This window comes from Polypterus senegalus, chromosome 14 (assembly GCF_016835505.1).
Source record: "Polypterus senegalus isolate Bchr_013 chromosome 14, ASM1683550v1, whole genome shotgun sequence".
Taxonomy (NCBI): Eukaryota; Metazoa; Chordata; class Cladistia; order Polypteriformes; family Polypteridae; genus Polypterus; species Polypterus senegalus.
This window is the reverse complement of record NC_053167.1, coordinates 23,535,241-23,607,329: the sequence shown is the minus strand read 5'-3', so window position 1 is coordinate 23,607,329 and position 72,089 is coordinate 23,535,241. Positions and strand designations below refer to the sequence as shown.

The 72,089-nt window shown below is 39.9% G+C and overlaps 2 protein-coding genes across 4 annotated transcripts in view; both read left to right on the top strand.

Annotated features, from left to right (window-relative positions):
* Positions 1 to 18,170, top strand: part of osgn1 (oxidative stress induced growth inhibitor 1) — an 18,768-nt gene extending 598 nt beyond the window's left edge. For 2 of the 3 annotated variants that reach the window (XM_039735188.1, XM_039735187.1), the window contains exons 2-6: positions 8,812 to 8,892; positions 13,039 to 13,175; positions 13,449 to 13,640; positions 14,873 to 14,964; positions 15,967 to 18,170. In XM_039735188.1, coding sequence (XP_039591122.1) covers positions 8,826 to 8,892; positions 13,039 to 13,175; positions 13,449 to 13,640; positions 14,873 to 14,964; positions 15,967 to 17,020 — 1,542 coding nt within the window. In that variant the 5' untranslated portion in view covers positions 8,812 to 8,825 and the 3' untranslated portion in view covers positions 17,021 to 18,170. Of the gene's footprint in view, positions 1 to 4,811; positions 4,831 to 8,811; positions 8,893 to 13,038; positions 13,176 to 13,448; positions 13,641 to 14,872; positions 14,965 to 15,966 lie in introns of those variants that run through there. The other variant, XM_039735190.1, reaches the window with a different exon arrangement.
* Positions 18,171 to 24,672: 6,502 nt separating this feature from the next.
* LOC120514940 (zinc finger and SCAN domain-containing protein 29-like) lies at positions 24,673 to 53,537 on the top strand. The gene is made up of 3 exons (XM_039735598.1): positions 24,673 to 25,498; positions 52,115 to 52,273; positions 52,417 to 53,537. The coding sequence occupies exons 1-3, from the start codon at positions 24,733 to 24,735 to the stop codon at positions 52,674 to 52,676; spliced, it is 1,185 nt and encodes a 394-aa protein (XP_039591532.1). The 5' UTR covers positions 24,673 to 24,732; the 3' UTR covers positions 52,677 to 53,537.
* The last annotated feature ends 18,552 nt before the right edge of the window (positions 53,538 to 72,089 follow it).

The following is a 72,089-nucleotide window of genomic DNA, read 5'->3' as shown; positions in this document are numbered from 1 at the left end:
CAATGTCTAGTGGTGGTATTTCGCTGCATTTTTCTTTTAATGCTAAACCACAAAGACAACCTTTTGATTGTATAACTCGATTAAAAGATCAACAGATATATAAATGCATAGTATATATAAACGCAGGATGCTTGTGTAAACTTAATCATGCAGAAACTGATCTTGCTGTTTCTTCGTTAATGCTGGCTAATGCGTTACAGGTTACACAAGGACAACATCAAGACGAAAAAAAATTAAAAATAATTGCGAAGTTTTTCTTTGGAAAAATAGCAAACGCGTCAGGGATTGTCGTAAAGAAATGTATAACTTCGCAACCTACGAAATAATCTCTCGCAGATTTTATGAACACCTTGAAAGTTGTTCTGATATAAATTTGGGTCAAAATCGCACTGTCTGCCAAACACTGGCCAAATAATAGATCGTTGTTTGGAACACACGCATTTCATGTCTGTTCCGTTTCTACAGTAATCTGTGTCAACACATTGTTAAAACAGAAACTTTTTTTATATTCTAGTAGTAGATGACAAAATGTAGGCATAAACTATATAATGTATGAAGCCTGAAGTCCAAATAGCAAAGAAACATTTTCACAAGAATAACACAATTGCACTTTTATTCAAACATATAACTGCAGAAAGAAAAAGCCGCCTTAACATGCGACATTGACACCAGTTTACTATAACTGACTCTGTGGTTCAATAGATACAGCCCCGCTTGAATCAAGGGTCACGGGTTCGATCCTGCGCCCTCCTTTTGAGAAGTAAACTGTTCTTAGTCTTACTGTTTTAGAATAAAACATACATTTGATTTCAGTCTGTAACAGCCGGTGCAATTTATGATCTTTGTAAAGGTTAGCTTTTTTTTTTTATTCACTTTTCACTCTCTCAGTCGCGTTCAGAATCAATCCATACAACCCCATCTGACACGGCTGTTTTCACTAAAGACGCGCTATAGCTCTGCAGTGTACCACGATGCATACTAACGCCCCCCCCGGTTCTGACACACAAACGCTGGCGAAGCTGCCTTCTTCGTATCTCACCGTCACTTGCTTTTCTTTTTATTCAGTTTTATTGAGTGTTCCTGCCAGTCCCGCATGTTGCTGTATGCTTTTTCTTTTGCACCCCAGGACATGCAGAAGAAAGAATGGTAAAGACCAACTTCGGCGCTATATGCAATCATCAGACACTCCCCATCTGCCCGTGTCGTTCAAACACAGGAACATATATTGGTGTAAAAGTATAACAAAAGTGCACTTTTATTCAAGTGCACTTTTTCCATCGCTTTTTCCTATAAGAAGCAGTGTACACACTTCTCTCTATGCTGTGGTTTCTATTACACACCTGAAAGAAAGACAATATATGTGAAATATCCAGCATACAGCAACAGCGGGGACTGGCAGGAACACTCAATAAAACTGAATAAAAAGAAAATCAAGTGACGGTGAGATACGAAGAAGAGCTTCGCCAGCGTCTGTGTGTCAGAACCGGGTGGGGGGGCGTTAGTATGCATCGTGGTACAGCACAGAGCTATAGCGCGTCTGTATTCTGTTTCTTTTGTACTCCAGGGCACGCAGAGGAGAGAATAGTAAAGAGCAGTAAGTTCGGCGCTATATGCAATCATCAGACACTCCCATCTGCCCGTTGTTTTGTTATACTTTTCAATACTTTTATACTGCTCAAACGGGCATGCTCAAAAAATACACGTGTAATGCCACGAAAAGTGCACGCAGACACTTCATTTCGCAAACAAAACAAGTGCACTTTTATTCAAAACTACCTGTATAACCGAAGAAAAAAGAAAGCAAGTTACAGTAGGCGATTGATACGACATCTTGCATGGTGCAATGCTAAGAAGTGAAGATTTTCATTCCGTGCTATATAAAATCATCACATTCAAATATTAACAGTTCCCACACACCCAAGGACCGTCCTTCCTACATTTACGACACGTGTACTTGTTGCCGTGTACACACCTCTCTGTGCTATGGTTTCTATTACACTGAATGAGCACCTGACACTGTACTTTCTTCCCTGGGGAAGGTCCGCATCAGAGAATTTCCAGTTCCTGCATAAATTCACACCGATCTGACGCTGTTCGTTTTCAAATAATATTGCATTAGTGCGATTATATTTTCACATATATTGTCTTTCTTTCAGGTGTGTAATAGAAACCACAGCATAGAGAGAAGTGTGTACACTGCTTCTTACAGGAAAAGGCGATGGAAAAAGTGCACTTGAATAAAAGTGCACTTTTGTTATACTTTTACACCAATATATGTTCCTGTGTTTGAACGACACGGGCAGATGGGGAGTGTCTGATGATTGCATATAGCGCCGAAGTTACTGGTCTTTACCATTCTTTCTTCTGCATGTCCTGGGATGCAAAAGAAAAAGCATACAGCAACATGCGGGGACTGGCAGGAACACTCAATAAAACTGAATAAAAGAAAAGCAAGTGACGGTGAGATACGAAGAAGGCAGCTTCGCCAGCGTTTGTGTGTCAGAACCGGTGGGGCGTTAGTATGCATCGTGGTACACTGCAGAGCTATAGCGCGTCTTTAGTGAAAACAGCCGTGTCAGATGGGGTTGTATGGATTGATTCTGAACGCGACTGAGAGAGTGAAAAGTGAATAAAAAAAAAAAGCTAACCTTTACAAAGATCATAAATTGCACCGGCTGTTACAGACTGAAATCAAATGTATGTTTTATTCTAAAACAGTAAGACTAAGAACAGTTTACTTCTCAAAAGGGAGGCGGCAGGATCGAACCCGTGACCCTTGATTCAAGCGGGGCTGTATCTATTGAACCACAGAGTCAGTTATAGTAAACTGGTGTCAATGTCGCATGTTAAGGCGGCTTTTCTTTCTGCAGTTATATGTTTGAATAAAAGTGCAATTGTGTTATTCTTGTGAAAATGTTTCTTTGCTATTTGGACTTCAGGCTTCATACATTATATAGTTTATGCCTACATTTTGTCATCTACTACTAGAATATAAAAAAGTTTCTGTTTTAACAATGTGTTGACACAGATTACTGTAGAAACGGAACAGACATGAAATGCGTGTGTTCCAAACAACGATCTATTATTTCACTCTAAAACTCCACTTCACTCCCAGATACTCAATCAAGGCATGAGCTGAGAGAAGTTCGTGCACGTTCTAAATTGGTGGGGATGGAATAGCCGGCTTCTCTTTATCAGCACATTTAGAGACAAAGGCTGGCGGAGAGGTGTGAAGGGATTTAAGAAGCAGTTTAAGGTGGGACGGAATTACGAGTTTTTCAGTAGGCTCTGGTAATTCTAGTGTAAAAAATGGGATTGACCTGAGAGTTGAATGACGTCACATATGCCACTTATCTCTGATGTGTGGGAGCTGGTTCCATGACAACTCCCCACCTTAGTCAATTCCCCACATTCCCAACTCCCCACAATTACAATTCCCCACATTGCAATTCCCACATTGCAATTCCCACATTGCAATTCCCCACTTCCACAACTCCCCACATTGGGATAATATGGAGTGCACTGAATTAATAATATAATGAAGGAATTCTAAAATGCAAATAGTAGTAATTAATCTCCAAAAGTTTTATTTCATGACAATTTATTGAAATGCATTACTGATTACAAAATACAAGTAACTGATATACACAAATGAACAAATGAGTTTAATACAAAATATGCTTGGTACAAAATAATGAATTAGATAAGGTCCTATTCCATTTGCTAATAATTCCACTGTACAGGTTTATCTAATAAAAGAAAAATCATTAAACTAAATGTACAGTACAAAAACTATTAATAATTGACAAGAATGACTAAAGTACACAGAAACTACTAAACACAAAGGTTACTTTGGAAACTGCATGTTGGCCAATTTTCTCAAATACTTAATCTTATCCTGTTGATTGGCATACCCTTGGACAGCCTCAATTACTTTGCTATTTAGGGTCTCATACTTCTTCCTTTTGGCTGTGGTCTGCCATCATCTGCATCAGCCAATGTCTTGCTGTGGATGGCCATGTCCTTCTTCAGACCTTCCAGAAGATCCCACACACCTGGATGACTGCAGTGAAACAGGGCTCTCAGTGAATTGTGGTATCCTTCACAGCAGTTTGTTGTTCTTGGTAGGCCAGTAGCAGCAGCTTCAAAGTGATTCCAGATTCTAATGGGAAACACTGCATCTCTGCCTCTTACTCCAGTAATGTAGGTTGATTCAAAGTAGGCAAGAAGGTCATTGTAGTTGTCTTCATCAGGGAACTCTGCTATCAAGTCATTGAACAGGCCTCTGACATCCTCCACTGGCACAAATTACAAATTTTGGTAATTTAAAAAAAGATAAAAATCAAAAATGTTACGTTTTAGCATGTTTTAAGAAAGATTCAAAAAATAATAGAATTCAACTTACCTGTTTCAAATTTTTAAAAGGCAAATTGTATATAAAAATGCATGCTTGGATAATGTATTTTTTACATATTTATTAACAAGTAGCGTTTTTAAATAAAATAATGCTCGATGTGGGGAAACGGAGGGCACGCTTTTGTATCATTATATGGACTGTCTTATATAGTACATTAGTCTATGGTTATAATAAATATTATCCCAATGTGGGGAGTTGTGGAAGTGGGGAATTGCAATGTGGGGAATTGCAATGTGGGGAATTGTGATGTGGGGAATTGTAATTGTGGGGAGTTGGGAATGTGGGGAATTGACTGATGTGGGGAATTGTCTGGCCACCGTGGGGGCTCAGTGTATTCTGATCGCGGATGTGTGGAGATCTGCGTTGTCACTTGTACTAAACAACAGGCGTCCAGCTCAAGGAATATCGTTTCGGTAAGATATGCCGTGTGTGTATATATAATATTTTGCTTAAGTTTGTTTTATAACGGTGTTATTCATACGCACCTTATTATTTATGGCGTGCAATACCAAACCGCAGTCGAGTAGTGCACTAAAAATGCAGAGTGAAACTGAAACGGTTTTTGAGCAAAAGATAACGGGGTTTTACTTTCTTCGGTGCTGAAAGGGTAATATAAATGTAATCTCTCCATTGTCAATAGTAATAAAATGTTAAAGTACACATCCTAAATGCATTGTAGGCATACATTAACGGTAAGTCCATTTTCAATATACCTACCTATACATTTCCATAACCCTTGACCCAAGAAAGAATCTACCCCAGGGAAAGAGGTTGGGAGGCAGTGCATCAGTAAACATCTTTTTACTGTTAGTAAAAAATCAGCTAATTGATTAATTTACTTCTTTCACTCATTCTTGTGTTTATTAACAAAATAAATGCTAAACCACCTCTATTAGATGTAACTAATTAAGAATCAAATGAAGGCCACGTAATATCAATATAGGGTCATGGTGTGGTATAATATATTCAGGCTATATTAGGGACAAGGAATGAATCAACCATGAACTTGGCTCCAGTCTGTACTAAGAAAAATGACTAAAATTGACCTCATGAGTCCATTCGTGTATTTCATTTTGTTATTAAACTGCAGCAACTATTTGCTTGTCCCCTGGCTAAATCCTTTCCAGTACTGAGTCATGGAGTAACCGACATCAGGAGCAATCATCATTATATCATACTTATCATTGTAGGATTCTAAACCCACTTAATCAGTTCAAAGCAGGGTCACAAGGGGCTGGAGCCAGTCCCAACAAGAACAGGGTGCAAGGCAGGATCAGTCCCTGGACAGGGTGCCAGTTTCTCACATGTTGAACACACACAAGGGCCAACTTCGTGACATGAATCCATCTAACCTGCATGTCTTTGGACTGTGTTAGGAAACTGGAGTAAGCGAGCTGTATGTAGGGAGGACTCGGGACATGAACATGAACCCTGGTCTCCTTACTGTGAGTCAGCAGTCCCCACCATTCCACCTCAGCATTAATTACATATTACTATGCAATTTTGCATTTAATATATGTCTATTGTTAGTATTGGAATGCTTCTTATCTATACAACATCAGTTTCTTCCCTCCTGTTGCTAATAACCCCATTGGCCTGAAAGTCATATTTTATAAATATAACTTACAGTGCAAACTACCTGTGAACCAAATTGCACTTCCATGGCTTGAAGAACAAAATGTGCATACAAAACAAACAAACAAACATATAGAGATTAAGCTTTATATATCAGTAATCTTTGTGATAAGTGGTGTGAAAATGATGCTGACAGTAATGTATAAAATGTATTTATTTCAGCCATCCCATACAGTATATTATCTTGATCCCTGGTCTGGTCATTGGCAATATGAAGACAGAATTGAAGACAAAATTTAAACAGCACAAGTCAATTTGGAAGTATACCCGAGTGTGCCATATATTTGAATTTCATCCCATCCAGATTTTCTTCCTGTCTTGCATACGAGAGCAGCAGCATACCCAGGGAAAATGATGGCTGAGATTTTGACAAAATCTAAAGTTCCTAGATATATGAAATATACATTGATGGAATTTTCTATTAGAATAAGGATGATTTATGGATAAAGTGTTTACTACTTCTTCTGTTGCTGTTTCCGTGTTTACTTAAAACAGGTAAAAATGCTCTTATCTGCTCATAAAAGAAAACTATCTTTGAGTGAATGAGCGGTTAAACAACCAGTTCTACAGTATCTGTAGTTCAACTTGCCTTTTTTCTTTTGTATTTAAAAAATAAAAGTACATTGCCTATACCAGAGTGAAGTTTTGGCATAAATGAGTTAAGCAGATAAATGCTGTGAAGAATTATATAAAGAATTTTAAAATGTTTGGGTGGCATTGAGTATAACTTTATTCAGGATTTTTGCCATTTAACTAATTTTAACAATAGGCACCCCAAGAGAAATAAGATTTATGGTGAATCGGTTATGTAATTCCTGACAAATCAACATAAAACTATCCATTTATCATCATAACCATATAATTCTGTTCAGGGTTGCCAGCAGTCAGAGTGCAAGTCAGGGAGCAGGTTTGAGTGGGCTGTGCGGTTACTCATGTTGGGCTAATTTGAAGTCTTCAGTTAACCTAACAGTCATGTCTTCAGGATGCCATAAGAAATCTGGACTGCCTGTAAAAAAAACCATAATGTGGACACAATGAGAAAATGCTATCTCAAACAGGCACATTGCATGAACCGAGAGCTCTAAAACCTGTGGTGTAGCAGCATTACCAACTGTGTCATTCAGGTGAAACCTTTTTTTATGCAGGTACGATAAAAATTTGTTTTCAACCAAATACACTTGTTATTCCAGACAGATGTAGGGATGGGAACATTCTAACTTTGCTGTAGGGCCAGAGAGAGTGAGAGTAACATACAAATTTGAGACAGCAAAACTGTCTTTGGGATATCATTGGAAACAACTGACAATGTCAAACTTTTTGTGTTTTGTTTCTGTATGCTCAAGTATGGGTGTTCACTTGAGTGTGTCTTGCCTTCAGTTGGCATCCTGTAACGTTTTGATCTTGCCCGGCACCTAATAATAAACTGGCATAGTCTTGTACTTTGGCAGTTTAGAAATTTTAATTTAGTGTGTTACATGATGGATTAATTATCCTTTAAGACTTCAAAAATGATTTATTGGTGTTATTTGCATATGCTGTACTGAGGAAATATGTACAGTTAGTACATTTGAGTAAACCACGGTTCATTATGGGTACTGGTCTTCATTCCAGTCATTTTAATCAGGGTTTACTTTGTCTACTATTAAAGACTTGTACATCTTATATATGTCTCTTGGATTAATTGCACAGTCTATACATTGAACCCCTTTTGACAGTAGGCCTACACATTGAAAGCAGGTGTGAATTAAAGACAGGAATTGGACTCCGATTTAAAACCCATCCATAGATGGCCATAACTAGAACTTACTTTGGGAATCCTACTCTATGTCACCTTTTCTCTTCAGTGTACTCTGACAAGTGCACCAGCTTCCTCCAGGATTTTAAAGATAACACTTTTAGGGTAACTTGTGACTCAACCCCCCTCCATGGTTTTCTCCTTTTGCTCTAGTTTGCCTTTAAATTAAAAAGCTGTGAGTATAAAAGTGAGTTACCTACACTAAAGTGAAACTTTGTGCTTAAGTGTGAATTGCAGTGGGCTGGGATCACAACCATGACTAATTCCTGCCTTGCCCCTGGTGTTTACAAGGTATTTTCTAGCTGGCATTAATCCATTACTGGAGTAAATTCTTCCAGTAGATGGATTGGTGTACTTGATTGTGATGGATTGAAAACCTGGCCACATTCCTAAATATTAGTCTGTATGGCACACTTGAAGTGACATCCTAGATGACCGCATGCCCTCAGCTTGAGGCTAGTATTGTTTTGTTGGAGATCTTAAATTTGACTCTCCTAGTATTTCTTTTGTGGACCCTTACTGCAGTCTTGCCAGCTGCAGGGAGTGGCAGTCACCAGTCTCTGAAGTATAATGTTGGTCTGAGGGCCATATGTTTTAGTGTGTGGGTGTTTTATCAGATTAACTTTCAGATTTTGGCTGAGGGACATCAGGTTTAGGATACATATTCTATTGATCAGAGGTGTAATATTCCCTGGCAGTCTCTAAAACCCACCAGGAAAGGGAATGGAGTAAAGAAAGTTTTGTTTCACTCCTTTGCATTACGTTTTAGCTTTACACTTGGGCAGAAGTGGATATTTTAAGTTGACAGAAAACCATTTCTGTTTTTTAGATTGCTGACTAAGCATGCATGGGAAGGGGTCATCCAATCAAAAAAAAATTGCAAGACACAAATATGGTGTGAAATAATTTAGTGCAATAAAATGTTGAGACTGATTAAAAATTCTCTTTTCTCTTCCTCCTACAGAAACTGCTTCAGACATGCCTATTTTAAATGAAAACATACTCCCTGATGACTTCTCCTTGACTGTTCCTGTTGTGGTAGTGGGTAAGTCACATTTCCAAGTTACTCCTGTTTTGCACTTTGAATCAATCAAGCTTTATCATTAGCCGGTGTGTTTTAATGCTGCTGGTTTGCAGAGTTGCAGTTACCGGCACTGCTGCCTTATCATTCCAGGAGTGCTAGTTTGAGGTCCAGCCCAGGGGCTGTCTGCATGAATTTTGCACATTTTTCTCATATCTGTGCGACACAACCCTAAGGCATGTAGGTTTGGTTCATTTGTGACTATGTATGTGGACAGGAGAGTTTGACCTGCTGTGGACTGATGGCCTATGCTGGGTACTCTCTGCAGTATGCCTGATGCTGCATTAATAAGGTGTGCCACCTCCTAAAATTGGATCAAGTGGATTCAGAAAATAATGGGAAGGATGGTCAAATTGTTCAGGTTAAGGGGAAGGGGAGGCTACAGATTGTTGAGTATTAGCAAAGGAAATGTTGGGCTGATTGGATTATGAAGTAAAAATAGATGGTTATGATGTAGTATTTGACAGAATTTGTTAAACTAATAAACTGTCTGTTTTTTCTACCGAGCAACTTTATAGAGTGAATCAAAGTGAATTAAACTATGCCTGTTGAATCGGCAACCTTAAGATTTATATTTAATGATTAAGCCAATGGCAGTGGTATCAACCCAGGCAGATGTCCGCTAACTAAATAGGGATTGTTTGTTTCAGCTCACTGAAAAGGTTTTTTTTTTTTTTTGATTAGCTGATAATTTCATAATTATTCATACTTTGTTTCCCTTATTCGTATGTCAGTGTGAATTATTATTATTGTTATTTTTAATCTGAGAATGCAAATATAGTGGAAAATGTACTTTTTGTGATTGGTTTGTCCAGCCCCCAAGTGATCCAATTCATTCATAAACAGTGGTTTGGCTTGATAAGACTTTGCAGAAATCTCGGCAACCTTGCAGTTTAATCCATTTAGTGGTATATACTGTATAGTGGTATCCATTAAGAACTGCTTGATTTTATACTGTGGAGGACTGCCGGCTTCGTGCTCCGGCCCTCACCCCTAGGCCGCCAGGAGGAGCTCTCCCGACAGCAGGATCGTGCCCCGAGTTCCAGCAGGGCCTCATGGACTATGTAGTGTTTTTACACAGCCCCGCTGGATACCTTGGGGACCACTGGGAGTCGCTGTAGGGGGGCTCATGGGCTCTTGTGTGCCCTATAACCCGGGAGTACATCACGGTCACGTGACGGAAAGGAACGACGTGCTCCCGGGGTGAAGTAAAGGACTGATTGCCCTGACCCGGAAGGAATAAGGGACTGTAGACTGTTGGGACAGGAACACCTCCGGGTCAGGGGCTATAAAAGGACGAAGCCTCAGTCCAGACACTGAGCTGTGCTGGGAGGTAGAGGAGCAAAGTGTCTGGGCGAGAAGGAGTGATTATTGTGTTGAATTTGGTTTATAATTAATGAGTAGTGTGGAAGGTGCTTGGTGCACTGTGTTAAGAGAAAATTAAAAGTCTTGGACTTTTACCTGGTGTCTGGAGTTGTACCTGAGGGTTCAAGGGAGCACTAGCACCCCCCTACTGCCACAATACTAAAGAAGTGGCACTACTTTTTGATGTTCTTGGAAGGCACATTGTATTTATAAGAAGTAATGTGCTCTGTAATAGGAAAAGGGTGGCTGTAAACTTTCTAGTAAACTTCTAGGTTGCCTAAGATCCCTGATCTCTCTAGTGTGCTTGGGGTCTCAATTGAGTAGGACAAGGTAGCTGAATAACTCTCAATTCCAATGTCCAGTGGCCCTACTCTAGACTTATGAAGATCTGCACCCTGCAGCAAGGAATGTGTCTATTAATGTAACGTAATTCAGTTTTAGCCTCTGAAATTCTTATACTTAATGACAAATACTTCATGTGTACTGTTGTGTATGTTTGTTTCTATGTATGTGGATGGATATCTCTTTATAGATATGGATCTCTCTCTCTCTCTCTTTCTTATATACATGAATGTTGTGAATGCCCTATAATATTGTACAGCTGTACCCATAACCTCCTCCTTTTGGTCAGTTACAAACGATTTAGACAATAAGTAAACTGACTGATCGGTGTATGGGCAGCTTCACTTGAGAACTCGGCTCCTGATTTTACCACTGCTGTCAAATACTGCACACAGACAGTATTGTGGTCACTGCAGCCAGATCTCTTTAGTCCATTTCACATCATCCTCCTATATGAATGAGCTCCTGTTGTACTTGGACTATTGCAATTAAAGCAGACTCTCCAAATCTTCAAATTAGAATGTAGATTTATACAAGGAGTGGCCAGCCATGTCATGGTATAATTAAAAATTTGAGGGTTTCCATACACAAATTTATAGATGTACTCTACTTGTCCACAAAGGGATATTAAATGTAAAACTGTAATAATGTAATGTATTAGTTTCAGACTAAAACCATTTTTTTTTTTAGCAAATAACTATTACTTATCCATTGAAACACTTATTAACATTATGCCACTTGTCATAGAGGGACTGTAGGTCTATATAGAGTGTTCAGCACAGTGTTTGGTCTGGAGAGTCAAGCTAAACATTTGCAGATTATTTCAGGTACTCCAAACAGTGGCAGAGGAGCAATTTAAGGATAATGTATTTTAAGGTAGACTATAAGGACTTGCACAGACTTTTGGTCTGCTGCTGGGTTATGTTCAAATGCTGTACAGTTGCATTTGGCTGATGTATTCCAGAAGAGTCCACACATGCAGACAGTTTTGTGCTCACACAAATGTGTTAGTCAGCCTGAGACTTTCCATAGTAGCAGCTTTTCAGATCAAAGGCTTTTTCTACTGGAGTTTGTGCTTGCCTGTCAGGCTGAAGTATATACTGGTACATAAACAGACTAAAAGCCATCATTAGCTTTTAAGAGGAGGTTTCCTGTGAGCAAGCATTTATGTTTATATTACTTGTCCAATCTGGATGTTTGTGTTTTTTTTAGTATTCTACAAGGGCAGCACAATGATATGAGATGTATGTTCTGATCATTACAACTGCAGGGACCCAAGTGCAGTTCCCAGATGGTCAGTTGTCTGTGTGAAGTTTGCTTGCTCCTCCTCCCACTTTTTTTGGTTTTCTACAGCTATTCCAGTTTCCTCCCATTTCCTTAAAGATATTGATGTTGCTGTACAATAAATGGACCCCGTATGAATGAATTTGAGTGTGTGTGCATGGGCATATCCTGGCCATGGTTGGGATGACATCCTGTCCAGAACTGGTTTGTACCCCTGTGCCATATGTTGTCGTGATGGAAAAATCATGATATACTATTAAATAAAAATGAAGTTCTGTGTTTTGATCATTTTTGTGGGGCCAGAGAATGGTGACTATACTACTGTACTACTTCTACTGTTTCAAGTTATTTGATTATCAATTAACTAGCTGCATATGGTCTTCGGGACAAAAAAACAATCCGAAGACGTCTTAGAAGTTTTACTATATTTGTGAACTAAGAGAGGTGTCCGCTAACTCCTAAGAATTACTCGGTGCAAAGGACATGGACCCACCTTGTGCTTGCTGCCTCACTGGCTTTTTTCAGTGAAAACTTTAAGCCTTGCCCTCCTTTGCTGAGGAGTTTCACTTGCACGTTATTAAACTCCAGCGATTGCTTCATATGGGCATTGTGCCTCTTCATCTGTGTCTTTAGCACAAACGCCGAAAAAATTTGAAGTGCATGCATTTCCCATACTTCTGCCTAGTCAACGCTTCTGGCCGCCACTGTATGCTGGTGTACAGGGTTGTGCCTAGCATGACAGCAAAGACATGTGAATTGAGCGACTTTAGTGGTATTCTCACAGCCTACATGCTGGTTTAATAGGACACCCCAATTTTATGACTTTATGAGTGTGTAGTGTAATTGGTTTGTTCTGGCTTTTAGATTTCCATCCATTTACTTTTCTGTAAACACGGAGCCAGCTACAGAATAGTGTAAATGTAATTTGGAGCATTGAGCTTCATCTTTAATGGGGTAACCCTAATTAATGAAAGATGGAAACTATGCCCATTCCCAAAATCCAACAGTATTGCCATATACTGTGATTTCTTGGTGGGTTTTTTTTTTTGGTCTTATAACATCTGTCTTAATGATCATAAAGGTTTCTTGTAGCTATACTTATTTTTATCTCCTTTTTAGGTAATGGACCCTCTGGAATCTGTCTTTCCTACTTGCTGTCTGGTTACACTCCATATCTAGCTCCTGGAGCGACACATCCAAATCCTCTGCTCCTTGGAAAACTTCAAGAGAGACCAGAGCTTTCTTTTCTGGATCAGGTATAAGGGTGGACCTCTTCTTTATAAGTTTCTCATTGGGAAGATTGCATGTAATATCATGAGAACCTGTCATCATTAAGTAAGATGGTCTCACTGCTAACTCCCTTTCTGGAGAAGGTCAGCTGGTAAAAATAGTCATTTGATAGAGCAAGAGTCTAAACTGGAGAAACAAAGGAGTGACCTACCTTTTGATTCAATAGCCTGCTCTTCTGAATGTTTTCTCTTTTTATTTCTATTTGTTACATGAGGATTTCTCATTGTCTCTTCCTTCAGGATCTGGAATATTTATGTGAAGGGCTGGAAGGGCGTTCAAAAAACCCAGTTGCAGTTCTCTTTGATTCCCTTATTTTGCCAGACAGTGATTTTGGCTCAGACTGTACCTCTCCTCTTCAGTGGTATCACAAGCCTGAGCAGGCCATTTCTCACCTGGTGTTTGGCAAGGGACCACCTGGTGGGGTCTGGCATGTGAGTATTATTTTTAGAGAGTCACTCCAAGATGATATAATTTATTTTGTTTGTTTTATCTTTTTCCACTGTTGCATATTATCTAAAATTCCATTTGCTAAACACACTTAATCTGATTTCTGGATGTCGGAGAGCCAGTGTCTATCCTAGGACTATTGAACTACTATTCTTTGGTCAGGGGATGCATGCACAAACTTAACCAGAATCATTCATACTTGCCAATTTATAGTCGATTCAACCTAACATCATGAAGCACTTTCGTTATGTTAGAGAAAAGCCATACAATCTCAAAGAGTAACACTCAACATGGTGGCTGGGCAAGGATTTAAGCCAGGACTCCTGGAGTTGAGACTGTAGCACTAACCTCTGTGCTACCCATATTGCATACACCCACATCTAAAAGATATGTTGATTCAGTTCTTTGCTGCTTACTATTTTAGACTGGTCTTGTTACCCGAGTTCTTCCACTTTTTTGTGGGTTTACTCCTAGATTCCAAAGATATGTTCTTGGATTGATTCTTAATAAGCTTACTCCACTCTGAGTGTGCCAATGGCTGTCCTGTACCTACTAATCTTGAATTGGCACTGGTCCCCTGCCATTCTGTACCCAGAAAAGTAAGTAATAGAAAACCGTATTTGTTGTCTCACAGTGAGTTGCAACCATTCTATAGAATGTCTTTTTAAAATATTTATCAGCCTTGGGATTTCCTCAGGATCTGTAGTAAGCCTTGATCAACTGATTCCCACTTAGATTCTTGCAATAGTGCATTTCAGCTGGCTAATAGTTTGATATATACAACTTTTTACCTTCTGGTAAGCCTGTGAACACAGTGAAGTGGCAACACATTTGGGACATGCAAATTGTTGTAAAACCTGTATGTATGTTGCCATTCAATGCTGTCTTCTCCCTGCTTATACCTGGGATGGATGCTGCACTTGCTATTTGTATTCCTGCATGAGAAGACAGGAGAATAATTCTGACATCTGGCACTTTGAAAGGTCTCTCTTTACTTTCCCTGGAGATGCATCTTCTGTACTGCTATACAGGTGATTTAAAAGAGATATTCCTAAATCTAATCGAAGGGAAAACCTAAAATATTTCCTTCATTTCTATAGTCCTATTCTGTTTCTCAAAACTGTACAATAACAATAAGTCATTTCTATTTGTTCACAGCACTAGTATACACTATCATGTATTTTGGTGGTCTAACAACTGGGCTTTTTATCATCAGGCCATGGAAGGTTCCATGCTAACACTGAGCTTGGCGAAGTGGATGGAACTGCCAGGGCTGCGGCTAAAGGACTGGGTGAGAGAAAAACGCAGGTGAGTGCACGACTGTGCAGGGTTCTGATTTATGATGATGGACCCCTCTGTTTACTATCTGTCAGTGTCTGTTGTGAACCTTCTATGAAGCGGACCCTCTCCACCTGCACAGAGCTTTCTTGTTCTCCTGTTAACTATTTGGGTTCTTCTCTATGTACTCCAGTTTTATTCTCCAGCATGTGCCCATTAAATTAATTGCCAACTGTAAAGTGGCCAGGTCTGAATGAAGTATGCAGCACAGCGTTGGTCTCTGCCTTGACTTTGTTGCTAACAGGATAGGCTCCAATACCTGCAATCTTGAACTGGGTTCAGCAGGTTTTGAAAATGGATAGTTGAACTGTTTTTTTTTTTTTTTTAATAAACAGAAAATAAGTACCATAGCTATGTCACAGCCTTTGAGTCTTGATTCCATACATTCTGTATTATGTTAGCATGTGTTCACCATGATGATGAGGGTTTCCTCTGGAGAAGCACAGATCAGTAGACTACTGGTTGGAATTTATGTTCCATGCAATTCGATTTTCTTTTTTTACTGATTATATTCTGGAATGAGAGTTGAATTCGTGCACAGTATGCGTCCACTGAAAATGTATAAAAAAACAAAAAAAAAATCACTGGGTGGGTGGGCACAATCAGTTATTTTCCTTAAAAAAACTTATCTAAGATGTGGAGAAATGGTTTGTGTAGTGGTGAAAACCGCCCACTCCACTAAACCTGTTGTTCAAACACTCAAGAGCCTTATACTTGATTTTGGCAGGAATGTCTTTCAAACGTACTGTAGGTGGCAGCTGGTGTAGGCAGAGAAGACTTTTGGGTAAAATGTGCAAACTTGGTTCATAGAGTGAACAGGATGAAACTGTGCTAGTCCTCTCACTCATTTTTTTTTCCTTCCAATTTATTTTTCTCATTTTTCCCACTGACTTTCATTCTTTGTAATTTAAGCTCAGTAATGAGGTCTTTATAGATTTTTTTCATTATTACCTCTTCTGGCTGTTTTCCTAGGAATTTGCGTAATGACAGAGTGACTCCAGGAGAGATTGCCTCCTATTACAAGCATTATGTGTCCATAATGGGCCTTCAGGACAACTTTGTAAGAAACACTCACATTTTATCAGTGAGAAGAATGAAATGTGATCAAGAAACTGGTGAAAGAGAAGATCAAACGTACTGCTTGCCTGGCCACCATAAAAACTGCTATGCATATTCAGAGCATGGTTTTTCAAAGGGATTGTGGGAAGTGCGGGGTGTACAAAAAGTGAGTGAGAATCTGGAGGTCCCCTTTGCTGTGTGTGCAGAGAATGTGGTCTTGGCCACAGGAACACAAGACAAACCTGCCTGGCTAGGAGTAAAAGGAGAAGATCTTCCATATGTTTATCACGACTTTAGGCAATTTGAAGAGGCCATTTCCAGACGCATGGTGGATGAGATTTCTGAACCCATCTTGATCATTGGAGCAGGACTGATGGCGGCTGATGCAGTACTTGCTGCACATCACTTGAACATTCCTGTTTATCATGCCTTCCGTCGGTCTATTAGTGATCCTGCCTTGATCTTTAACCAGCTACCAAAGGTTCTTTACCCAGAATACCATAAGGTACACCAGATGATGCAATTGCAGGTGCAGGGCAACAGTGATGCCAATTCTTACCCAGGCTATACTAGCTACCCTAAACACCAGGTGGTTGCCTTCACTAAAGACAAAAAGTGCATCCTGGAGGGAGACAGAAGTAGACCAGTGCTTCGCATTTCTATGGCAGTGGTTCTAATAGGCGCCCACCCCAACCTCTCCTTCTTGCCAGATGATGGTCAGTACCTTGCTGTGAACAGCCAGCAACCTATCTCCTGTCGGCACAATCCAGTGGACATTGACCCAATTACTTATGAGTCAACCCAGGAACCTAATCTTTTTGCCATGGGTCCCCTGGTGGGGGATAACTTTGTCCGCTTCCTGAAGGGTGGGGCGATTGCAATTGCCAGTGCCCTCCAAAAACGAAGGTGTCCATTAGAGGTCCGCACCTCTAATGAAACAAGCTCTGAGAGTTCTTTGGGAATCTAAAGCCAAGTGATTGCTTTTAGGAGTGTGCCGAACATTTGAAAGTGAAAACCAGCTCCCCATCTTCTCCCTAAACAGACGGGAGAAAGGGGTCTGCAGGTAGACACTTAATAAGATGTTAGCTAAGATACTGGTGATGCCTTGCAAGAGCTGTGGTTGGCGAAAGCTTTTTAGCAGATGAAGAATTAAGTTTTACTTCCTTTGGTGCTATCAGAAAGGTTTCACCAAGACCGAGGGAAAAGACAAGCAAGAAAGACACTGCCATTGAGCTGTTAAGATATTCCCTTTCAGCTGTCCCGTGTAGTGCTTGTTGTTTTTTTTGTTTTTTTGTTTTTTTCATAATAACAAACAAAAACCTAACACAAAATTGTTCTCATTGTTAAAGGGAATTGGAAAGGTGAATTTGTTTGAGGAATGGCTTCACTTTGAAAACCAGAGAAAACCAATTATGTACAAAAACTGTGGGTTGGGGTGGAAAGGAGTTTTGGTGTGTATGCTGGGGTTAATACCTGAGAACATGAGCACATTGGTAAAACCTGAGACATTAAAGGATGGAGTGAAGAGCAAGAATTTTTATACAGAATAACTCATCGAAAAATTTGAGACTTGCTCAGTTTTTGTTTTTTTTATACCTTTTTCACCAACTTAACCCCATTAATATAGATACCTTTTGAACAAACCACTTACTCCCTGAATAATATTAAATGGCAGATGGGGTATATATTTAGATAAGTTATACTGAAAATGCAATTTCCATTTCCTCCCTCCAAATATTGCTTGATCATTTTTTTTGTACCTGTTTTCCAGATGTGTTGGGACAGTGACCTTGCTAATCACACTAATGTATGGGATCGAAAGACATTTTTTGGTAGTAGCAGATTTAACACCCATCTTTCAGTTTACTTTTTTAAAGTGTTTATGTATTATCAGAGTATAAAAAGTCACATATGTGACAAGCCCAGTGTGTTCATATTGTCTGTCTTACTCAAAACAGGAATGCTAGTTGACAGACCTACATTTCAATCTTTTATTCTGCTTTTCTGCCAAATGATTGCTTTATTTGTACTTGGTGTGCATGATGGTATGAGTGTCTGCTTTATGCAATGTTATAAAACATTTTATTTCAATAAAGATGGGCATATTTCCTACTGTTTGTGATGTGTCTTCTATTCTTAACTTCAAAAGTTAAAACAATGCTTTACAGTCTAGGGAAGAAAGAGTACACCCCTTTATGAGATTTTAGGGATCTATCTAGTCTGTAGCAACCACTAATCTGTGTAAATAAAACCATCATACCCCTTTGTCTCTCTTTGGAATTTTTCAGCTTTGATGTTATTTGTTTTGCACTCTAAAGATCCCACTTCAACCCTTAGATCACATCTTGTCTGTTTGTTTGCCCATCACGTAAAAACAGGTGAATGCAGTTTCACAAAATTTTGCAAATAGGTGGTTGTTGGTTCGGCTTAAAATATAGGCAATATGGCATTTCAAAAGTTTCATCAGGAAGGATGTTTGCAATGGTTTCGGGACAACAAAAAATTTATTCTTATTGGGGAGTTGTAATAATAGGAGGTTTAATGCCACGTAAGCCATACAGTACTCCAAAAAGGTCAACTGGATGTTCACAATATTTTGTATATTTACACACAGAGTTGGTGAACAGTGGTTCAACAAAGGAAACAACACAAAAAATTGTAGTTTTGGCCAGCTTACATACTGTATCACTGCAATTATTCAAAAACCCATCCATCTTATTACGGTGGGTTTAAATATCCATTCATGAAAGCACAGTAAACAAGGAAATACAAAGGAGTAGCATTTATGGTTCCAGTCCAGTAAGGAGTTGCTGTGATTATGGAATCCAATCATACACAAAAAAATGATTCTCAACTCAAGAGAGTAGAGCCATTGATGGTTATCATTAAAGTGTAGTTAATGGATGACTCTCGCATCTCAGCTAGCAAAGCCAATGCTGGGCAGATCCTGTTGCTTATGATGTTGGCTGCCACTCCTAACATTAGAGATCTTCGTAAGAGGTGATTGTGGAGGCAAGTTCTGAAAATTTCACATTGTTATTGTTTCAGGAAGAGGAAGATTTTTAGCATACAAGTTGGACATACTGTACAGTATAGGAGTGACTGTGGTTATACTAACATTACCATCTAGGGGTGACCATGGTTAAAATATAAAGTCCATTATTTTTACGTCTGTGAACTGATTAGATATTAAAGGAAAAATGGACAAACAATTGTGTATCATTTAAGTACAAATGTTGATCTAATGTGCAAATAGGAGGTTGTGAACACAAACACAACAGCCAGTTTATGGTGCATAAACTTGCTAATCCATTTAAAATGTAAGGGTGAAGCAGAGGTTTACTGAGAAGTGTAACATGGTGGAAAACATGTACAAGAAGGTGACCTTACCTGAATTCAATCTCAGTCTCCCAGACCTGATTTAAGGATGCAGAATAAAATTTATTTCCATCATTAAATATCAGATATGCACCTTTTGGTTTATGGAAACAGTTTGAATTGTTTGCTACGATTGTTACATATCTGCACATTCAGTCTCAGTAGGCTAATTTAGAGTCACTTATTAATGTATAACACACAAAGTGCTAAGTAACCTATTCCTGATTTCTTCTATTTTAGCTCATTCATAGCACTTAATTGTTTCTGATCTGCAAACAAATTTAGCATAATACAATGACAACCAGAAAAAACACAATTTACAATCTTTAAATGATCATTTGATTTATAGAAGGAAAACGTTTATTAACTCCTCTATCACCCTTGTTAAAAAAGGAATTGCTCCCCTAAACATATTACTTGGTTGTGCCACTTGTACCAGCAACAACTACAATCAAATGCTTCCAGTAACAGGAGATCAGCCTTTTGCATTGCAGTGGAATCAGCTTTGCCCACTCTCCTCTATAGAATTGTTTAAACTCAGACACGTTGTAGGGTTTTTGACAATAAACTAAACTTTTAAGGTTACAACCTGACATCTCAATATGGTTTATGTCAGGACTTTTGACTTGGCCACACCAAAACCTCCATTTTGATTGTTTTTTTCATTTTCAGCCATTCAGAGGCGGACTTACTCTTAGGCTGTGGATTGTTGTCTTTCTGTATGACAGAATTGCACCTGAACTTCAGATCATGGACAGATGACTAGACATTCTTCTTCTGTACTTTGTAGCAGAAAGCTGAATTCATGCTTCCTTCATTTAGGGCAGGTTGCACAGGCCCTGAAGCTGCCAAGAATCCTGATACCATCACACTACCACCATCATTTGGGCAAAGTGTTTTTTCTGCATAAAGCTTTGTTACCTTTACACTAGATATACTGGGATCCATGTCTTCCAGTCTGTCCATAGAACAAAACGTTTTTGGGGTTAATCGTTTTTTTTTTTTGTTTGTTTGTTTTTTTTAAATGTTAGATGAGCATTTATCTTCCTCTTATTTAGCAGTCAGTGGCTTTCACCTTGCAACTTTCCACTGGATGTCATTTTAGCCCATTGTTCATTTAAAAACTGTGTATTGTGTACATAATGTAGTTGAAATGTGTTATACCAGTAAAGGGTGCATTAACATGCATTGCCTGATAGACTGTATATACAGTGCTCCACAATTTAATTATATTTAATTTACTATGAATATTGATACAGGAAATTTCACAGAGAAACTGAATAAAGTGTCACTAGAATTTTTGTTAATTGAGTTATGTCACTTAAGAGCATTTGTTGAAAGTCAACAGTTAGTGGACTCTTGTCACAAGAGAGCTGAAAGAGAATTATTAAAGAGGTTTATGAGTCAACAAAGTATTTGTTTGCACCAAAAAAGCCTCAGTGAAATACAGGTAAGTGCCTTGCGCCAAGAAGCAAGTCCAGTGTTGATGTTAAGGCAAAATGATGAGTGTAAATTGGCAAGGAGATTTGTGGACAAAATTCACTGCAAGAGGTGGTTGCACAGAGGTAAAGTACCTTTTATCAAGTGGTGCACAAAAAAGTAGATTGTTGACATGACCTTTATGACAAACCTATCAGTTGTGATAACTGCTGCACCGACTCAGGAGGACTTTGTTTCCCAATCCCCACAAAGTTAACTCCAACCTCTGTGTACAGACAGAAGAGTTTCTTTGTTTGAATTCTTTGTTAACAGAACTAGTAGTGTACCACTTTTTTTAGAAGTAATGGAGGAATGATTGAAGAAGGGGTAATAGCATTTTGTGATCTTTGATTTGAATCACAAAACACTGTTATCTGTAATCCAGGCCACTTTCACAATGAAAAAGTAAGAGTAAAAGCTGTGTTTGCAGGCATTTAGGCACCCTGTTAAGTCACAACTTACTAACACCTCCTTTGGGAAGATCAGAGCTTGCAAATATTTTTTGTATCTAGCTAGGAGTTTTTTAATTCTTATTTTAGATTTTTTCCCCCCAATTCTTTCTTCAGTGCATGCTCCTACCTATCTCTTTCTTGCTGATCACTTCCAGCTGTGACATAGAGTATTCTTGGGCTGTTTTGTATACACAGCATATTTAAGATTCATCCACAGTTTTTCAATAATGTTCAGGTCAGAGGACTGCAAGGGTTGCTCCATTCCAAATCCTTCACCTTTCACTTGTGCTTCTTGGGGTACTTCATATTAAATGTTAATGTGTGTTTTAGATTGTTGCCATCCTTTTTTAGCACCAGTCTTCCTGACTAATTGACATTCTCTTCAAGGAGTTATTGATAGCTGGTGGAAATCATTCATTTCTGTACTCATACAATGTTTCCTGTGCCACTAGCTGCTACACATCACCAAAGCATAATAGACCCACCCCTGTACTTATCAGTTGGCAAGGTATACTTTTCATCAAATACTGTTACTTTTTTCACCAAGTATATCTAACTCTCACTAGAGTGTAATTTACATGAAAGCACTCTATTGACTGTTCCATACCAATTTTTATGGCATTCATTGAAAGCATGCTTACTGCTATGGACTAGTTTTACAGCATATCTGTTCAGTCAAAATATAAACTATAACATGTTGTTTGGCCAACTGAATGGATTATAAGTACGCTGCACTTTGGGACATTTACACATCTTGAGGCAATTCGTGTGTTACTGTAATATCTATGACAATAATACAAATTCCAGCAACTAAGATGAATGAGGTTCAGTTAATTCATTCACTACTTAATATAGTCAATAGTTATTATTTACTCTTCTGCCCAATGTTAATGGGTTCCAAATTATGGTGAAGTAGAAGCAACTGGCACTACAGAGACAGTGTCATAACATTCTAGAAAGAAAGAAAGAACAATTATTAAATATACTGCTCAAATAAATAAAGGGAACACTTAATCATCAGTCTAACACCAAGTCAATTAAGCTTCAAAGATATTAGTCTGTCTAGTTAGGAAACATAAGCAATTGTGAATCAACTTCACCTGCTTTGGTGCAAATGAAAGTGACAACAGGTACTGGAGCGGCAACAGAAAGACAACCCCGAAACAGGAATGGATTTAAAGGTGGTAGCCACAGACAGTTTTTCTCTCCTTATCCTTCTCTAGTTTTGCTAGTGTCCTTAGGCCTCATGTATAAACGGTGTGTATGCACAAAAATTTTATGTTACGCTTGTTCACTTCGAGATGTATAAGAACTACACTTGGCTTTATTAAAGTGATGCACATTTTCACAGTAGCCCCCTACCTTGCATACACACTTTTCTGCTCAGTTTTGCAAATTGGCTGCAGTCAGCATCAAAGCACTATTTTTGTGTCATTCACCTCTCTTTTTCATATTTGCATTAATGACGCGGGATTTAACAAATACACCTAAATTAATTGAATATCGTTTATAAGTTTAATTCACTTTATTGTAATCATTATGTTACAATATAATGGTCATGTAATGACCAAACTATTCCAACTACCATAGCTGCTTTAGCGTTGTTTGAAGACATCGCAAATGAAAGAATTAGAAGATAGTGGGTATTTATACATGATGACTGGCTCCTAAGTTGATTTAGATTTTTAAGAGCTGTGCGCTGAATTAGCGTTGGCTTTACAAAGGCAGACTTTGAGGAATTGTGCCCTACCTGCTTCTTTGCAAGTTCTGTCCACTCTGGAGTTTTTAACCACATCAACGTGAATTTGCTGACCGATCGGCTATGTCACAGACATTACCGGGTCGCGCCATTCCACCTGTATAGGACGGTAGTATCCGCTTGGCATCCAGATACAGTATACAAGTTTTCCTTACACTGCGGTTCAACTGCGAAAGATCAAAGCTCACTTCGCAGCAACGTCCGGTTTTTTCAAATGTAATCGGAGTGGTCAGAGGCACACACATTGCAATTGCAGCGGCGCTGGACAAATTACATCACCAATCATGAATTTGTTTATTTAAACAGAAGGCATTTCCACTCTATTAATGTGTTGCTGTAACTTCCTACATAATGTGCCACGCAATCGTATCTTGCCCGTACCTGAAGATATATGGTATGATGAACCTGACCCAAATCATCAGCCAAATCGGACTGCGTTACAACTTCGTTTGAATGTAATAGGCAGATTGTAAAAAAAAAAAAAAAAGGTAATCAGATGCGGCATTTATTTTTTAATCGATTCATTCATTTGATATTGTGGCCAATATCACTTAGTACGGCCCCGTATATTACTTAGGCCATCTCTTACAACATCCACTATTGCATTTTGTGACTCCTTGAAAAGTATCCGTCAGCACACAGCCAGATGGTCACCCGGGGATTTCAGGTGTTCTAACGAAACATCCTACCCATCGAAATGATCTACGCAACTTTTCTCGAAGCTTACCAACTGTTCGTCGATTTGTTGGCACACAGAGACTATTCATTTACTGTATTTCAGTAATATGTATGCTTTTCTTAGCCTTACTACATTAATGCATTTATTACAGTTTAACTGCATAGGTATTTACTGTCAACATTTTATAATTTGTGTATTTTGCATGTGTGACTTTTAATCTTGTTCAGGCCATTGTATCCATGCACGAGTAATGACCATCTTGTGAAATCTTTGCATCAGGCTGTGTCTCTTTCGGGCATTAAATGATGCATATACTGTAGAATAAATTGACAAGGTAGGATACTTCGACAAAGTAGCACAAATCGTCAGAACACCGGGGCTGAGGTGTGTGTGCAGCCAGCGTCTGAAGTGCTAGGCACTGAAGCACCATCACCGCATGGAGTCACGTCATCGGCACGGGGGTTGACGTTTGTATTATTATAGAATATTTCTATATTATATATCTATATGTAATATTACATAAAACAGAATAAACAGACCGTGGGCAGCGACTCGCTTTTTCACGTCGACTTTCATATCTGACCGTTTCTTTTTTATTTCGGGAACTGTGCGTCTCCCCCACGATGTGTCACTCCATAACTTCTTTTTCTTACTTATACCTTTTCAGTTTCCATTTTTCTTACTTATACCTTTTCAGTTTCCTACTATTTTCGTAATCTGTTCGATACTATCCTACTCAGTGGATGCTACTCAATCTGTTTCGACCTGGCAACGCCTCCAGGGAGTCATGGTGACGTCGTGGCTATTGATTGGTTCCGGTGTTTTTCGTCACACGCGCGACACGAATGTAGGCGAAGTATTGTTGATATCGGCGCCATTTTTAAACACTTACGTCAGCTGTGCTGATCGATTTTGATTTTATTGTCTACAGTATGGAATCACAGGTTCACTGGAGTCCAGAAGAAGTGCAAGCGCTTATTACAGTTTGGGCCGACGATAACGTACAGCGTGACTTAGAAACGTCCGTCCGTAATGAGAAAGTGTATAGAGAAATCTCCAAGAAGCTGCAGGAGATGGGCGTTGTGCGCAGTGTCAAACAGTGTCGAGAGAAAATAAAGAAACTGAAACAAGAGTACAGAAAGATAAAAGACAGTAATAATAATAACAACGGGAACAGCTTTGAACGCAAATCCGCCAGCTGGTACAACGCTATGGATGCTGTTCTCCGACAAAGATCAGGAAGTTCAGGCGGCAGTCTGCTGGATTCGGCTACAGTTTTGGAAGCAATTACTGGGGACGCGGACAGCTGCAAGTTTACGTTTCTGTGCAAAATGCAGTCACAGGTACATTGGACATCAGACGAAGTCCAGGCACTTCTTGCCGTTTGGGCCGATGACAATGTCCAGCGCGATTTGGAAACTAACGTTCGTAACGAGAAAGTATACAGAGAAATAGCAAAGAAGCTGGAAGACATGGGCATTATGCGAACTGTAAAGCAGTGTCGAGAAAAAATTAAAAAGCTGAAACAAGAGTATAAAAAAATTAAAGAGTATAACAGAAGAAGTGGCACTGAACGCAAATCTGCCAGCTGGTACAGCGCCATGGACTCCGTTTTAGGGCAAAGGCAAGTAAGTTCAAACGGGAGCACACTGGATTCGACTACAGTGTTTGAGTCGATCAGTGGGGATACGGAAACATGTAAGTTTGCTGATAAAAATAATGTACTTTCTGACATTTTTATCTATGTAGATACAGTGTGTATTTTTATTTAACGTATGCGTATTCACAAGTGTGGTCTGTCACGAAACCTGACACCAAAAGATCAGATCGATTGGGTCATGTGCTGTGAACAGATCTTTTCCAGAAACACTTACAGTGATGGAAAGACCGACCTGTCTTAAAAAAAAATCTTAAGTATCGGTCTACAGTACTTGCGTAACAGACATCGTGTGTGTATATTTACAGCGGGGAAAAGAAGTGTTGAACGCGCCGTTTTTCTCAGTAAATATATTTCTAATGGGGCTAAATTTACACCAAGTAATCTGCGCATATAAAGGAATCAAAGAAATAATTTCATAAATTATGTGTAATAAAGTGGAGTGACACAGGGGAAAAGTATTGAACACATGACAAAAAGGAGGTGCGAAAGGCATGAAAAGCCAAAAAAACCAACTGAAATCTGTCAATATTTAGAAAGCAATCCTGCACCCTACTGTATGTGTGTATCTATATATGTCCACTACCACTTAAAAGTTTGGACACTCCCAGAAATGTTCATGCTGTTGATAGAAATTGATACTTTATAAAGAATACAGTACATCAAACTGATTTAAAGTTACAGCCAGGGCATTACTAGTGTTGCTGATTGCTATTTCTGCTTAAAATTACTGATTTAAATTTTTTATTCACATATGATTTAAACACCTGTAATGTGTTTGTTTCTCAGACTACAAACTTATCCTCTTATGTAGTTGTGCATCTGAGGTCACCCCCTTCGTTTTCATCCTGGTTAAATCCACCTTGCCATCTTCTGTCAAGGTAATAATAGGCATCTATATAAAAACATTCAGTTTCAGTCTGTCACAAGTAATAACCCACTTTGCTAAAAAAAAAAAACGGCAACAGACTGACACATGTGTAGAGAAAGCTGTTGCAGTTTGAGCATTTCTGAACCGAGAACTGAAGTTTAGGGATGCGAGTACCTTGCAACCCAAATTAACTGAACAATAGGTATCAGCTATGTTAATGCAGTTGCAAAGGTTTCTCTAATTGTTTAGAATACAAAAGAAAAAACAATTAAGGATAAGCTAAGGGAGTTACGGAAGGACTTACTGCTGGAAATTGAGCTTTGCTGTCGTGTCATTAAAATTAGTAATTTAAAGAATAACAATTAGAAACACTAGTAATTTATTGGCTGTATTTTAAAATAAATTTAATTGTATCACAATGAAAATAAAATATCAAATTCTATCAAAATCATGAAAATGTATGGGTGTCTCCATACCTTTGACTGGTAGTGTAAGTTTAAGGTTCTGTTTGTATCATTTTATCCTCAGTCATTTATTTACAACAGATATTTACATTTTTGAATGTATATGTCAGCTGGGTAGCTTTATCTCCCTTTATTCTGTACATGAAAGGCAATAGTCCTTTATTTCATATGAATCACTCTTTGTAGATAGATAGATAGATAGTTAGACAGATATATAAAATTTTATTTTTACCTGGGGAATATTTGACCACAGCAATTCAAAGTATTGAAAACAGAGCATGATTAAGTACACAACAAAAGGTAACATTTGTAAAGTCTGCATAAGTAAGCATATTTTTTACATACAAATACAGCATTAAGCTCCATTCAAGTTTGATGGTTAGTTAATAACAACATTGTCACATATTAATTTTACACTGTTTTTTGAGTTAAGAACACACTTGTAAAAGAATAACTGTTATAGAAACTGAGCACAACATATTAACACAATACAACATAAAACATAAGACTAATTTAGAAGGAGAAAAAACAGAATTGTAGGAGTACTGCAGCGTTTCTTAAACTTAGTCCTGGGGTCCCATGTGGTTACAGGTTTTTGTTCCAACCAACTTCTGTTTTTAACTGGACACTTAGCCTAATTAGGCAAGCTCTTATTTCCTAGTTTCTTTGTTTTGGGTTCAATTTAGGAATTACAAAACTAGGTTTTATAATTATTTATTAGAATACCAGGCATTTATGTATGTTACATGGGGATAACTTATTGTTTTAATTTTCAGCATCATCCTGATTTTATATCATGCTTTTTCAGGGGTTCTGATTATTTAATCCATTATTTACTAATGAGTATTTTAGAATTTCTGGTACTGAAGGTTTTGCAGCTTTTCAGCATTAAGTTTTGTTTTTCCAGGTACCCACTCTTCTTCTTTCTCCACCCATTCTACCCTGCCTTCACTCTCTTTTTCACCTCTCTTCCACAATCCCCATCACTCTGTAATGTTGATCCCAAGTATTTAAAGTCATTCACCTTCACCAACTCTACTCCCTGCATCCTCACCATTCCACTGACCTCCCTCTCATTTACACACATATATTCTGTCTTGTTCCTACTGACCTTCATTCCTCTCCTCTGTAGAGCATATCTCCACCTCTCCAGGGTCTCCTCAACCTGCTCCCTACTATCTGCTTGGTGTTAATTGGCATTATACGGATATAATAAAGGTGCAAACTACACAGAAAGAGACAAATTAATAGGAAGTCAACAAAAGACAGTTAAGTATTTAAAGCTACAGCAAAACACAGATTTTTAAATTTCTTAATAATACAAAAATCACATTGTTGTGCTTTTCTGAATGCAGAATAAGAGAAGAGTAGACAGTCCAATAGTAAATAAATTGGATCACATAGTCTCATTGTAAAATGAGATAGTGATTGTGAAACTGGTTAGAAGAAAAAATCTGCATCCATAGCAGGCTCCCAGGACTGACTTTGAGAACCACTGGAATACTGATAACACTAGAGTACACTAATCCAATTAAATCTGCAGAAGAATTTTCTTTCTAAATAAAAGTAGAAATTGTAACTGATTATTTTCACCCTGGAAATCAATATTCTCAAAGCTTTATAATTAGTTTGGACAAACTACAGCAGAAAGAAAACATGTTATTTCAAATTGGACAGGAGAAGGAAATTCTTTTTGGAAATAGTTTATTCTGTTTACATTATTTCAAAACGTTTCTGTTAACAACTGCTACAAAGAGGGCTGCAAGCAAAGCTGTTATCAGCTATAGCATTTTGATTACCACTAGACTCATATTTAGTCACACATATAATTTACACCTCTCCAGAGATAGCTGAATTGTTTAAAATGATTCCCACAATCTTTAAACTGCAAGTAGGTTATACTTTTGATGGGTAAAGGGTGCAAAGCCACTGTTTGAAGTCAATAGTGGACATTACAATGAATTCAATGGAGAATGTCAACAATGTGGGCGAGTTTAACTAAACCTTGAAAACACCTGTTTTGATTAAACATGTCTCCCAAACATTTCTAAACAGATCACAATATTCCTGTCGTCGATTATTCACACACATCTTCAAATAATGGGTTGATCTTTTTAAACCAACTTCCACTTGTTTTTTAAAAGGTGTTTCATTCCAGACTCGTCTGCTCCCAGTTTAAAACATCTCGCTTCATCCAATATCTAAAAATGTTTCGTAGAAAGCAGACGTAGTGTAACTGCTATTAGGAGTGGGCTACAGTAATCCCTCGCTATATCGCGTTTCGACTTTCGCGGCTTCACTCTATCGCGGATTTTATATGTAAGCATAACTAAATATATAACGCGGATTTTTCGCTGCTTCACGGGTTCTGCGGACAATGGGTCTTTTTACTTCCTGTACATGCTTCCACAGTTGGTTTGCCCAGTTGATTTCATACGAGGGATGCTATTGGCGGATGGCTGAGAAGCTAACCAATCAGAGCACGCAGTTAAGTTCCTGTGTGCTGAATGCGGTGTTAACCAGGAAGTCTCATCTCGCTCATTCAGCATCAACGTGTTTCGTTGTGTAAAGAGTTGTGCTCTTTTGTGCTTATCTTTGTGCGTAGTCAAGCCCTTCATTAAGGCTTCAAAACGATCTGCTCCTGCTAATGCTTCAGGGTCTGTGCCCAAGCGCCAATGGAAGATGTTAACGATTGCTGAAAAGGTAAACATTTTGGATTTGTTGAAGGAAGGGAAAAGCTACACCACTGTAGGACGCCATTACAGCATCAATGAGGCTACGATTTTTTTTATTTAAAAAGTAGGAAAGGAATATAAGATGTACGGCCACGGTGTCCTTTTAACCAGGGTGTAAAATGAGTTGTAAGTGGATGTAATAAGGCAGTAGTCAGGAATCTGCTTTAGGGATTTGGATTGAAGAAGAATAAAGGCGGTGCTACACAGTTGCCTGAAGTGGCTCCTTTAGAAGGGCTGTAACGCTCTCTTTTGTTGTGCAGTAAAATTAAACTCATCGTTATTGGTCAAGTCATCATGTCATTGTTGGTAAGTAACCATAATTAATTTTCTGCTTATAGTACTTAGTACATGTACGTACATTTAGTGTCACTGTACACACATTTACTGTATACAATTTTTCTTGCATTGTACGTATTTATTGCTGGTGGCCTGTCTATCGTAATGGCTGTAACATATGTGATATCGGAGACACTCGATATCTTTAAAATAATATTTAGGTTTTACTGTATATAAACAGTGTGTTTACATACATAATTTCAATGAGTCTTTCCTAATATCTAAGAGAATACAAAGGGATTATGCTGTATAACTGTGCAGGAAATATTTATAAACAGTGTGGGAGAGTTTATAAGGGCTTAAAATATATAAAAATAACCATACAAACATATGGTTTCTACTTCGCGGATTTTCACCTATCGCGGGGGGGTCAGGAACGCATACGCCTACGCAATCGAGGAGGGATTACTGTATATAACAAAATGTCCAAATCATAGTATGACTTACATTTCTGATGGTTGTGAGATATACTGGTAAAATTAATTAGTGTATGCTTTTTAGGCTGAAACTTATTTTAACAAATAACTAATCTGTAACAAATCAGTGTTATTGATGTAATGATTAATATAATTGACGTGCTCTTATTTGTTCAAATGCTTACTAGTGCTGTGCTGCTCAAATAGATTAGAGTGCAAGTATTTATCTCTCTTGGACCAATAAAGTTACATAATTTTCTTTGACTTACCAATCGGGATGAACTATATAGCACTCTGGGCAATATTCTTAAAAGGCTAGGCTCGGTTATCATGCACAGTTCAAACAAAAGTTCATATTCAAAGTTGTAACCTTTAAGAAACCAATATTCTAGTATTCGGAGGGGTGGTTGTGGGGACAAAGCAAGGTATTTCTAATATATCCTTTTAATCCTTTAAATTATAAGTGCCACCATAACAATAGGCCTCATGGCAATAACTCCTGGGAAAACTGGAAATTAAGGTCAAAGCTGTCTTATTTTCAGTTAAGACTACAAAATGCCAACAAAAGTTCAGAAGCAATGTCTCCAAGACCGGACAGTAAACTTTGTAAGATGGAATGTTAAAGGCCTGAATCACGAATTAAAGAGAGAGAATTTTCTCACCTAACAGGTCTAAACGCTAAAATAGTATTTTTACAGGAGACCCACTTATTAAGCAAGGATTGGTTTCTGCTGCACAAAGACAGGACTGGCCAAATGTTCCATTCCAGCTTTACCTTTTTCCACCCTCTCAAATGTACACAGTTTTTAATGTCTTGAAAACAATCAGTCAGTCAGTCGTTCTCCAACTTGCCACAGGGTGCAAGGCAGGAACAAACCCCGGGCAAGGCGCCAGTCCACCGCAGTGTCTGGAAAATATTCGGATTAAAACACTTAGAGATCTGTACATAGACAATGTCTTTGCATCTTACAAACAATTACACTCTAAATTTAATTTTCCAGCAACACATTGTTTTCACTACCTTCAAATTAGAACTTTCCCAATTTTCTTGACCTACCACCTACCTGTACGCTGGAAAAACTATTGATCAGTCTTGAGGACTCAGACAACATCTCTGTAATATATAAAACCTTTTTATAGTCCCTCCCTTTCAAAGATCCCAGTGTACAGTGGGAAAAGGATCTCTCACTCAACATCTCATAAAAGGAGTGGAAAGTAGCAATGCACAGAATTCACTTGAGCACCATATGCACAAAGCATAGAATTATTTAACTCAACATTATATATCGAGCACATTTCTCTCATTTAAAATTGTCCAAAATGTTTCCAGGGCAAGATCCAACCTGCAAACGCTGCAATCAAGTTTCTGCCTCACTGGACCACATGTTTTGGATGTGCACCAAATTTTCATTTTGGACTAAAATCCTTAAATGCCTTTCAGACAGCCTTGGTGTCACAGTCCCTCCTAATCCACTAACAGCTGTATTTGGGGTAGTTTCAGATGGGCTTAAAGTGGAGAAGGACAAACAAATTGTAATTGCCTTTGCTACATTATTGACACATAGACTTGTAGTGCATCCGGAAAGTATTCACAGCGCATCACTTTTTCCACATTTTGTTATATTATAGCCTTATTCCAAAATGGATTAAATTCATTTTTTCCTCAGAATTCTACACACAACACCCCATAGTGACAACATGAAAAAAGTTTACCTGAGGTTTTTGCAAATTTATTAAAATTTAAAAAACTGAGAAAGCACATGTACATAAGTATTCACAGCCTTTGCCATGAAGCTCAAAATTGAGCTCAGGTGCATCCTGTTTCCCCTCATCACCCTTGAGATGTTTCTGCAGCTTAATTGGAGTCCACCTGTGGTAAATTTAGTTGATTGGACGTGATTTGGAAAGGCACACACCTGTCTATATAAGGTCCCACAGTTGACAGTTTATGTCAGAGCACAAACCAAGCATGAAGTCAAAGGAATTGTCTGTAGACCTCCGGGACAGGATTGTCTCAAGGCACAAATCTGGGGAAGGTTTCAGAAAAATTTCTCCTGCTTTGAAGATCCCAATGAGCACAGTGGCCTCCATCATCCGTAAGTGGAAGAAGTTCGAAACCACCAGGACTCTTCCTAGAGCTGGCTGGCCATCTAAACTGAGTGATCGGGGGAGAAGGGCCTTAGTCAGGGAGGTGACCAAGAACCCAATGGTCACTCTGTCAGAGCTCCAAAGGTCCTCTGTGGAGAGAAGAGAACCTTCCAGAAGGACAACCATCTCTGCAGCAATCCACCAATCAGGCCTGTATGATAGAGTGGCCAGACGGAAGCCACTCCTTAGTAAAAGGCACATGGCAGCCCACCTGGAGTTTGCCAAAAGGCACCTGAAGGACTCTCAGATCATGAGAAACAAAATTCTCTGGTCTGATGAGACAAAGATTGAACTCTTTGGTGTGAATGCCAGGCATCACGTTTGGAGGAAACCAGGCACCACTCATCACCAGGCCAATACCATCCCTACAGTGAAGCATGGTATTGGCAGCATCATGCTGTGGGGATGTTTTTCAGTGGCAGGAACTGGGAAACTAGTCAGGATAAAGGGAAAGATGACTGCAGCAATTTACAGAGACATCCTGGATGAAAACCTGCTCCAGAGCGCTCTTGACCTCAGACTGGGGAGACAGTTCATCTTTCAGCAGGACAACGACCCTAAGCACACAGCCAAGAGGTGTGGCTTCAGAACAACTCTGTGGATGTCCTTGAGTGGCCCAGCCAGAGCTCAGACTTGAATCTGATTGAACATCTCTGGAGATGGCTGTGCACCGACACTTCCCATCCAACCTGATGGAGCTTGAGAAGTGCTGCAAAGAGGAATGGGCAAAACTGGCCAAGGATAGGTGTGTCAAAGCTTGTGGCATCATATTCAAAAAGAGTTGAGGCTGTAATTGCTGCCAAAGGTGCATCGACAAAGTATTGAGCAAAGGCAGTGAATACTTATGTACATGTGATTTCTCAGTTTTTTTATTTTTAATAAATTTGCAAATACCTCAAGTAAACGTTTTTCACGTTGTCATTAGGGGGTGTTGTGTGTAGAATTGTGAGGAAAAAATGAATTTAATCCATTTTGGAATAAGGCTGCAACATAACAAAATATGGAAAAAGTAATGCGCTGTGAATACTTTCCAGATGCACTATATGTTCCTCAAATTGAAGAATCCTAACTCCTATTCTAAGTCAGTGGGTAACTGATGTTGCAGTCATATGAAAAAGTTTGGGATCCCCTCTCAGCCTGCACAATAATTTACTCTACTTTCAACAAAAAAGATAACAGTGGTGTATCTTTCACTTCCTAGGAACATCTGAGTACTGGGGTGTTTTCTGAACAAAGATTTTTAGTGAAGCAGTATTTAGTTGTATGAAATTAAATCAAATGTGAATAACTGGCTGTGCAAAAAATTTGGGTACCCTTGTAATTTTGCTGATTTGAATGTGTGTAATTGCTCAATACTGATTACTTGCAGGACCAAATTGGTTGGAATAGCCTGTTAAGCCTTGAACTTCATAGACAGGTGTGTCCAATCATGACAAAAAACATTTAAGGTGATCAACTGCAAGTTGTGGTTCCCTTTGACTGTCATCTGAAGAGTCACAGCATGGGATCCTCAAAGCAGCTCTCAAAAGATCTGAAAACAAAGATTGTTCAGTATCATGGTTTAGGGCTGGCTACAAAAAGCTATCCCAGAGGTTTAAACTGTCAGTTTCAACTGTAAGGAATGTAATTAGGAAATGGAAGGCCACAGGCACAGTTGCTGTTAAACCCAGGTCTGGCAGGCCAAGAAAAATACAGGAGTGGCACATGCGCAGGATTGTGAGAATGGTTACAGACAACCCACAGATCACCTCCAAAGACCTGCAAGACCATCTTGCTGCAGATGGTGTATCTGTACATCGTTCTACAATTCAGCATAATTTGCACAAAGACGATCTGTATGGCAGGGTGATAAGAAAGAAGCCCTTTCTGCACTCACACCACAAACAGAGTCACTTGTTGTATGTAAATGCTCATTTAGACAAGCCAGGTTCATTTTGGATCGTGCTTTGGACTGATGGGACAAAAATTGAGTTATTTGGTCATAACAAAAAAAGCTTTGTATGACAGAAGAAGAACACAGCATTGCAAGAAAAACACCTGCTACCTACTGTCAAATTTGGTGGAGGTTCCATCATGCTTTGGGGCTGTGTGGCTTCTTCAGGGACTGGGGCCCTTGTTAAAATCGAGGTTCAGATGAATTACAATACAATACAATACAGTTTATTTTTGTATAGCCCAAAATCACACAGGAAGTGCCGCAATGGGCTTTAACAGGCCCTGCCTTTTGACAGCCCCCCAGCCTTGACTCTCTGAGAAGACAAGGAAAAACTCCCAATAAAAACCTTGTAGGGAAAAATGGAAGAAACCTCGGAAAGGCAGTTCAAAGAGAGACCCCTTTCCAGGTAGGTTGGGCGTGCAGTGGGTGTCAAAAGTAGGGGGTCAATACAATACAATATACACAACAGAACAATTCCTTAAGACAGCATAATAATAAAAATTTTAGAAGTATGGTTTAACAGTAGATGATATGACATAATTAGTTTTGGATATTTTTAGAGTCCTGGAGACCTCATCCATCTAGCTGCCTCCCCATTTGGCCATGCCACGGCTGAAACGTTGCTCCGATGAAAGGACCCCTCTTTCCCATGATTCCTGTGATCCTCCATCAGGGATGACTTTACCATAGGCAGGCAAACAACTTGGCAGGTGGGCCGTGGCACCAATGGCCACATTTGGGTACCGAGAAAAGAAACAGAATAGGTCAGGGTTAGTATTCAAATATAATTATCATGTTACTTATGTTATAGTGCTAATGACTAACAACAGAGATGCAGTATGTACAGTTAATCAACAGCTCTAGTCAGGATATGCTAAACTGAAGTAGTGAGTCTTCAGCCGGGATTTAAAGGCTGAGACTGAAGGGGCATCTCTTATGGAAGCAGGAAGACCATTCCACAGTTTAGGGGCTCTGTAACTAAAAGCTCGACCTCCCACTGTTATTTTATTAATCCTTGGAATGCTAAGCAGACCGGCATCTTGAGATCTTAATGTGCGCTCAGGTTTGTAAGTCATGATAAGTTCAGACAAGTAAGCCGGACCTTGGCCATTTAATGCTTTATATGTTAAAAGGAGGATTTTGAAATCTGCCCTAAACTTAACTGGGAGCCAGTGTAAAGATTTAAGAACTGGGGTTATGTGTTCATATTTTCTTGTTCTTGTAATAATTCTTGCAGCGGCATTTTGGATTAACTGGAGGCTGTATAGAGAACAGTTTGAACAGCCAGTGAACACCGCATTGCAGTAGTCAATCCTACTAGAGATAAATGCATGAATTAATTTCTCACAATCCTGTTTATTTAGAAAGCGCCTTAATTTCCTAACATTTTTAAGATGGAAAAAACATGTTTTGGATGACTTTGTAATATGCGACTTTGTAATATGCGCTTTAAATGACATGCTAGAATTCAACCCAATATCAACAAATTCTTCAGGATAATGTTCAAGCATCAGTCACAAGTTGAAGTTATGCAGGGGTTGGATATTCCAACAAGACAATGACCCAAAACACAGTTTGAAATCTACAAAGGCATTCTTGTAGAGGGAGAAGTACAATGTTCTGGAATAGCCGTCACAGTCCCCTGACTTGCATATAATCGAAAATCTATGGGATGATTTGAAGCAGGCTGTCCATGCTCAGCAGCCATCAAATTTAACTGAACTGGAAAGATTTTGTATGGAAGAATGGTCAAAAATACCTCCATCCAGAGTCGAGACACTCATCAAAGGCTATAGGAGGCGTCTAGAGGCTGTTATATTTGCAAAAGGAGGCTTAACTAAGTATTGATGTAATATCTCTGTTGGGATGCCCAAATTTATGCACCTGTCTAATTTTGTTATGTTGCATACTGCATATTTTCTGTTGATCCAATAAACTGAATGTCACTACTGAAATGCTACTGTTTCCATAAGGCAAGTCATATATTAAAAGGAAGTTGCTACTTTGAAAGCTCAGCCAATGATAAACAAAAATCCAAAGAATTAAGAGGGGTTCCCAAACTTTTTCATATGACTGTAAATACTATTTCAAACTGGAAATAATCAAATTTGCACTTAGAGGATTTGTACAAAACTTTTTCAGAATCTGGCAGGATCTAATCAATAACATTTTAGAATAAGCATTTATATTGAAGAAGCAGGTTCTCTCCCATCTTTTACTCCATTTATCTTTATTCATTTATTAATTTATCTATTTACTTATTTTTACTAGCTTAAAGTTTAATTCTGCTGTCCTAGCTCTATTTCTCAGGGGTAGGGGTTGATTTGTTTTGAACCTTTTTGTTTTTTTTTTTTGTAAAACTTGAGTTATTTGTGTAGAATGTTATTTGATTTTAATAAAGTCAATAAAATTATAAAAATAAACAACTAATATTCGAGCACATAGTCAAATTTTATGTTTCCTTTTGCTTTTATATTTTTATATTTAAATGTTTTTGCACATTTTCTACTGTTTTCGATTAGCAAAATCCCCAAGAAAAGAAACATTTCCTGTAAAATACCAGATCAGGCAGCATATTTATTGATAATAATGTTGTACCCTCTAATAAATCTTGCACATACTGCACAGTGCTTTTTGTCATATAATAATAATAATAATAATAATACTGTAATTCTTTGCATTTATATAGCTGTTGTCATGCTCCTCTTATTTTCGATCTTAAATCATTATGCCTTAAATAGTACAGTCAACTTATATCTGGTGATTTAAACCTTTGTTGCTAGAAGATGAAGTCCAAAATTCATTCACACAAAATATTTGGTATTTTTTATTTTTTTATTTATTTATTTATTTTTATTTTTTTGAGACCTACTGTACAGTGCATACGGAAAGTATTCACAGCATATCACTTTTTCCACATTTTGTTCTGTTACAGCCTTATTCCAAAATTGATTAAATTTATTTTTTCCTCAGAATTCTACACACAACACCCCATAATGACAACGTGAAAAAAAGTTTACTTTAGGTTTTTGCAAATTTGTTAAAAATAAAAAATGTTGTCATTAATGGGGTGTTGTGTGTAGAATTCTGAGGAAAAAAATGAGCAGTGCCTGGTTGTCTCCACACACTGAGGAGAGGCAAGACACATGACAGCCCGCATGGAGTTTGATAAAAGACACCTGAAGGATTCTGAGATGGTGAGAAATAACATTCTCTGGTCTGGTGAGACCAAGATAGAACTTTTTGGCCTTAATTCTAAGCGGTATGTGTGGGGATAACCAGGCACTGCTCATCACTTGTCCAATACAGTCCCCACAGTGAAGCATGGCGGTGGCAGCATCATGCTGTGGGGGTGTTTTTCAGCTGCAGGGACAGGACGACTGGTTGCAATCGAGGGAAAGATGAATGCGGCCAAGTACAGGGATATCCTGGACAAAAACCTTCTCCAGAGTGCGAAGGACCTCAGACTGGGCCGAAGGTTTACCTTCCAACAAGACAATGACCCTAAGCACACAGCTAAAATAACGAAGGAGTGGCTTCACAACAACTCTGTGACTGTTCTTGAATGGCCCAGCCAGAACCCTGACATAAACCCAATTGAGCATCTCTGGAGAGACCTAAAAATGGCTGTCCACCAACGTTTACCATCCAACCTGACAAAACTGGAGAGAATCTGCAAGGAGGAATGGCAGAGGATCCCCAAATCCAGGTGTGAAAAACTTGTTGCATCTTTCCCAAGAAGACTCATGGCTGTATTAGCTCAAAAGGGTGCTTCTACTAAATACTGAGCAAAGGGTCTGAATACTTAGGACCATGTGATATTTCAGTTTTCTTTTTAATAAATCTGCAACAATTTCAAAAATTCTTTTTGTCTGTCAATATGGGGTGCTGTGTGTACATTAATGAGGAAAAAAATTAATTTAAATGATTTTAGCAAATGGCTGCAATATAACAAAGAGTGAAAAATTGAAGGGGGAATGTAGCGGTGCCACATAGTGTTTAAATGTCAGTGCTGTGTGTGTCTCGTTTCATTGTCCCATTGACTGCGTGTATGTGTATCAGTTAATGTTGTCCCCGTAAAGGAGGATGGATGATGGTAGGAGTTCACAACCACTAATCTGGAAAGCACCTGTGTATATCAATTAATCAATTACTACTGTCACGGACTATTTAAGGAGAAGAGGAGGAGACGAAGGGAGAACTAGCACGAGAGAGAGAGAAAGGAGAACAATATCTCATTCACGATCACAACTTGCCTGCCGAATCATTCCATTGCGCCTTCATCCAGTTTGTTTTTCATTCATCCGGACTGCCTTTCAACCTGCTTGCGCTGAAGACCCGGGGTCGAATCATCATTCACCACACGCCGAGGAATCACGGTGAGGTTGTTCCAAACGCCGGGAAATACAAACATTACAATCGCCACTAATCAGTACCCGTATTCAGGACATTTATTCACGTGTCAGACTCAAGTTCACACTCATTCTGTTTGCTAGCCATTTGTCGTTTGTGTGGTGTGTGTTATATGTTACGTGGACAAGGGAGGGGATTTGTATATATATATTGTCAGTGTTGCTTTGGGATTGTTGGGGTGGAGGAATATTTGGGTGTACATTTGTCTTGTGGCGTGTCTTGTGTCATTTAATACATTTATTCTTGTTTAATTTTACATTCTGCTTATTGTCTTTGCATTTCAAACCGTCGATTGGGGGGGAAAGTTTATCTGTGTAGGAGTACGGCTTGACAGGAAAGGTTTCTCAGTCAATTATCCAGGCCACAGGTCTTGGAGGTGTAGCTGCCGGCTGGGAATAAGGGGTCGGCCGTTACATAAGTGGTGCCCTCTCTGAGGAATCTTTATTTAATTCGATCACTGTCTGCCTTTAAACTTTCCCGAATTAACATGTCTTTAGGGCGTGCCGAGCAGGACGACACCATTGCTTTGATTCGGTGTGATGATGGAGTAGCCGGGGCGCGGCACGTCACGGTCAGAGCGTGTTCAGCGGTGCGAGAGGTGGTGGATTCTTTGCAGTCGCTGTACCTCGAAGATCACCGTGGACCTGAAGAGGAAGGCCTGGAGGACGTCTCGCCTCTGTGGGAAGATCTGGCGCAACAAATAACCCGGCTGGAGGAGAAGATCCGCGAGGTTGCGAAGTACGCTGGCGTGAAGCAGCCTTGCGGGCTCGCATCAGCAGCTCCCAGGAGGAAATGAAAGAATACATCAACGAGCAAGTTCAACTCCTGGGGCGGAAATGTGTTGTGCCTCCAGAGGCAGGATTGACGCTGGCAAGATTCTCTTCAGGGGGAAGTCCAAAGGTGTCTCCAGAAGATAAGACCGTCGCCCCGTCATTCAACGCCGTACGTATCTCGGGAGGGGAGCGCATGCCTCAATCGGCCATTTGTTCCTGGGGTGCGCCTGTCTTTTCCCAAGTTAGGGGCTCCCTATAATGTCGATGATGTCCTGAACTTTGTGGAGGACGGGGAGGCGTACCTGGCCGTTAACCCTCTAACCCCGGAAGAGCTAATTGGGGTGATAGGGACATCCCTCTCGGGACGGTGCGGAGCTGGTGGCTGACGGCTAAGAAGACTATTTTCGACTGGGGATCCTTTCGTCGATCTTTCCTCGCGCTTTTCTTCCGGAAGACTACGAGACCGAACTGGAGGACAAGCTGCGGTCCATGGTGCAACTACCTTCACAAACCATCCGGGACTTCGCCTATGAATACCGGGCTTTGTGTTTGAAGTGGCGGCCGCTATGGCTGAAGAAGAGGTGGTCCGCCGCGTCCTTAATGCCTGTAACCCGCGGTTAGCTGGGAGTCTCAGGGGGGTGGTGGGATCGGTGGAGGACTTGGTGAGGTAGGCTCCCAAGTGGAACGGGACTGGGGAAACTCAAAGACGTACTGGCACAAAGTTCAGGCCAGTACACGAGAAACCCAGCCCCTAAAACCACAACGAGCCAAACCTTGCGGTCGGAAGCCGATCTCGCCATTATGCAAGCGAGCACGCCCCTTCTGATTGTCCCAGTGAGGCTGCGGGGTGGCAGATGGATGCGGTGGTGGATACCGGGAGCCATCACACTCTAATCCGCTCAAGCATGTGGGAGAAGATCAGCCGACCGACAGACAAATTAACATCTGTCCCGTCCGTCCGATTTGTATTGGCGGATGGGAGTGAACACAAGGCCCTGGGCAGAGTCCCCTTGAGGTACAGTGTACTCGCCACCACCTGGGATATGGATACGTATGTCCTGGAGGACCAGCACCTGTCAGTTCCGTTACTCCTTGGGCTGGATTCTCTAGCCACCATGAGGATGACCATCCATCTCAGTCCCAGGGGGTATACGGTACCGGGGGAAGGGATATGCGAATTCATTTACAAATCCAAAGAAGATCTGGGCTCTGAATTTATCGGGTTTTACGCAGCAGAGAGGAGCGCGCAGCACCTCGGCGGCAGCCCCAGTGGAGGGACAACCTGAAGAGGTGAGGCCGGTGCTGAAGAAGTGGGCGAGGTGTGGACGGAGAAGTTAGGAGTTGCCCGTGGGGTGACCCACATGGTCCACACCTTGGACGAAGTCCCTATAAGGCACCGAGCTTACCGGTTTCTCCACTGAAGAGGCGTCATTAAAGAACACCTCGATCGGATGCTCGCCGAGGGAATAATAGAACCATCTTCCTCCTCCTGGCGCCCCTGTGGTCCTCGTGAAGAAGCGGATAATTCCTATCGTTTCTGTGTGGACTACAGGGGGTTAACGAGAAGACGAGCCTGGACGCATATCCCATGCCCCTGGTTCATGAAATCCTGGAGTCACTGCATGGAGCTGCAGTATTTAGCACCTTAGATCTCCGCAGTGGCTATTGGCAGGTGCCGATGGATGAGGGGAGTAAGAAGAAGACGGCAGTCATCACCCCTGAAGGCCTGTTCCAGTTCAATGTCATGCCTTTTGGGCTTAAAAATGCTGGGGCCACTTTCCAGCGGCTCATGGAGCAGGTTCTGAGGGGGTTGATAGGCAAGATCTGCTTGTATACATCGATGACGCCATTGTTTACTCCCCTTCTATAAATCAACATCTCCGGATTTAGACACCATCTTCCAGCGTTTCATCAAGCGCACCTTACGCTGAACACGAAGAAGTGTACCTTCATTCAACCCCACATACGCTTCCTCGGGCACATTCTTTCATCGGAGGGGTCGCTGTAGACCCCGAAGACCTTGGCCATCCGGGAGTACCCCACCCCACAGATTTGAAGTCGTTGCAACGTTTTCTTGGGTTAGTGGGGTGGTACCATAAGTTTATTCCCGGATGGCAGATATAGCGGCTCCCTTGAACCAGCTTAGAAAAAAAGATGTCCCGTGGGAGTGGACCACAGAATGCCAGGACGCGGTCGAGCGACTAAAGAGCCACCTACAAGAGCCACCCGTTCTGGCCCAACCAGATCCACAGCTCACCTTCCAGGTACAAACTGATGCCAGCAACCTGGGGCTCGGCGCGTGCTCACTCAGAGAATTAACCAGGCTGAACATGTCATCGCGTCGCCTCACGAGTTTTGCGCGGCGCTGAGCTGAACTACTCGACAGCTGAGAAGGAGTGCTTGGCTGTCGTGTGGGCTGTGGAGAAATGGAGACATTATCTGGAGGGGTTGAATTGAAGTGTACACCGACCATCACGCTCTGACCTGGGTGTTCAATCACCAAGACCTCCTCCCGCCTGACCAGGTGGGTCCTCCGCCTCCAGAATTTTACGTTCAGGGTGACTTACCGGAAGGGCTGTGGTAACATCGTGCCGGATGCACTGTCTAGGGTATCGGAGCCATCGGGATGGTGTGTTTGGCAGAGGCGAAAAGATGATCCTCCCTCTGCCAAGGAGCCTTGAAGACCTGGCCCAAGCACAAGCTACCAGTCCATTCTGCCAGAACATCAGGGAAGGGCTGGAGCAACAGCGGACTGACCGGGTACACTTTGTGGACCTCCAGGGGGTCTTGTACAGGACTATTCCATCCACCCTTGGGGGTCTGCAACATCAACTTGTGGTCCCGGAAGAGCTCGTCCCCGACTTTCTGAAGCACTACCATGACAGTCCTTTAGGTGGTCACCTTGGAAGGACAAAAACTTTATTAAAGATTCTGGGGTTGCGTGGTGGCCGTCTGTCCGAAAGACGTGTGCCACCACGTGAAGACGTGTGACCTGCCAACAACTAAAAACCCACCTGGTAAACCGGGGGATTACTTCAATCGACAATCGCAGATGGACCAGGAGAGACTTTGGGAGTCGACCTAATGGGGCCATTTCCTATCACCAGCTCGAGGAAGACCGTCCTGATGGTAGTAGTAGACTATTTTTCGAAGTGGGTGGAGCTGTTTGCGTTAGCCGATGCAAGGGCTAACAAAATATGCTCCATCCTGAAGAACGAAATCTTCACCCGCTGGGGGGTGCCAAGAAACATCATCTCGGATCGGGTCCGCAGTTCACAAGCTCCATATTGGATGAACTTTATGCAGCCTGGGGAGTGAAGAAAAACCTCACCACCGCTTACCATCCCCAGGCCAACATGACGGAGCGAGTGAACGGACCCTGAAGAACATGATCGCCTCCTATGTGGGTGAACGCCATCAGGACTGGGATAAATGGCTCCCCGAGCTCCGGTTTGCCCTGAACTCCACGGTGCATGAAGCCACAGGTGAGACGCCTGCTTTGGTTGCGCTGGGCAGACAGCTTAAGGGCCCACTCGACCGACTCCTTCCCAGCACCCCTAGTCCAGAAACCACCAGTTACAATAATTTGGTTAAGGTAGAGGGTTTACGGCGGAGAATCCAAGGGAGGTTGGTGAGTTCGACATCCAGACACGCCAAGTTGTATAATGCCCGCGGAGGGAAGCGCACTTCCAGCCGGGTGATTTGGTCTGGATTAGAGCTCACCATCTCTCAGATGCCAGCAGAAAATTCTCCGCCAAGCTAGCGCCTAAATGGTTAGGTCCAGCTAAAATCATTCATCAAACAGGTCCAGTCAATTTCCAGATCCAAAGGGGTATCGGCGCTGCCTCCAAGTTAGACACCATCCATGTGGCCAACCTCAAGCCGTGCCGCCCTCCCTTGTCCAAGGTTGGGGGAATGTAGCGGTGCCACATAGTGTTTAAATGTCAGTGCTGTGTGTGTCTCGTTTCATTGTCCCATTGACTGCGTGTATGTGTATCAGTTAATGTTGTCCCGTAAGGAGGATGGATGATGGGAGGAGTTCACAACCACTAATCTGGAAAGCACCTGTATATCAATTAATCAATTACTACTGTCACGGACTATTTAAGGAGAAGAGGAGGAGACGAAGAGGAGAACTAGCACGAGAGAGAGAGAGAAAAAGAGGAGAACAATATCGCATTCACGATCACAACCTGCCTGCCGTTCATTCCATTGCGCTTCATCCAGTTTGTTTTCATTCATCCGACTGCCTTTCAACCTGCTTGCCGCTGAAGACCCCGGGGTCGAATCATCATTCACCACACGCCGAGGAATCACGGTGAGGTTGTTCCAAACGCCGGGAAATACAAACATTACAATCGCCACTAATCAGTACCCGTATTCAGGACATTTATTCACGTATCGGACTCAAGTTCACACTCATTCTGTTTGCTAGCCATTTGTCGTTTGTGTGGTGTGTGTTATATGTTACGTGGACAAGGGAGGGGATTTGTATATATATATTGTCAGTGTTGCTTTGGGATTGTTGGGGTGGAGGAATATTTGGGTGTACATTTGTCTTGTGGCGTGTCTTGTGTCATTTAATACATTTATTCTTGTTTAATTTTACATTCTGCTTATTGTCTTTGCATTTCAAACCGTCGATTGGGGGGGAAAGTTTATCTGTGTAAGAGTACGGCTTGACAGGAAAGGTTCTCAGTTAATTATCCAGGCCACAGGTCTTGGAGGTGTAGCTGCCGGCTGGGAATAAGGGGTCGGCCGTTACAAGCTCAATGGTAAAAATGTTTATCCAGAACTCCTAACCAGTTTTTTTTTTATTTTAATAAAAAAAAAGGAACTACAGAGTATTAAGATTTCAGTCAGTCAGTCATTTTCCAACCCGCTATATCCTAACTGCAGGGTCATGGAGGTCTGCTGGAGCCAATCCCAGACAACACAGGGCACAAGGCAGAATAAACCTTGGGCAGGGCGCCAGACCAGCACAGGGCACACACACCAAGCACACACTAGGGACAATTTAGTCTTTGGACTGTGGGAGGAAACCGGAGCACCCAGGGGAAACCCACGCAGATGTCTGTTGAGGATTGATTGTCCATTGCCAAGGCCACAGAAAAAACTTCCAGCTGGCTCCAGCCCTACCTGTTTGCTGTGTTTGTGTATAGTTGAACTGATAGATCCGCTACAATAAATAACCTTGCTGTCCCTGTTTTAAGTTGAATAAAGCTGATTTTGCTAAAGTACTGAGACTCGTTTTTGGGGTGCAAGACACAGACTTGCATGTCACAATATCTGTAGTTAGATGCCATGAAATGACATACTATTAGTGCATGGTAGTAGTCTGAATCAGTTATAAAATTTTGACTTCATTATTGATACCAGTTTTCAGACCATTGACATACTCCACCCTCCCCAGTGTCCTGCACAATTTTGTGCTGTACCATGCACACTGCTTATCTCTTGATAGCATAAAGTGAGCGTTGAAGCAATAGGGCTGTTAGGGGTGAGCAAAATAGCCTCAAAATTATATCATCATATTTCAAGGTAAATTGCACTAATGATATTTATGGCGATGTAGAAAAATACTGAGTAAAGTTTTATTGGTGATTGCAGCTTGGAGGCAGCAACATTTGTTAGTGCACACAAAATGAAAGGAATTTTCCATCTTTTCCAATGAGCTACTGTCATTGATGACTGACTAATTTGAATTGTGAATCTGTTGCCACAAGTTGCCAGCAGCTGCAGCATTATTGTGCAATATTAGTGACACAATATTGTATACACTATACAGTAGTAATGCACTGATATGGAAATTCTGGGCGATACCCATAACCGATATGTTTTTGTCCATTTTTGCCAATGGCAATAACCAATGGGCAATTTTTTTTTTTTATTTACTTCAGGTTTGAATGTTTTAGTTTTGTTGAAAATGTATTATTTATTATCAAAAAAACAATTGTAGCAAGTGAAACAGAGGTGACCTTTTTTTATTAACTTGCTGACTTTTAAGCTCTTCTTTACTATAGATATAAGCAGCCAGTATTTTCTGTGGGGGGAAAAAAGAACAAGATATCGCTCGTCTCTATAGAAAACATTCTCCAAGTCATGTACAAAAATCTGTTTTACATACACATTCGGGGTAAGTTAAGCACATCACGACATCATGACATTACAGATTATTGGGTATATAGTTGGGTTCATAAATATTTGGACAGAAACAACTTTTTTCTAATTTTGTTATGTACATTACCACAATGAATTTTAAATGAAACAACTCGGATGCAGTTGAAGTTCAGACTTTGAGCTTTAATTCAGTCGGGTGAACAAAATGATTGCATAAAAATGTGAGGCAGCTAAAGCATTTTTTAACATAATCCCTTCATTTCATGGGCTCAAAAGTAATTGGACAATTGACTCAAAGGCTATTTCATGAGCAGGTGTGGGCAAGTCCATTGTTATGTCATTATCAATTAAGCATATTAAAGGCCTGGAGTTGATTTGAGGTGTGGTGCTTGCATGTGGAAGATTTTACTATGAACAGACAACATGTGGTCAAAGAAGCTCTCCATGCAGGTGAAAGAAGCCATCCTTAAGCTGCGAAAACAGAAAAAACCAATCCGAGAAATTGCTACAATATTACGAGTGGTAAAATCTACAGTTTGGTACGTCCTCAGAAATTAAGCAACTACTGTTGAACTCCGCAACGCAAAAAGACCTGGACGTCCATGGAAGACAACAGTGGTGGATGATCGCAGAATCATTTCCATGGTGAAGAGAAACCCCTTCACAACAGCCAACCAAGTGAACAACAATCTCCAGGAGGTAGGCATATCAATGTCCAAGTCTACCATAAAGAGATGACTGCATGAAAGTAAATACAGAGGGCACACTGTAAGGTGCAAGCCACTCATAAGCCTCAAGAATAGAAAGGCTAGATTGGACTTTGCTAAAGAACATCTAAAAAAGCCAGCACAGTTCTGGAAAAAACATTCTTTGGACAGATGAAACCAACCTGTACCAGAACGATGGCAAGAAAAATGCATGGAGAAGGCGTAGAAAAGCTCATTATTCAAAGCATACCACATCATCTGTAAAACACGGTGGAGGCAGTGTGATGGCTTGGGCGTGCATGGCTGCCAGTGGCACTGGGACATTAGTGTTTATTGATGATGTGACACAGGACAGAAGCAGCCGAATGAATTCTGAGGTGTTCAGAGACATACTGTCTGCTCAAATCCAGCTAAATGCAGTCAAATTGATTGGGCGGCATTTCATGATACAGATGGACAATGACCCAAAACATACAGCCAAATCAACCCAGGAGTTTATTAAAGCATAGACATGGAAAATTCTTGAATGGCCAAGTCAGTCACCTGATCTTAACCCAACTGTGCATGCATTTCACTTGTTGAAGACTAAACTTCGGACAGAAAGGCCCACAAACAAACAGCAACTGAAAGCCGCTGCAGTAAAGGTCTGGCACATCATTAAAAAGGAGGAAACCCAGCATCTGGTGATGTCCATGAGTTCACGACTTCAGGCTGTCATTGCCAGCAAAAGGTTTTCAACCAAGTATTAGAAATGAACATTTTATTTCCAGTTATTTAATTTGTCCAATTACTTTTGAGCCCCTGAAATAAAGGGATTGTGTTAAAAAAATGCTTTAGTTCCCTCACATTTTTATGCAATCTTTTTATTCAACCCACCAAATTAAAGCTGAAAGACTGCACTTCAACTGCATCTGAGTTCTTTAATTTAAAATTCATTATGGTAATGTACAGAACCAAAATTAGAAAAAAGTTGTGTCAGTCCAAATATTTATGGACCTGACTGTATTAACAAAAAAATTAATGCATATTTTTTGTGCCATAATCAGACATATATTACTTTAAGTAAAACTAAAATAAAAGGTACAATGAGGAGAGTAACCCTGGTCTTAAGTTGGCTTCTTTAGAAGCACAAATGGTAGGTTTTTCTTAACAAAAAAAAGCATTTCATCCTGTTCACCAGCAAGTCTGTTTCTTTTTTCATATGCTATATTTGACACAGATGAAAAAAGATGTTCACATGTCTACACTGGTACAAGGTGCCGATAGGTACTTGATCGCTGCCTTGGCCAAGGTTGGGAAATGGGCTGCATCGCTTTTCCAATACTGGAGGGCACAGTTATTTCTGGAGATAGGGGACTCACTGAGATAGTTATTCAGCTGAAAAAAAAAAAAAAAAAGAACAAGTTTACAAACGTTTATCTTTATTATAATAAAAAATAATAAATTATCAGTTTGACCAAACTTGTGGTTTAGAAAAACAGGACAACCATCTCTACCAACCTCCACCATTAATAAAACTGATTTTGAAAGCATGACATATAATGATTTGGGTATAAAGGGCATTCTATAAAGTGTGATGCAGATGCACTTTTAGGAGATACAGCATAAGCTGTTCCACAACGAAACACTTTATAACACAGGTGTGCTTTGAAATATTGAGAGACTGCTGTATATTTTAGGGTGATTTTGTTTTAAAGTAATGCTTACATTAAAACTGGAGTAGATCTTGTCTTAAAATCTTTTCAGTTTAGACACAGGAGACACATCTTTCACAAGGTACAAAACTTGAAGCTGCATTCTAGCATGCAGAAACTGTCCTCCTTTTTGTTAAGTACCCACTAAATTAAATTCCTCCAATATTTTTCCAGAACGACTCCACTGTCCAAAATGGAAACACCCTCAAACTGCAACACTGCAATAATTGTTTTGTAGGCAATCTGGCAAACATAAATTGTAAAAACCTGAGAAAATGGTGAGGTGATATAGTTAACCTGTTCCTTTTGTTCTCAGCTAATGTTTGTGGAACAGTTTTCCCAGCACTCTTAGGTTATGCATGGTCCCAGCAAGCTGCCTCACAGTGCCTACTGTAAGTTTACGGCAAATTCATAATGATACTGATTGGATATTAGGAAGCTGCAGTGTATGGATTGTGTATTTAAAAAAAAAAAAAAAATTAAATCCTTAAAAAAGTTTTTTTTTTCTTCATTTGGGACGTCTGGTCATCCCAATTAGAATGATTATTGTTGGTAATTTTATGATTCTGTTATTTTAGCTCAGCAGCAGTAGAATGTGGTTTTGCAGCCGGATACAAATTCTCTTCAAGAATTTCTTCATACATCTCCAGCATTGAAGCAGAAACATCTTTCTGAGTGTAAATCTTTTTCTCTTGTGGTTCACTGTTGCTCTGTGCATCTCCTTCATCAGCTGACAGTGTTTGTTTTTTGGTATATTTTGTCAAAAATTGATCTTTGTACTGTAGATCAAGGACAGTAGATAGATAATATAGTGGCTTGGAGAATGCACCACTGAAGTGCTTTGTGACACCCTTCGAAAGTGTGGTTTTCACTGTCTGAACTCCGGAATCTGTCTTGTAGAGCTTGAACAGACGGAATCACATCCGCAATTGTAGGTGAATGCGTGCTTATGTATTTAGTAAATTGCTCGAATGGTTTGAGTAGAGTAATCATGTTTTCCACAAGTCCTCATTGATGCACCATGACAGAAGCAGGAACCTTGAATTCAGCACCACAAGCAGCAAGAGCGCTTCTGATCAACCAGACTTTTCAGCATATATGATGTGCTGTTCCAACGAGTCGGCATATCCTGCTGAAGCATTCTTGTTGGGGAATCAATGTCTGTTTTTATTTTTCTCAGCCGCAAAATAGCGAGCTGTGAGTGCTTAAAATGAGTAACTATTTGCCTCCCAATGGCAACACAGTTGGAGATGCTTCTCTGGCTCCATAAGCCTTCATTTTTGGCAACCTGCAAAGTGTGAGCCATGCAGCTTAAACTTTTAACGCCACATTCTTCCATAGCTTTTACCATATTGCGAATGTTGTTGCGAAGCACAACATGCATATTCGTTTTTGAAATGTTCCAGTTCATTAACATGGAATCAAAAGCTTGTGCAATGAAAGTTGCAGAATGAGAACCGGAGAACTCATTAGCGTGCAACTCCATTCTTTTTGTCTCAAAACATTTGTCAATCCAGTGTGCCGTTAGCCTCACGGGGCTGACCTCTGAGCTCCACATATCTGTAGTGAAGCTAATGCTGGTGACATTGTTTCTTAAACGCTCATGGATATGTGTATCAATCACATCATATAATGCAGGCAGTGAGACATCTGTAAAGTATCGCTGGTTTTGAAGAGGGTATTGAGGTTCTAAATGATGTAGTAGCCGATGAAATCCCTCGTTCTCAACTAGGGGAAATAGGTTGGTCGTCAAGTGCGATTATTTCCATTATTTTAGTAGTTATGCCTTTAGCATAACTTTAGCACTGTCTTAAGGAAACGTCTTTACGTTTTGAAGGGTTTGCTGTATGATGCTACTGCTAGTGAGCCCAGTAGCGTCTGATTTAACTTTTGTTTTGGTAGCATTAGCTGCTAGGAATTCTGCGTGTAATTTGTTACGGTGGTTCTTCAGATGGATAATTAAATTTGTGGGTATTGAAAGATTTAATTCTGCAGCCTCCTCGCATTATCTGGCGGAGGCAGCCAGGTTTTGATTTAACATTTTCCTGATATTTCTTGGAATCCATGATGCCAATGTTTCCAGGGACTTTGGAAGAAAAACAGCCCCACAACATAACAGAACATCAACCATATTTCACAGTTGGGATAAGGTTCTTTTCAGTATAGCCATCCTTGTTTTTACAACAAACGCATTTTGCGTGTTTATTGCCAAAAAGTACGTTTTGACTGTTTCATCAGAACAGCCAAAGTTGTAGTAACATTTTACAAACTCCAGGTGCTTACATTTGTGGATAACTGACAGAAAAGGCTTCTTTCTGGCATACCTTTCAAATAATCTGTTGGCATGGAGATGCTGTCTGATGGTGGTTCTGGAGACTTAATAACCCCAGGATTCTAACTTTTCTTTCAATTCCCCAACAGTGATCAATGGAAATATTATTATATTATTGCCTCTCTTACCATCCTTCTCACTGTACATGGGGGTAAAATAATAGCATTCAGTGAACAACCCGCGCGCTACTCGTGTTTACCTCTTTTGAGACAAAGCCATGTCTGCCCATGAGCATCAGTACGCCAGTTGCTAGCATTCAATGAACAACCCACGCACTACCCTTGTTTACCCCTCTCGAGACAAAGCCATGACTGCCCACGAGCGTCAGTACGCGCTATTAACTTTCTGTGAATTTTCGCGTAAATTTGAATTGATTGTTGAAAAGTATGAAGGTGGCATTCGTATCCGGGACTTGGCTGCTGCATACCGTATGCCGTGAACGGCGGTATCTACAATTGTGAAAAACAAAGATGTTATTAAAAGGTACAGCGTGGTTAAATTTTCATTTATTTCATCTAATTGCTTTTGTATTTATGTATTTTAGTATTAAGCAGTGTTTAAATTATTTTATACAACCCCATCAATGTATAATATGCTAATAACAATACGATTTTTTTTCATGGGAACGGATTCATCATTTTCCCGTTATTTCTAATGGGAAACATTTGTTTGGTATACGTCCTGTTTGGTATAAGTCATAGGATCTGGAACGGATTAAGGACGTATACCGAGGTACCACTGTACTTCTTTACAACCGCTCCCTGAGTTATGAAGGAAAACACACTTCTTCCTCATTTGGATTGAGTGTTCTCTTTTCTTTGCCATGATGATGGTTGGCTACGGAAATTTGGTTCTGTGTCTCCTAACATTTGTATCCAAGTTAATCAGGAAGTCATTAATTTCAGCTAGAAAGTTCCTGTACACTTCAATCAACTTAATGTCCAATTTAAATGGGAAACATGCTTCAGTTACATTGTTTCACTTTAATTTCCAAGGGTACCAACAATTGTGGCTCTTGTGTTTTGTTAAAAATATTTATTTCTTGATGAGAGCTTTGTTTTTCTTTGAATTAACTTGTTTCAGTTAAAAGTCAGATGTTTCTCATTTTTTCAGTGCAAGATGATGGTTCTTCAGCAAACAGTGAATTTTTTTGACACTTCTTACTAATTTTTACAAGGGGTGCCAATAATAATGGAGGGCACTGTCAATGCAATGCATTGCTATATTATTGATATCGTGAGATGACACTTTTTATCACATAAAAAGTTCATACTGTTGTTATCATGGATGATATGACATGGCACGGCCCTACTGTGGCAGGAAGTCTTGATCATTTCAAAGCATAATGTTTTGTACAGTATCCAGCACATTTAAAGCATGTTTTTACCCAGCTATGCCACCAAGTATCTCGGGTAACGTAATGTTTTAAATTAAATTTTTTCTATACGTTTCTAGTACTACTATTACTCGCAGCCATACATGGTAGTAGATTTACATTCTATACAGTAGAATCAGGATGATACAGAAGTTTAAAAAAAGTATACTGCAAGGTAATGGACCTTTAAGTATACTTTATAAGCTTACTGTGTGTCTGACAGATAAGAAAAAAGTACTCATTACTGCCTTAAAGTTCTCACAAATTCTTGTTTACATCCTTGGTAAAATTGCAGAAAGTGTTTGTTTATTTATAGTTATATTGTGCTTGTTTTCAGGTTCATCTGAGCAGTCTTCAGAATTAACTCAGTGTCTAGAAGTTGATTACCCAAGTGATTCCGAAGTTGCTGTCATCCGCATTCCACAAACACCAGAAAGTTCACCAGAGAAAATGGTCACTCCAGCAAACAGCCAAAAAAAACATAAATCGATTTTAGGTAAGTATTCGGCCATGTGTAGGTGATGCAAGTAGTGAAAACATGAAAGCAGTTTTGGATAAAATGAGTTATACAATTGAAGTGTGAATTTATTTGTGCTTTGAGAGAAGCTCTGTATGAACACTTCATTTTTGGATCATTAGGAAAAAGGCGAAGGGATACTGGTTGGCCAGATATCTGTGATGTCTTGCGAGAAGTGGATCAGAAGAACCAGGAAATGTTGGGGAAGTTACTGGATCAGCGGGAGAGACATCTACAACTGCTCCGGGAAGATGAAGCCAAGGCTCGAGCAGCCGAGGCTGAGGCACGGGCAGCTCAGACAGCAGAGACGGCGTCTTTTAATAATAACTTCATAGCTGTCCTTGGACAGCTTGTTCAGGTTCTGAGTAGAGGCCGCCAGTAGAAGGACATAAAGTTTGACTGATTTTTATTTTCAAAGTTTTACATGTCTAAATTTTTATATTTTTCAGACCAGCCTTGTTCTGGATATGCTTGTAATGTTCTGACCATTAACGTATATAGCTTCAGCATTTTTCTTGCACTTTTACAACCAGTGATGTGTATATAATTTCAGCTCTTTCCATGTATTTTTCAATTAATACGTATATATTTTTTTACAATTTTCTTGCACTGTATATCCATTATTGTACATAGATTCCATGATTTTCATGAACTGCTTATGATTATAGTTTTCTTTTTTGTCCCTTGCTTAGCTTAATAAAATTAAGCAAAACAGCATTATTAGGAACATTGTGCACCCCACAGCATATAATCGAGCAGTCATATTGAATAAAACCATATTTATTTGCTACAACTTTAGAAATTGTGAAAAATTAAAGCATCTAATTGCAGAAATAATTTTAAAAAAGGCCTGAGATGCAACCAACACGTCCTGATCTGCGCTCAATAGATAGTAAGTGGAGCTGAGCAATGTCACAGCTTCTTAAGAGTCTTCACTGTGGTGTTTTATACCTCTCTATTATAAAAAAAATCCTGGGAGAGAAAGACGGGAGACGAGACGTGATCTTCATGTTAAGATCATGGAAAACACTTAATAGACCCACGAGACGAAAGAGAATGGCCACGGAGCATTTTGCGGGGACCTTAAACATGAGACTTTGTGCCAAGAGATTGACCCAGGACCGTCTCGTGATAACATAGAACATGTAGAATATCAAATAAGACAACGGGCAGCAAAACATTCAGTCGTGTAAAGGATTTGAGCAGACACAGATCCAGGGCTCTCAGCGCATATAAACCTTATAAGGACAATACATTATAAATGAAACATCGACGAAAAAGAAAGCAGCGCAGAGAAAAGACGCTCAAAAGCGTTGGAGAGACAAAAAAGAAAAAGAATAATCTAGGTGCAAATTCAGAAAATAAGAAAACAAGTGGAATTGGAAAAAAAAGCACATCCAATCCGGAAGTTGGCCCTATACACATGCAGAACAGGTTAGAGATTATGAAAGCAGTGGAAATCGAAAAGCTCAAAAAAAAAAAAATTTAAGATACACGTGGAGAAAGTTAAAGAATATGAAAGTAGGAAAATTAGAAAGTATAAAAAAAAAAGTAAAGATCGCGGTAGCGCAAACAAACAGAAATTATTACTTGAAAAAGAGAAAATAATCACCATAGCAACAATTCAAAGAAAAAAAATCATAAAAGTGTGTATTCGGAAAACTAAACATGGGGGTTGGTGAGCGAAGCGAGCAGGGGGTGAAGCCCCCTCGTACATAATAAAGTTTGAGACATGTTGTTGCTATGCATTCAACTAAGCCAAAAAGTGGAAGTAGTTCCCTTCTCATAAGATTACTTGCCTTTAACCTACCAAATATCTTTAGTCCTTTACTGACTTTTGAGCATGCTGTGCCATCATCTGCCTGCCTATGCATGAAGAGGGCTTCATAAGCCATCTCTGTAAAGGATTTGCAGTGAATCATGGGTACAGCAATATGCAGTCCCTTGTCCTCCATTGCTTCAAATTAGCAGAGTTCTTACTACAGGATTACTACAATTTATAATGCAGTACACAAACAGAGTTTGTTTTGTTTCTGACACCTGTTGCACACCCAACCTACCTTAACAGGGCTCTCATTCTCTCTCATTTGCCCTTTGAAGATTTCTTAATTTTTTTTTCTACAAGGTTTTTCGGAAGTATTTCCTTGTCTTCTTGGAGAGTCAAGGCTGGAGGGCTGTCTAAAATACCGGGCCCCCTTCAAGACCATTAAGTCATTGCCTGTGTGATTTTGGGCTATCCAAGAAATTAATTGCTGTTTTTCCCCTGCTCCATCACTGTTGGAAGTTTAAGAGTTGTGTTATGGAATATCTTTACTTGTATTTACAAGTAAGTGATCCAGTGTCCCAGGACTGGCAGTGAGAGTTCAACTTGGAGAAGCAATCCTACTTCCCAGAGTTCATTATGTTGACTACGCTCAGGCCAGGCATATTGTTACTATCAGAGTCACCACCAGGTGGTCATGTTGGAGTTCGCAGTCTCCTTGGACGACAGCATGGAGGATGCCACAGAGATGAAGTGAGATGGGTATTCAGATATGGTGGAGGATGGTGTTTTCCTGTAGAGGTAGACTGTAGAGGGTTTGCTGGCCAATTCTTTTGGAAGACAGTCCATCTTCTGGGTATCAATTGTCACAAGGAATCAACCCATCAGGAAAAGGACAGAGGCTGGGGAGGCCTCAAGATGACTGTGGTTTAGGAAAAGTGAGCCATGGTCTAATGCTACTTAGGCCCAGATGGGGATCTGATCAACCATGGCTGGGTCAACCAGGTTGAGGTTTTGTGATAATGAAATTCCCAAAACACCCAATAATCCAAGGCTACATCACTGATGATATGCATGAGATTTATGTATGAAGACCCTTTGTTATGACACTTGAAATAGGGCTTGGGTGCATCCCATTCTATTGATCATTGTTGAAATGTTTCTGTGTCTTGTTAGGAGTCCACCTGTGTTTAATTCCACTGATTGCATGTGATTAGAAAAGACACACACATGTCCATAGATGGTCCCACAGGTTTCTAAGGGTTCAATGGCCTCCATAATTTTAAAATGGTATCAAAATGTAACTACCCCCACTCTTTCTGAACCTGGCAGCAGATGCAAACTGAGCAATCTGGGGGGTGGGGAAGGGCCATGGCGTGAGAGGTGACCAAGAACAGAATGGTCATCTGGCCGAGCATCAGACAACCTGTATGAAGATGGAAGAAACTTCCACAAAGACAATCACCATTACAACACTCCACAAATCTGGGCATTATGGCAGCATGGTCAGACAACACATAAAAAAAGCACCTGAAGGACTCTTGGACTATGATAAACAAGATTAAACTGTTTGGCCTCAATTGTAAGCATCATTTCTAGAGGAGGCCAAACATCACTTGCATTGTACCATTCCAACTGTGCAATGTGGTGGCAACATCATGCTGTGTGGGGTGGTTTTCTTTAATAGCAGAGATTGAGAGAATTATCAGGGTCAATGGAAAGCCGAATAGAGCAAAATACCAAGATACCCTAAATAATAACCTGCTCCAGAACTCGCTGGACATTGGATTGGAGTGAAGGTTTTCTTTACAACAGGGCAATTACACAAAGCACAAAGACAAATGGCCCAGCCAGCTCAGACATGAGCCCATTATAACATCTCTGAAAAAACATGGAAATAGCTGTCCACTGATGGACTCAAAACTGATAGAGTCTGAGATGATCTGCAGGGAAGAACATCAGAAGATCTCCAGATCCAGGTGTGTGAAGGTTGTTGCATTAAACCCAAGAAGTCTCCAGGTTGTATGCACTTAAGCTAAGTACTCAGTACAGTATCTGAACATGTGTGTCATTTTTTTTTAATACATTTGCAAAAATTTCTAATACCCTGTTTTCATGTTGTCATTCTGGACTTTCAAGTGTTGTTTGATGAGGGGAAAAAATAATCGAAACGACTGAAGCACAGCACAATGTGAAAAAAGTAAAGGTCTGAATACTTCCTGAAGACACTGCATACTCATATGAACAGTGGTGTCTCCATCTAAGAATTTGCCTTGTGGTATTGCTGTCTTAATACCTTCAAAGTTACTGTAATGCTGCTGGAGAACAGCTTTTACAGTATGCTAAGTATGACTTGTAATATTTAATTTGTGTGTTTTATTTTGATCTGTTTTTATTTTAGAATTAGTGACCTCATTAAATCTATATTCTATATATATATGTACTATATACAGTATATAAAAAAAATCCATCGTCTGTCTATCCGTATGTCTGTTCGCGTTTCACGAGAGAACTACTTAACGGATTTAGATCAGGTTTTTTTCTATAATTTCCTTGAACATTCTGGTTGATTTTGAGACTTCTCTCATTATTTCTGTGAGAGATGATGTAGGCCGATCCTCCTCACTGGCACGCCAACCTCAGTTTCAGTCGGTCTGTCTCTAGCCATGTGTTGAAGCACACCTTGCCTCGCGCTTAACTAGCGATACCTATTTGTTCAACAGACATTATCATCTACAGATTGCTAAGGAGTAACGTTTGATGTTTTTGAGAGAGAGATCAGAGCTACGTGTGTTTTAGAGGGTAGCTGCTGATTGCCAGAGATATCATGGCCATGTGCTCTTCTCCCCACGCGGGAGAAACTCACCCGTCACAGCTGAACATGACCAGATACAGTGCCAACGTTTGACCCCGGAATGTACCTACCTTCCACTTCCACCAGAATTACATTTTTTTTTTTAATTGATTGTTAAAGTTTCTCCTGTTTCCCTACTACATGGGTGAAGCCACAGGGGAAAGCTAGTCATTAATATTCATGAGGTAGTTCCCAAAGACTGTCAAATTTTGGAAGTAAATAAAACTCTGGGGTGTATACAAAAATAGCCAAACAATAGACAGGAATTCTAGAAAAATAGGTATAAATTATTAGAGTGTCATTGTTTATTAGAATGTACAGTATATGTTTAAGCTTGAATAAAGTGACCAGTGTGTTTACGCTTCTAAGAATATGTGAAATGGAAACTTGGGACTTTAAGACGAGCATTTTACGCATTTAGTCAAAAATAACTTGATCAACAATTAACCAGACCATGGTAAGTTATCAGTTATCTCAAACCTTGACTGTGAAAAAGGGCAGTCAAGAAGACCCTATAAATTCAAAGAATTTTAACCCTTAAACTGCCACATACTTAGGGTTTAACATTTTTCTTTTTCATGCAAAGAGCATCACAATTACATCAACACTGATCATTTTACACATTCCCAATGAACTGTAAAAATTATTTTAAAAACTACTGGAATATGACGCTATTGATGAAATTCAGTAAATCACCGAGCCAACTGTGGTTGAACTGGCTGCAAGCAAGCACACAGAGGTAAATGCTGATGCTTGAAGGCTAGTCTAGTGCAGCGACTGAATCCCAGGGACAGTGATGCTACAGTGCTGCAGGGGGCGGCAGTGGTCATGCGCTGGCTGCTCAACAAGTGTACGGCACTGACTGATCAGCTCCGGCGTGCTGGCAAATGGCACTGGGAAGGAGTAGCATCCACTTGCAGAGCCACAGCACCATATGTCACCACAGTTACAGACCCAGAAGTGACGTCACTGTCATTTCAGGTCTGACTTTGTAAAATTACTTTTGGAAGGTTTCAGCAAAGCCCAGAAAGTAGCGTTGGGTCAAGGACCTGTTCAGAAATTAAGTGATAAAAATGAGAAGGAAAAAAAGTACATCAAACCAAATAATAGGCACCATTGTGAAGTTCAGAGGGTTTCTGCCATCATGTCGTGTCATACGTCAAACTAAACAATACGGATCGTTTCTGTGAAATACACTATTGAGAACCACTTAACATGTCGACAAAATTAAAATCATGATATGTGTTAATTGAAAATGGTTTTTCATTTACATTCATGAAACGAAATATACAATATAATTACAATGTTTGCACCATGTTAGAGTTTAGTAAAACGTTACTAATAAAAGTCATTAATGTACATTTAAGCTAATCCAATATTTTTAAACATGTATGTGAAGAAAATGGCAATACATATTCTACACTGAATTATGCTACAGTAATTGCCTCATATAGAACTGCATTAGTTTTTGTCACCTATTGTTATAAATGATGGGCCATCAAAAGAAAAATAATAAAAATACTAATAAGAACAAAATTTATTTATATAGCATCCTTCCTGTACCCAAAATTCAGAAAGAACAACAGGACCGATATACTATAGCACTGGCTACAAATAATATCTTCACTAAATAAAGATAAATACAGGATATACAAAATATTCAAATACAATAAAAGACAATAATGCAGACTAAAATACAACATATAATACTACAAAAAAATCTTGAACAAATAACATAAATTGTGATAAAAATTCAAACCCTGAGTACCTGGACAGATAGAGAGGGTAAACTGAAAGAAGGGGCAGAATGCCAGGTCTGTTTAATGTCTTCCTAAACGAATGAGTTAAAAACAAATGAATGGAGTCAGCTGATGTCATTAATTTAGGGAGGTCAGTCCACAGTCAGGGCGCTATATACAGCTGAAGGCCCTGCTGTCACCCACAGAGTGCAGGTTAGTGAGGGGCACAGAATGAGAGGACCTTAGTGGGCAGGTCAAGAACAGGATTTGATATTCAATCCTGTAAGACACAGGGAGCCATGAAGGTGCAGCAGGATGGCAGTGATGTGCTCGCTGTTGTTGGTCTGTGTCAGGACTCTTGCAGTAGAGTTTTGAATCAACTGGAGCTGTGATATAAGATTATATTATAAAACTAGGAGGCTCCTCCCCCTGCTCGGTTCACTCGCCCACCCCTGGGTTTGGTTTACTGCATATACAGTTTAAAGAGATTGTTATTTTCATGGGAATTGTTACATATGCATTATTTTCACTTTTACTTTAAAACTTTTGTAAAAACAATACTTATCCTTTATTTCCTGCCCCGGGCGTGGTTACATCTCTTTCTCGCAGGACACATAAAGCTGTTCGCGTTGTGAAGGGGGCGCGACTGAACGCACACTAAGGAGATGCCGTGTCCGTAGACTTGTTTTAAATGATGTCTCACTGCCTTATCTCACGTGACATTGTAAAAACAATAGTTGTCCTTTATTTCCGGCCCCGGTCGTGGTGACATCTCTTTTTTCACAGGACGTATAATGCTGCTCGTGTTATGAAGGGGGGGCGGCTGAACGCATGCTAAGGAGATGCTGTCAGATCATCTGCTGTCTTTTTTCTGCTGCTGATCTCATGCTGCCCGTCGATCATTTTAAAGCCTGTACAGCAGCTGTCCTTTTGCCACTTCACATCTTTGCCACTCACGTGGTGGTGGTGGGGGGGGGGATTTGGGTTAGGTTGGCTGAACGCACGCAAGGAGAAGTGGTTGGACCATCTGCTGGCTTTCTGCTGCTGGCGAGCTGTGTGTTTTGCTTGTCGCTTGTCGTTGTTTTAAGAGCTGGGAGCAAGTTAAAGTGTCTCTCGCCGGATTTCAAATTGTCTTCCTAGAAAATCACATTTCGTCTCCCTAGGCTCCTTCCCAAAGATTTTTTTTTATAATAGAGAGATTAACATAACTTAATTATTATATTATAAATTAAGGCATGAGTGTTGCTCTGGACATGACATAAGCTACATAGTGTCTGACAATGGCAGTCAAGGTGCCGTTGTCTAGCCTGTAGAGGTCTATTTGTCCCTCCATGGATATATGCCTCCCCTGACCATCACTGACTGACCCACCATCGAACTGGTCATGCTGAATGATGTTACAGGCAGCATAATGTTCTCTACGGCTTCTCCAGACCCTTTCACGTTTGTCACATGTGCTCAGGGTGAACCTGCTCTCACCTGTAAAAAGCACAGGGTGCCAGTGGTGGTCCTGGCAATTCAGGTATTCTATGGCACACGCCAATCGAGCTCCACGGGGCCCACTAGAGGTCATCGGGCCCTCAGGCCACCCTCATGAAGTCTGTTTCTTTTTGTCAGAGGTCAAAGACATTCACACCAGGGGCCTGCCTGCTGGAGTTAATTTTGTAGGGCTCTGGCAGTGCTCATCCTGTTCCTCCGGTCCTGCTGATGGGTTAAGGACCTTCTACAAGGGCCCTGTCCAGCTCTCCTAGAGTAACTGCCTGTCTCTTGGAATCTCCTTAATGCCCTTAAGACTGTGCTGGGAGACACAGCAAACCTTCTGGCAGTGGCACATATTGATGTGCCATCCTGGAGAGGTTGGACTACCTATGCCAGCTCTGTAGGGTCCAAGTATAGCCTCATGCTACCAGTAGTGACACTGACCATAGCCAAATACAAAACTATTGACAAAACAGTCAGAAAAGATGAAGAAGGAAAAACGTCAGTGGCCTCCACCTGTTAAAGCATTCATTCCTGTTTTGGGGGTCGTCTCATTGTGGCCCTTCTAGTGCACCAAAGCAGCTGAAACTGATTAACAAGCCCCTCTGCTACTTCACTGACCAGATCAATAGCCCAGACATTTCATTGACTTGATACTATACAGTGGTGTGAAAAACTATTTGCCCCCTTCCTGATTTCTTATTCTTTTGCATGTTTGTCACACAAAATGTTTCTGATCATCAAACACATTTAACCATTAGTCAAATATAACACAAGTAAACACAAAATGCAGTTTTTAAATGATGGTTTTTATTATTTAGGGAGAAAAAAATCCAAACCTACATGGCCCTGTGTGTAAAAGTAATTGTCCCCTTGTTAAAAAATAACCTAACTGTGGTGTATCACACCTGAGTTCGATTTCCGTAGCCAACCCCAGGCCTGATTACTGCCACACCTGTTTCAATCAAGAAATCACTTAAATAGGAGCTGCCTGACACAGAGAAGTAGACCAAAAGCACCTCAAAAGCTAGACATCATGCCAAGATCCAAAGAAATTCAGGAACAAATGAGAACAGAAGTAATTGAGATCTATCAGTCTGGTAAAGGTTATAAAGCCATTTCTAAAGCTTTGGGACTCCAGCGAACCACAGTGAGAGCCATTATCCACAAATGGCAAAAACATGGAACAGTGTTGAACCTTCCCAGGAGTGGCGGGCCACCAAAATTACCCCAAGAGCAGAGACGACTCATCCGAGAGGTCACAAAAGACCCCAGGACAACGTCTAAAGAACTGCAGGCCTCACTTGCCTCAATTAAGGTCAGTGTTCACGACTCCACCATAAGAAAGAGACTGGGCAAAACGGCCTGCATGGCAGATTTCCAAGACGCAAACCACTGTTAAGCAAAAGAACATTAGGGCTCGTTTCAATTTTGCTAAGAAACATCTCAATGATTGCCAAGACTTTTGGGAAAATACCTTGTGGACTGATGAGACAAAAGTTGAACTTTTGGAAGGCAAATGTCCCGTTACATCTGGCGAAAAGGAACACAGCATTTCAGAAAAAGAACATCATACCAACAGTAAAATATGGTGGTGGTAGTGTGATGTTCTGGGGTTGTTTTGCTGCTTCAGGACCTGGAAGGCTTGCTGTGATAGATGGAACCATGAATTCTACTGTCTACCAAAAAATCCTGAAGGAGAATGTCCGGCCATCTGTTCGCCAACTCAAGCTGAAGCGATCTTGGTGCTGCAACAGGACAATGACCCAAAACACACCAGCAAATCCACCTCTGAATGGCTGAAGAAAAACAAAATGAAGACTTTGGAGTGGCCTAGTCAAAGTCCTGACCTGAATCCAATTGAGATGCTATGGCATGACCTTAAAAAGGCGGTTCATGCTAGAAAACCCTCAAATAAAGCTGAATTACAACATTTCTGCAAAGATGAGTGGGCCAAAACTCCTCCAGAGCGCTGTAAAAGACTCATTGCATGTTATCGCAAACGCTTGATTGCAGTTATTGCTGCTAAGGGTGGCCCAACCAGTTATTAGGTTCAGGGGGCAATTACTTTTTCACACAGGGTCATGTAGGTTTGGATTTTTTCTCCTAAATAATAAAACCATCATTTAAAACTGCATTTTGTGTTTACTTGTGTTATATTTGACTAATGGTTAAATGTGTTTGATGATCAGAAACATTTTGTGTGACAAACATGCAAAAGAATAAGAAATCAGGAAGGGGGCAAATAGTTTTTCACACCACTGTATACATATACTCTCACTCAAAAGGGTTCCTTTAAATTTTAAATATTCCTGTAGTTTCATTGACTTGATGCTATACTTGTATTAAAAAGTCTTCCTTTAATGTAATATTGTGTTTTTCTAAGTCACTACACACATTACTGATATACACTCAATGCTAGTTTTGGATAGCCCCACATTTCAGTCCTTCACAAATGCAGTAGTTTGCAAACATCATATTTTAATTTCTCTTTGAGAAGCAAGAAAATAATTGTGTTGAATCTCAACTTCTGATTACATTTTTGCTACATATGTACTATTGTGGGAGTTTTTTTTTTTTTTAAATCAGATGGTCACTTTATTTTTACAAGCAATGTAACTAACCTGTTTACTGTTTACCCTCAGATCACATTCTATTTGTTTATCAAGCAGAACTGAATATTTTCATTTTCTACACAACACTGTAATAAGTGTACAGTTCACACAGTGAGACACACAGACACACTCACTATGCATACAGACTACAGGTGCAGTCATTGGTTCCCCCGTGCATTGGGCTGTTGAATCTACACAATGGCTGTAGATGCTGGGGTCTTTGGCACATGTTGTCCCAGTAGCATACAAGGTGCCACCAATGGTTTACCCTGCTCCTCAAGAAGGATTTGTCTCCTCCTCCCTGTTCAAGTCCCAGTTCAAGGTTGTCCAGATGACAAAAGTATTTTTTTCTGAGATGTTCAATATGTTGAAAAAATTGCCAGGTACCAGCATCCAGCGTATTGTTTTGTCTAAATTCTCCACTCCTCTTTTTGCAGCATTAGCGTCCATTATCATTTCTAGCCATGGAATCTCTTATCTCTGTGCAGATCACATCGTACTCCAAAGATGTGTCGTTTGTTTAGACAAACGTGAAGGTCTTTACTGGCCCATTCTGTGTGGCCAGCAGTTAAGATGGCAGCTCTGGCTTATTTTTCCTTATTGTGCTAAGCATTGTTATCTTCCTCTTGAGGAGCTACTGTCCTAGTTTGTGTAAAAGTAAAAGTTATTGCAGATGGCATTGTGGCCATGCAGCTTATGCCATGTCCAGGGCAACCTTTGTGCCTTAATTTCTCACAGGAGTTCCTCCATCTGACTTCCCCTTGTTAATGAAATGACATCCTCTGCTCTTCTGTATCTCCCCTTGAGCATGTTATTCATAGCTTTGGACTGGCTTATTATGCAGATGATGGTTAGATCTATTTCAGTGTTAAAAGTGACACTTCATCACAGCTTAATCAGCTCACAACTTGCCTCAGGGAAATTTAATTAAAATTAAAACCTGAACAGAGCAAAACTCTTTAAAATTAAATTGCAACATAACTGAACTCCTGCAATGTGGCGCTAAAGTGCAGCTTAATAAAACAAACTCCTCTTCAACCATTCTTGGTGATGATCTCATCAGACCTTCTTTTATTGCAAAGAATCTCAGTGTCACTTTGATTCTTCCTTTTCTTATTTCACCCATGTAAGCCATATTAAGAAACTTCCACCTGTGTCACATTTCTTATGTTTGCTCATTCCTCTCCAATTCTAGTGCTGAGAATCTTATCCCTGCTTTTATCACATCCCACTTTAATTATTGTAAGTCACTTCTGGCAGGTGCCACTTCTAATCTGATATCACAGCTCCAGCTGATTCAAAACTCAACTGCAAGAGTCCTGACATGAACTGGCAACAGCGAGCACATCACAGCCATCCTGCTGCACCTTCATGGCTCCCTGTGTCTTACAGGTCTGAATATCAAATTCTGTTCTTGACCTGCCCGCTAAGGTCCTCTCATTCTGTGCCCCTCACTAACCTGCACTCTGTGGGTGACAGCAGGGCCTTCAGTTGTTTAATAGAGCCCAGACTGTGGAATGGCCTCCTGAAATTAATGACATCAGCTGACTCCATTCATTTGTTTTTAACTCATTCGTTTAGGAAGACATTAAACAGACCTGACATTCTGCCCCTTCTTTCAGTTTACCCTCTCTATCTGTCCAGGTACTCAGGGTTTGAATTTTATAGCACAATTTATGTGATTTTTTTGTAGTATTATATGTTGTATTTTAGTCTGCATTATTGTCTTTTATTGTATTTGAATATTTTGTACATCCTGTATTTATCTTTATTTAGTGGAGATATTATTTGCAGCCAGTGCTACAGTATATCGGTCCTGTTGTTCTTTCTGAATTTTGGGTACAGGAAGGGTGCTATATAAATAAATTGTGTTCTTATTAGTATTTTTATTATTTTTTTATTCTGTTTGAATGTTTTGTATATCCTGTATTTATCTTTATTTAGTGAAGGTATTATTTGTAGCCAATGTTGTATAGGTCCTGTTCTCTCTGAATATTGGGCATAGGAAGGGTGCTATATAAATAAATTGTGTTCTTATTAATATATATATTTTTTTCTTTTGACGGCCCATCATTTATAATAATAAGTGACAAAAACTAGAGCAGTTCTATATAAGGCAATTAATATATAGCATAATTCAGTGTAGAATATGTATTGCCGTTTTCTTCATATAAAAATGATGTTTAAAAATATTAGATTGGCTTAAATGTTCATTCTAAATTGGTTTAGAACAATATTGCACGCATGCATAGTACATTTAAAAAAATAATCACTTTTATTATTATTAATTATTATTAACTCTATCGCGGTGTAAACATTATAATTTTATTGTATAATTCGTTTCATAAATGTAAACGAAAAACTGTTTTCAATTAACACAGATCTTGATGCTTTTAATTTTGTCAACATGTTAAATGGTTCCCACAGACTCGAACACAACGTAAATGTTAATAGTGTATTTCACAGAAACGATCCGTATTGTTTAGTTTGATGCATGACACGACGTGATGGCAGAAACCCTATTAACTTCACAATGATGTGTATTTGGTTTGATGTACTGTTTTTCCTTCTCATTTTTATTGCTTAATTTCTGAACCGGTCCTTGACCCGACGTTACTTTCCAGGCTTTGCCGACACCTACAAAACCTCGGGCATTAACCAATACTTCAGTACTGTGCTGCGTAAGAACAGGACGAAGTCTAGAAATGTTTCGGAGATGGAAGAAGGCAGCCCAAGAAATGTTACTTATATGGGAGGAATTATTTAATAATAATAATAATAATAATAATAATATATATATTATTATTATTATTATTATTATTATTTAATAATTGCCATTATTAGTGTATAAATAGATATAAATAATTGCATTTAAACGATTCGCCAAAATCTGTTGTATGTAAACGATACTTTTTTAAACGTTATTGTTTTTTCATCAGAAAACCCGGTTTCCGCGTCTACCTTTATTAGTTTAAATTGCACTTTTGCCACTCGCAACAAGGCTGACGCGCTGACGTATCTTGTCGACTGGGGAAACACAGTGAATGCGGCGTCTATCTACATATGTCTATGTATATTGCTGCAGACCAGAGTAAAATGGGCGTGAATATCATTTTCTACTTCAGCCAATCATATATTAAATTTGCACACTGATCAGCCAATCGCAAATTTAAACGCCGCGGTCAATCATCTCTTTAACAAATTGCCAATCGGCGTTATTTTTCATTCATGTTTCACTTTAGCCAATTGCTAAATACATAAAAAGAAAGGTGGGAGTAATTTCTAAAGGTGGACGGTCAAAATAAAGTGACTGTAAGAGACGGAGTGTATATTCGTAAAATACATCTGCGACGATAGTCTGCTAGTGCCAGTATCTTTCTTACACTATAGCATTCTGTCGAGTGCATTATTAAGACTGCACTGTATTTTTACATCCCTCATTTATGATTAGTTAAATTGTTATTTTTATAATGAAGTTTACTATGTTAAACGATCTGTGAAGAGCAAATATTATGCCTTAAAAAGAGTAATAATGTTGCAGTTTTTGTGACTGTGCACCTGTTAATCAGAGTATTCAATTATTTGATTTTAACTGGATCTTTATTACTTTGTGATTTTAAATAGCTCTTTAAGATCATCACATATATGTTTATTATAATACACTAGGGGCCTTCGCCCCCTGCTCACTTCGCTCTCCAACCCCCGTTTTTGTTTTTCCGGATAAACACTCTTAAGATATTTTTTTTTCTTTGCTTTGTTGCTATTTCATTAGTTTCACTTTTATTTCAGGACTTCTGTAAAAACAATATTTGGAATCTTTCGAGTCCCAATATGCTGAATCTTTTAAATGAGGTCAGTGAGACTTGTGTTTAATGACTTCGTACCATATTTTAGGATAGGTTTCTCTGTTTGGAATTTCAGCACAGACAAAACGATCAACATCATCAGCAGTTAATAATTGTTTTTGCAAAGTAACCAATAAATGCATGTGACGTAAACCCCATTTTTGAAATTCTCTGACTTAAACTTTAAAGTCTTACAATATTTACATACTTCTGACATATCACCTATGTCCATATATTCGATCTCTATTTGCCTTTATCGTTATTTCTCCAAGTAATAATTTTTCTTTTTGTGCGCTAATGTGATGTTTACTTTCTTTTTTTTTGACACTGTCGTTTTTTTCTGCTTTCATATTCTGTATCTTGCTCTGCATGTGTTTCGCGCCTACGTTTTTTTTGAGTCTTTTGAATTCCAGTTTTCATTATCTATAACCTGCTCTGCATGTGTATAACGCCAACATCCGGATTGGACGTGCTTTTTTTTTTCAACTTCTCTATTCTCTACTTTTTCTGACGATTTTAATATTTTCTAGGACCCTGTGCTTTTTACAGTATGGGCTTTCACAGCCAGTAATATAAAATATTGTACTGTAAGTGTCTAAAACTATGTACAATCATAAGAACTGATAACCAGGAAGACAGAAAAAAACAAAGCAAAGACTCCAGTTAAGCTAAAAGACCACCCAAACTCCTCAGGGCATTCTACCAAACATAAACGTCCTTAAGTCATTCTTCATTGCATTCCAGGCTTTGTCCCAGAGGATTTGACACAGTAGGATTACTGGACACTGGACATACTCCATTAAAAAGAGCAACAGGAACAGAATGATGGCCCTGACATCACAACCTGTACAGCTGTAAATGACTTCACTTTACTGGTCATTTTAGCACACACTACACAGAGGCTGTCTAGTCATAGCCATTAAATAATTCAGTCTGAACAGCTGGGAATTTATTTTGGCAATGATATTTCTAATAAAGCATTTTTTTTCTTGTTTCTCATAGGTTTATACTGAAAAACTGGATTACATCAATATAGTTATATATATATAAAGTGAAGTAGCAGAGGGGCTTGTTAATCAGTTTCAGCTGCTTTGGTGCACTAGAGGGGCAACAATGAGATGACCCCCAAAACAGGAATGAATGGTTTAACAGGTCGAGGGAGGCCACTGACATTTTTCCATCCTCATCTGTTTTGTCACTCATTTTGTATTTGGCTATGGTCAGTGTCACTACTGGTAGCATGAGGCCATGCCTGGACCCTACAGAGCTGGCACAGATAGTCCAACTTCTCCAGGATGGCAGGCACATCAATATGTGACATTGCCAGAAGATTTGCTGTGTCTCCCAGCACAGTTGCAAGGGCATGGAGGAGATTCCAGGAGACAGGCAGTAACTCTAACAGAGCTGGGCATGGCCCTTGTAGAAGGTCCTTAACCCATCAGCAGGACCCACCGGTATCTGCTCCTTTGGGCAAGGAGGAACAGGATGGGCACTACCAGAGCCTACAAAATGACCTCCAGCAGGCAGGCCACTGGTGTGAATGTCTCTGACCAAACAATCAGAAACAGACTTCATGAGGGTGTTCTGAGGGCCCAGTGTCCTCTAGTAGGCACCATGGAGCTCGATTGGCATTTGCCATTGAGTATCAGAATTGGCAGGTCCACCACTGGTGCCCTGTGCTTTTCACAGATGAGAGCACGTGACAGACGTGAAAGGGTCTGGAGAAGCCATGGAGAACTTTATGCTGCCTGAAACATTGTTCAGCATGACCGGTTTGGTGGTGGGTCAGTGATGGTCTGGGAAGGCATATCCATGGAGGGACGCGCAGACCTCAACAGGCTAGACAACTGCACCTTGACTGCCATTAGATATTGCGATGACATCCTTGGACCCACTATCAGACCCTATGCTGGTTTCTCCTGGTGCACAACAATGCCCGAGAGGATAAAGGAATTGATACCATGCTCACTCGCCTGAACGAAATCCAATAGAACACCTCTGCGTGGGACATGATGTTTCAGTCCATCTAACGCCACCAGGTTGCACCTCAGACTGTCCAGGAGCTCAGTGATGCCTTGGTCCAGATCTGGGAGGAGATCCCCCAGGACACCATCTGTCATCTCATTAGTTCGTCATGGAGAATCCACTGCATCCACTGAACATTATCATCTCCAGACAGAGGAGCAGCTTCAGCGACAGACTGCTGTCACTGTCCTGCTCCGCTGACAGACTGAGGAGATCGTTCCTCCCCCACACTATGCGACTTTTCAATTCCACCTGGGGGGATAAACGTTAACATTAAACAATGTTATTGACTGTTACACCTGCCTCACACTCTTCACCTTGCATTTTTTAACTTGCACTGCATTTTTATTTAATTAATATTGTTTTTATCACTATGCTGCTGGTGTAGTATGTGAATTTACCCTTGGGGATTAATAAAGTATCTATCTATCTATCTATCTATCTATCTATCTATCTATCTATCTATCTATCTATCTATCTATCTATCTATCTATCTATCTATCTATCTACTCGGGTCTTCTGATGTGTGCAGCAAGCTACTAGAAATGTTCTACCAGCCCATGGTAGCCAGTGTGGTGTTAATAATAATAATACATTTTATTTATACAGACACCTTTCTAAGCACTCAAGGTCACCAAACAAACAATAAACAAAAAGCACATTATAAACAGAATTTAAAATAAGTGTTCGATGCTGCAGTCTCCAGGAGAAGAACCTGAGCAAAAAGAAGCACAATGCCTGAACAAACTTATAAGGCAAGCCTGTTCCATCACAGGGTGAACCCTGGACACACTGGAAGCTGCTGTGGAAAAGAGAATGATGGCTAAACTGGGTGCCACCAAGAGAAATCCCCCCCCTTCAGAAGATGCTCTCTTGGTGCACTTTAAGCCACAGACTTATTCCACCATGGTGTACTAAGAAGAGCCCCTGGGGGTCTTTTCTTCCTACTCCTATCAGACAGTTCAATGCTTCCTCCTGACAAATCCTTTAAATTCATTTCGAAAAATCTACACAATATTTATTTCTTTATTTATTTACTTATTTATTGATTGGCTAGATTATTGACCTGCAAGCCTGTATCCTTGTTTTATATGTATCTGCTGCTGTATGCATTTAAATTTCCCCCACAGGATTAATAAAGTTTATCTAATCTAATTTAATCTAATCTAATCTGAATACCACTGATGTCCAGATCTAAGGGTTGACTTCTGGATTGCAGTTACCCTCCCAGTTGCAGTTGCATCTGCTGAGCAAATTTTTAAAACTTAAGCTCATCCAGACACACAAGAATGTAAGAGCAGCTTGGCTACCATGAGCATCACTGCAGACCTTGCACAGAAGCTGCCATATGATGACCTAGGACTTTGCCTATGCAACAAAGAGACTGAAGAAACTGCTAAACATTAACTTTCAAGTTTAGATTATTTGAAAGAAAGTATGTTTATTTGACATTAAAATATTATAATTAAGTGTGGAGTGAGTTCTTTGTTTACTTATTATACAGTATATGTATTGTTTAAATTACAGCTGTCATAAGAAATGCTAATGTAGTGGATTCAGGGAGAGGGGAGTCTGATGGATGGAGCTGACAAGAAGAAGATTCAGCTGAGGGCCTCAGTTTGGCTAATGGAGCAACTGGTCATATGTCTAATAATGTTCTGCTAGATTATTATCAGCTAAACCTATAAGAAATCACATAAAAAAGACAGATGGTCCAATGCATGGTGCATTTACTTTTCTTTTGGTGAGAAGTTTTTGTGTTATACAGTAATTATATTTTAAATTATAAAGAAACGTTAAATCCCAAATTATAAAACATGTGTCAGTGGCCAACTGTCACATATGCATATAGTTTTTTGATGCAATGAACATCACACAAAAATAAAAGCACATCAAAGTGCAGTTTCTTTCTTCACAAAATCCCGGATGTAACCGAAAGAATAATGATATATGCCACAGAAATTTATAATATGAGAACGTATGTTATCATAATAGGTTTTCTCCGTCTGCTTCATGAGATTGCCTTTCTGTCAATTTATTTGCTTAGTCAAATATTGCATTGTTCTGCTTCTGGAGCCTTCACCTTGAGGAGGGTGCCAACCATGGACATGGCATCAGTTGACAGCCACATTGCCCAGTTTAGAGTCACCACTTAACCTTTATGTCTTTGGGCTGTGAAAGGACACTAATTGGAGAAAACAAGACATAAGGAGAACCTGCTAACTCCACACCAACAATGAGCGGTCTGATCTGAACCCACTCTGCTAGAGTTGTGTGGTCACTGCGCCAGATCTGTGATTTAACATTTACCAACTAGGGTTGAGTTATTAAAGCCAAAACCAGGCTGTCCACATGTGATTATGTCTCTCTTTTGAAAGAGATAAACACAGATAGCATGCAAACATTTATAAAATTGAAAACCTGACTAATTTAGCTACATTAAGATAGGTTAGTGACAGATACACAAATTATAAAAATGAACTGTTTGCATTTCCTTCAGTGTCTGCCATTAAACAAGACATAAAATCAACATCTATCCAAAGTCTTAAGCATTGATCCATGTGTCAACTGGAACATGTATTAATTTACAAAAATATATAATACATCATATTTGACTAGTAAACACTCTTCTTTTATTGCAAATTAAATGGTCCAAATAAAAAGTATTAATAACTAGGTAAGTTCATGCAGAGAAAAACCTACAACTGCAAGATGGCTGTTCGCTGTCCCCTAGTGGTAGTAAATGGTTTTGGCTCACCTACCTTCAAGGCTTCAACTTTGACAGAAAAAATAAAAGATGCAAGTGACTATGTTTGTGAAAATATGTGACACTGAACATGTCACTGCTTCGCAGTTCTCCAAATGACTTGTATGTGTAAATCAGTTTGAAATTGCTCTCATCATGACAAGTAAAAATACAACAGTATGATACAAGTCAAGTCAAGTTGGGGAACATGCACTGGTACAGTGAGTTGCCGCACCCACTACATGGCGAAACAACTCGGGATCCTGGTTGGCAACCCCCCAGGCAGACATGCGGTCTAGTACTACCCTCTGGAAATGACCCTCAATCTGCCACAGCCAGGTGTTATGTGGGCGACCCTTAGGCCTGGTCCAGCCAATTGGGTCCCCAACAATCAGGACCCCATGAACCGGATCACCCTTGGGGAAACGCGCCACATGGCGGTAGTGCTGTAACTGACACTCCCCCCCAATGCAGGTAATGTGCCTCATTCGGGACATCATGAGCAACCGCTCATTCGACACAAAGTCAAACCAACGGTACCCAAGGATTTTCCAGAGAGACACAGTACCAAAGGAGTCCGGTCTTCATCTCAGGTCACTGGATAACGTCCATGTCGCACAACCATATAGCAAGACAGGAAGCACCAGGACTCTAAAGACTTGGACTTTCGTCCTTTTGCATAGATATCGGGAGCGCCACACACCCCTTTCCAGCGACCTTATGGCCCCCC

Bases quoted from the DNA above. Each gene is read 5' to 3' on its own strand.
- LOC120514940 (XM_039735598.1), top strand. From the start codon at position 24,733: ATGGAATCACAGGTTCACTGGAGTCCAGAAGAAGTGCAAGCGCTTATT. The intron at 25,499-52,114 runs GTAAGTTTGCTG...GCTTGTTTTCAG, and splicing joins CAGTGGGGATACGGAAACAT to GTTCATCTGAGCAGTCTTCA. The intron at 52,274-52,416 runs GTAAGTATTCGG...TTGGATCATTAG, and splicing joins AAAACATAAATCGATTTTAG to GAAAAAGGCGAAGGGATACT.